Source organism: Drosophila montana, unplaced genomic scaffold (assembly GCF_035044405.1).
Source record: "Drosophila montana isolate Dmon_TW-CO22-7 unplaced genomic scaffold, ASM3504440v1 contig_3581_1, whole genome shotgun sequence".
Classification (NCBI taxonomy): Eukaryota; Metazoa; Arthropoda; class Insecta; order Diptera; family Drosophilidae; genus Drosophila; species Drosophila montana.
In genome coordinates, this window is record NW_026998465.1 from 115,602 (window position 1) to 180,474 (window position 64,873).

Below are 64,873 nucleotides of genomic sequence, written 5' to 3' on the forward strand. Positions count from 1 at the left end.
GAATCGCCTCAAACCAATATTTAACGGTTTTTTTGTTCAAATTAAGTGGATGGGTGTTTTACACTTTCCGCAAAATCCATTCCTCCTAGGTTGAGATGGAGGTAACAAATTTGATGGGCTATGTTTTGGATCCGTATTCATGTTAAAGGATCTTTGAGAAAATGCATTTGAGACGTGTTTCACATTTTCCACAGAATCCAAGCTTCCCTGGTGGAAAATCAAATCAAAGATTTTTTGGGAGAAATTTTAATTTTGTCCGATTGCTACTTTTGAAATTCCACCCGCAACTGTGAAAAGTTGGCGGGAAATTTTCAACTTTTTTGAAAACAATTGGATCGTTTTCAAAAATATTTTGTAATATTTTTGTGAAAATTCATCTGGTATGTGTTTCAGTTTTCGCAATATCTACCCCTCGTGGATAAAAATGCGGCTCAAATGTTTAATGAAGGAAAGTTTATTTCTTGGGGTTCAGGATTTTGATCACAAAACTAACATGGGCGGAAACCGTTGATTTTCACTTTTGGTTCTTTATTTTATATACTTTGAACTTACTATCTAATTCACATATATAACACTAAACGTGAAGATTTAAATTGTCTTGCCATGGTAAGGCTGGGTAATACTCGCTAGTATACAAATATATAAAAACTAAACTAAAATAAGCCCCTCAATTATCAAAGAAACCAAATTTAAGGTGTCGTTTTCTATCTGAACTATATGTGACTATATCCCGCCTACAGCTTAAATAGGTGTCTACAAAATGGACTCATTTGGCTAGTATCATAACGGAAAGATAACCGCCCGACAAACGGGCATAGCTACAAACTATATCGAGTGAGAATATAAGTTCATTATAGAGTCAGTATTGCTGGCATCTACCATAGTATAATAACCTTCGCAAGGGATACATGTCAAGTCCGGATGTATTTTTAACACATTTTCGAAATACTTAGGATATGCTAGGATCAAGTGAAATTATTTTGAAAACTTAAAATATTTGTATTAATCCTTAGTTATAATTTAAATAAATTGGTTCTTCGTTTGATGATTATACTATATTTTTTTTTCAGTGTGCAATGTCAGGGTTTTTTTTAATCACGCCATCATTCTTAACATCAAAAAATAGATCATCAAATCGGCACATGTAGAGAACATTTCCAGACAATGCATTAATTGCTATTTGAAATGGCCCAAGACAAATTAAATTCAGAGTTATCAGCTCCATATTACACACACACTTATAAACAAACAGGAAAACAATGTCATATTATTTGTACATATATACCATATAGCATATCGCCTTAGTAGAACACCCACAACTGAGGCTGATGACGACGGCGAGGTCGACGTTGACTTTGACTTCGGGTTCGACTGGAATCAAAAGATGCCGCAAGCATTTGGACTTTGGTTTTGGACGACATCGCAGCGAATGTAAGCTGGACACGATGACCAGTTGTCAATATTTTTACTGTGGTCGAATTCAGTTCGGGCCTTGAGGAACTAAGTATTTGCCTCGAATTTCGTGGTAATTGTGTGATATTTATTGTCGTACATTTTAATCTTATCAATTCATGTGCAGTTCGTTGTTTTAGTCGATATTGAAGCTTATCAAGAAACAGCTATGTAAATTTTTATTTATAGCATTTCATTTCTCGTATTGTGAAACAAATCGATTTCAACGCATTTAATTAACATATTGAATATCCAAAGTCAGGCCTCCTCCTCGTCCTCCTCCTCCTAAATACCCACGATCTAGAAACGGGTGCTCATTGCCCTGCTAATCAGCGCTCCAGACTCGCGGGAACCGGCGATCAACAGTCAGCTCTTAATGACAATTTAATTGTATTTTATTTATTTTCTTTATTCTATTACAAAACTAAAAAAAAAAAATGGGTTTCAATTAGATTTTGTTCAGCACGATTCACAGTAAAATTAAATACAGTCCAAAGTCTAACACACACATATATATATATATATGTATGTAACACAACAATTACGATAATAAATAAGTACACAACTATTATTCTTAAACAATCTAAGCAATGCTTAGCATTTGATATGAGTCACATTTGTTGAATTCTCAAGTATTGAGAGTATGTGGGATGTGGGAAATAGTGAAAGTACTTTGAGATACTATATTTCTACTTAAAGTAGGAAAAGTTCTTATTGAAAGGGAGAACAACTTTATAATATAATACTTAAGAATATTATTTGGGACCACAAGATATATAATATTATTCTATAGTATAAAATTCTTACGTAAAGACTGTTTTTTAAAAAATTCCATACATGTTGATTTTGAGCTTGGAAAACAACACTTTAGATTATAAGTTCAATATTGATAGGAAATTGTTACTCTTTAAGATCTATTTAGACTTTGGGCTGAAACGTTAAAAATATCATAACAAAATACCAGTTTGAAATATATGAGAGTGTAATACAGTCAAGCTTCCTGTAACACGTATATTAGCTTGAACTTTGTGTTTTTCAATTTGCAAGCATTTTTCTATCTGTAAAATATTCGAATCAATTTAAAAACTAGTAGATAGTATACTGATATGACAATTATTTCATAGCTTCCTGTTGACAGTTTCTGATAAGAATTTAACGTTATTTTTTTCTATTCCTAAACTGGTAGTATACATGCATTAAATATATAATTCGATTTAATCATACCATGGCTACATTGATAAGAAAAACACACAAGAAACATAGATTCCTAAGAAAGATTTCACAAATATTGTAAAGAGTTCTTTGGCAGATGCAATAAATATCCCAGAGGGATAACTTTTAAATAATAAAACAACTTTACCTAATACTTATTATAACTCCAGGAAGAAAGAGCTTCGCAATAATAAATATACCATTTCTTTTATACTAGAGTTAATAATGAAATCAACGTGATTCATGAAAGAGCAAAAAAAAACGTTAATACGCAGAGCGAAAGCCTTTGTGAGTGTATTGGAGCATTGTTAAACTGAACGATAATATTGTTCGCATAGAGCGCTCCGTTGTTTAAGTTTGGGCCAGCGAATAGCTAAATGAAGAATCTAGCAACAAAGGCAACAAAATTTTATTACGTAGTGTTACGTACGAGAACTGAAAGAAATAAATTCGATATGTGGACTTCTGACCCGAGAACGAGGCGTTGCCAAGCGATCGAGCGAACTACCAAAAAGTCAATCAGCTGCCTTGGCTGAGCTAAAGGTGTTCGTAGGTGTTTGTGTGAGCTGTTATCAATGAAGGAAAACTACAATATAACAGCCGTGGAACATTAATAGCCGATGTGAACAAAAAGTACGTTAATAAAAGCTAAAGAGCCGAACGGACTTCGTTTCAGCGTTGTGATAAAGCTTGCATTGCACACAGATACACACGCACGTGCACATAGATACACACTCACACACACACCCGCGCACAACAGCTGAGACGCTCGATCGTGTCTTTGTATGAGTCTCAGTCTCCGTCTTCGACTCGGTCTCGGTCTCGGTCTCTGTCTCGGTGTCGGTGTCGGCCTCGCCAACCGGCTGGGGCTGACTCTACTGGAATTGTGAGGGAATCGCCAGCGCTAGCTGGGATTATTATTTGTTTGCTGGCCGCCAGTCGCCGATGTCACATCGAAGACGCTGTTACGCGGTTTGCATAGAGCGCGAAAATATCAAATAAAATAAAGACTGTAAATATCATATAGCCAGCGACGTGCAAAATATCATTTATTAACTGCGATCGTTCAAACACGGGTAAGGCAAATGACGAAACTCTTGTATCTACAAATTAACGCACGACCAGGAACTCTAGTTCTACACTGTGTGAAAAAAGTAATTAAAGTGTAGCCTTACGGCAGAACAACGCCAAAAAAAGTAGTATCATGATGAAGAAACCCAAAAATAAAACAATTTAATTGTTTTGACGAGTATGTGGATCTAATTTTAATTAGGAATGAATAGTGAAACCGAAGTAGACTCGTTTGTGTTTTGGTGATCATTAAAAAGAATGCAAAAAATAAAATAAAATAACATACAATTATTATATAAAAAAAGCAAAAATAAAGTAAATTATAAAATTAAACAGCAAAACAAAGGAGATAAATTAATTAAAAATGAATAATTAACTATTATAAATAAAATTAAAAATTGAGACATTTATATTTTTATATGTAAACATATATACATATTTGCAGCTAGTAATCTTTATGCATGCTCCGCAAAAAAAAAGTGTAACTAGATGTCTAAAAAAGTGTCTTGTAAACAGTTTATAATTATTTCAAAAATGATCCCCGAAATCGAAAATAATAATATACAAAAAGTATTATATAAGTCCAACTATTTGTGAGGCACCTTCTGCATTTATTCTAGACATTGAGTCTTTCGTGTATATTTTTTTTATTTTCTGCAAATAATCTATCTCAAAGATCTTCCAGCTCGTTATAACAATCAATTCATTCTGTTTAATAAACTTAATAATTAGCTGTCAAATCGTAACACTAAGATTAGTTTTGATTACATATTGTTAAAGGTATATTAACCTTTCAGCAATTGCACGTTCAACAGATTTATATTTGAAGCAAATGATTCTTTGAAATATTTGCATTTTAAGAGCAGCTACCATTATTAAATTATCACATTATTAACGCGTATTTAAGAATGTAAAACAAATTAAGATTCAAGATTTGATCAATGCTTCGTGGTTTGCTCTGATTCCCAGCGGAAGCAGCTGTCGTTCTGCTCGTGATTCTGAGCTGCTCTCAAAATTGTGCTGAGGCTCGGGTTTGCCAGATGATGCTCCTGCTCTAGAGCTGCGTTGTGGACTCTCTGAACCGGTTTCCTTCCGAGCAAAGAATGCTAAACATTGTGGCTACGAACAATACATACAACATCATAATCAGATACATAGCACGTACATAGGGCACATGTGCAATGTGTGTATAACATTTCATAATAGTTGATGATATTTGCCGAAAGACACCAAAAAAAAAACTTTGCCTTAAGAAAGTAATCTACTTATTGATACTTTAGCATTAATAATTTACAAAGATTAAATCACGACATTTGCGAGGCTAATTGTGCCGATGTGCGTGACTCTTAGACAGGTTTCCCATTTATCTTCAACTCTCTGGATTACCGAACTATAGTTTTTCGGGTTTCGGAAATTTTTGCATGCAAATAATAAGAGACAACTGCAAACAGAAGACAACAAGTGTCAATCAATATTGAAATTTTGCTGATAAAGACTCAACGTGCACGTCACACACAAATGGCGTAGTTTTAGTCTAGCCCTTCAGTATACATATATATATATACCTAAATAATATATATATATATATATATATGGAAAGGGCATTGACACCGCCTGTGAAACTGTTTTCGTTGCAAGTAGTTCAAGTGCAATGCCCATTAGTGATAGGTAAATAGAAATGATAGATTGACAGATAGAGAGCTTTGGCTTTCTAGGCTCATGTGCTCATCCTTCCTGCGAGTTATCGATTATACACCTTCCATATGTTAGAGGACATTTACATGTAACGCATTCAGATGGAGAGACAGATGATGCGGAGATAAGGTGTCCGTCCGACTGCGGGTTAAAGATGACACATGGCAAATACTTCGTCACAAGGCGACGACGATTGCATCTCTTGTGTGTTTATTTAATACATATATTTACAAACCTACAATAAGCATTTATTAATGTGTGTGCATTGAAACAATGCTTTTGTTGTTTTGATTGATGCCGTTACATATTTAAATATATACTATATATATATATATATATGTATAAGCACAAAAAGATTTTTCTACAATTACAATTCTGCATACTTATTGCTTTGAATTGTGCTTTGCTTCTGCCAGCTGTACCTTGATCTTACGGAATATATTTTCTATTTAATTAATATGCATTTGAATGAAGCTGTTTGTTATTTAAAAAAAAAAAAAACAATTATATATTTTTATGTACTCATATATAAGTGCTGAAAAGTGGAGTAAAATGCGCGCTGCAATTACTTATATAAATATTAAATCTTTTATTGAGGTTGTTTCAGATAATTGCAATTTCTTATATACTCAAATCCGACGTGCATTTAAACAGTTAGCGCGGAATTATAGACTTGAAAATCAACCAGTTGCCAGTAAATCGGTCAGTTAGCTGTTGATATGAGATATGTTAATTAATCACGGCTCAAAACAATGACCCCAGGCTTGGGTTTGAACTTAGGGTCCACAAAGCTTGGTTTAATTCCTAACAGAATTATTAAATTTATCAATAAATTATATTTACGTATAATAACTTTTTGAAATTCAAATTTAATTATTTATATAATTGATTTAATTATTTATATAATACTATACTACCTTATTGGAATTGGAGAATGATCCAAATTTAATTATTTATATAAAGCAAGGATCAATAACCTCAGGCTTGGGTTTGAACTTTGGTTCCCCATAGTTTGGTTTAATTCCTAAAAGAACTATTAAGTTTATCAATAAATTATATTTACGTATACTACCTTATTGAAATTGGAGAATAATTCAAATTTAATTAATTATATAAAGCACAGCTCAAAACAATAACCTTGGGCTTGGGTTTGAACTTTAGTTCCGCAGAGTTTGGTTCAACGCCTAATAGAACTACTAAACTTATCAATAAAATAATATTTACGTATACTACCTTATTAAAATTGGAGAATAATTTAAATTTTATTAATTATATAGAGCACGACTAATTCCTAATTGAACTATTAGATTTGGGTCCGCAAAGTTTGAATTAATTCCCAATAGAGCTATTAAATTTATCAATATATTTTATTAATTTATACTTCCTTATTGAAATTGGAGAATAGTACAAGTTTAGAGAGCTAAAACTATTTTCAAATATGGTTCAGTTCAGACTTAGGCTTAGACTTAGGTTGTTCCCTATCTAACTTATCCAGTTTCAGGTTCGGTTGAAGATAAATAAAATATTTGAACGCCAGGCTAAAGAATAATTTAAAGTAAGGTGTGTAAAAATAGTTGTGGTAGGGCACATGAACACACCCTCTGGCAAATGTTTGTGTAATATCTAAACATAATACGTTAATTCAAATATAAATAATTTTCAACTTTAGTAATTCAATGTCTTGTGCACGTCGTGTTTGTACTTTGATTTGTTAGCTTGACAAACAAACAAAAAATAAATATTATGAATAATTTTGACGTCAACTGCAATCGGCATTTGCGTAATTAAGTGACAAAAACAAATACGCGACTAAATATTAAAATAGAAATATAAACATGCCCCTGCTGAGAAACCCCTTTCGCTGTGGCTTTTGCTCAAGCTCAAGCTCCGGGACACCTGCAGTGGGTGGCACGCGTCGCTTAATTGAAAATTAACAGGTGCAAAGGTAAGAGATTTACAGTAGTCATCCACAATGCTGGACACACATGTGTTGGACCCATGCTCATCGTCACAGCCCGATCAAAGTGCAAAATGGCACGCCGTCAAACCCGTTTGGCTAAGTTGGCAATTTCATTTGCAGCTGCTAGGCTTGCCCCAATAAAATGTGGCACAATTCCATGATGCATGACGCCCGTTGCATCATTTTAAAATCAATCGAGCGTTGGACGAACTAAACGCATCTAAGTGCGATAGTGCGATTCCGACTTTCATAATAATATAATATAGTACGTCCAAATAGCTTTAATGTTTAATCAAATCACAGCAATGTATTAAAATTACTTGTGGTAATGGAAGGTTAACATAATCCATTTCTTAAGGCAAAAAAGATTCAATACTCTGGCAGATACGCTAAAGAAATTTGAACTTATTCACAATTGATTATGCATCAATTTAATACTCATCTAATACTTCCTAAGACAGTTTAACTATTTGGAAAATTTATAATTTTATATTTTATATATTATATTTTATAATTTAGTTTATAATTTGGCCTAAATATATGAATTATTGCTTTATCTGCACAATGAACCGAACCTTAAATCAAATCAGTAGTCGAAAACCCCGACGAATAAAACCCCGAAACAAACCATAATTTCAAAATAAAAAACATATACCGCAAATCTAGGTCCAAGGTTCTAGGTCCACCATTTCATTTACCTAACCATATTTTTGGTTAATGCCAGTTTTGGGAAGAGTTCAAAGTGAGCCTGCATTTGGTATATTAAAATATCTCGAAATATTTTCTGGCAACTGTTAATTAAAAACAAAATACAAATTTTGACAGTTTATGACAGGGATGTAGAAAGTCAGCTTCAGCGAACAAGAATAACAGCAGGAAGCTGCCTTAGAGCCGTGAAAGCCTGGTATACGACTGCAAAATAAGCTTGAGAATAGTCAATATATTTACGGATTATTTAGTCGATAAAGAAGAATTACTTTCAGCTCACAACATGAATAATATAAGCTTATATTTAAAATTAAGAAAGACTGAAAAAAAAACTGAGCGCAACGCTTTCTTTTCACGTAATTGATCCGCAAAAATGTAATTCAATTTAATTAATTCAATTCAATTAATTCTTTATAGCTGATTGAAAATAATGCTATCGGCGCGGGAGCAGTTTTTCAACGATGGCGGCACCGCCGGCATCGGACTGGGCATTGAGATTGGTGAGAGCGGCACATCGAGAGCGGGACGCGGTGTCTATAATGCCACCACAGTGCCCATGACGAGCGCCAACAGCTGGCGGAACGGACAAACCAGCACGGCAACCAGCACCAGCACCACGCCCACTGCCGCCCCAGTTTTGGCCATAGCCAAGCAAGCGGCATTGGAGCCAGTGGCCGAGGGCGAGGAGGATGTACATTTCAATACGGACGCGTTGTCCAATTTGCCGGCACGCGAGCCCGTGGACATTGAGTTCAAGGAGCTGTCGCTGACCGTCAACTTGGGCTTCAATCGTGGTGAGTGTGACTTTTACGATCAGTTGCGATATATACTCGGCCATATAAGTTCAAACATGCCAAACCCCGATAAGATTGCCAAAATAAAAAGGCGTTAAGTTTTATGAATCTTATGGGGCAGCGGCTACTTTTTGATGAAGGAACAAGGCAGGAACAAGCAGACTTACCTAGGCACATGTGTCTTGAAGGCTTAATAAACATACGACTAACTACCAGTTAGCTGGTTTTTTAACAGCTCTTTGTTTCCCATTGATTAGATAAGGCGCCCTTGCCCCTGCCTTGGTATCAATTTGTCAAAAGTTGCAAAGAGAGCAGAGCATATCAGTTCTAGTAAAAATGTTACACGAGTAGTAGTAATAATAATAATTATAATATAATAATAATTTGATTGCTTGGATCTGTAAAGAGAGCTTTATATTGTCATTTTATAATTAGCTCCCCTTGCTGCCATTTACTTTCGCATTTAGAGGACATTTAGCATTCGTTTTAGTTAAGATATGATTACTTTTGCTAATGGTTTTTTTTGTCAATACGCTAGCGAAGCTATTTTAATATCAAAGTCCAAGAAAGTAAAAATTGTTAACTTTTATATCAAAGGTAATTTGTCCCTGGTAACCTGATTACAGTATGATTATGATACGTTCGCTCAGCGCCTCGTCACGTAATTGTTTCGGGTTTTTTTTTACAATACCAAAAACATATTGAAGTTTATGCTTGTGGTAGTAGAGGGGAAGATTATTTGGACCTTTTTTCAATAATAAGCATACAAAAATAAATAGTTGAATACAAAAAACAATTAAAACCTTTTTGAAATATGGATGGGTTTTGCAAAAGTATTTAATTTAGTTGTCATAAGTAACACTCTTGAAAACTAAAAATTGATTTAAATTCGCCAAATACCAAATTTGCTGCATTTTGTTGTCAATAAATATGTAACAGTCATTATATAACATCCATAAAGTACAAACATAGCTATACCTGTGTTTCCACCTATCTGTCTACTTGTTTCGATGCAGAGAGATGCAATTACGAAAATTTTAATTGTTTTATAAGTTGGGTCTAGTATATAAATTGGCCATTAAAATTGTCTAGTTGTCATCTTGGCTAAGCACCTACTAAGGTTCATTTAAGCAGACTATTTAAAGACAAGATTCTAATTACTTTAATCACCAACTAATTGTTTGTCAAACAAGTTTTTAGTGAGTAATTAGGCGTATTTAGCCTATATCAACATAAATTAAAAAAAAATATTTTTATTGGCTTTATGAATATACATTTTTGCATTCGGCTAAGACAATACAATATACCCATACACTTGCCTAAGATTCGAACCAGAACCCTCGTATTCAGTTGCCCCATTTCCTCCAAGGAGGTGGTGATTATCCGAAAAGTGTGAAACACCTCTCAAGTGAATTTGAACAGGGATCTTTGAAAATTTCGATGCCTATCGGATGGAATGCAAATAAGTTTTATACGATTCAAGGATCTTTGAATATTTCGATGCCTATCGGATGGAATGCAAATAAGTTTTATACGATTCTTTTCCGCGAGTTGTTCACATCCTTTCAAGTAAGGTAACTACGGTAAAATCAGTTTCCTATCAGCTTCCTAGATTTTACGGTTTGGACAGTTCGTTGACCAGGACACATTTAGATCTATAGCATAATATTAGTTACGAAATGATTCCAGAACAAAGTCGCATATTTATCGAAAATTGTTGTCAACAGGTGAAAAGGAGATCTTGCACAATGTGTGCGGCAAGTTTCCGGGAAGCCAACTGATTGCCATAATGGGACCATCTGGAGCTGGCAAATCCACTTTGCTCGACGCCTTATCCGGCTTCAAGACGACCGGCGTAGATGGCTCCATACGACTCAATGGACGACGACGTGATTTGCGTAAGTAGAAAATATTAAGCGCAAAGAATTTTCCCCAATTGAAAGCATTTCCATTGCAGCCGCATTTCGACGCATGTCCTGCTATATCACACAGGATGATCGCCTGCAGCCTTTGCTGACGGTTAGCGAGAACATGCACATCGCCGCCGACCTCAAGTTGGGTGAAAATGTCAGCTACGAAGAGAAGGAAAGCAGAGTGAGTTTACAGATATAGAATTTCCAAGTGGGTTACGCCTAAGATTGGCATGCTTCCTTTTAGATTGAAGATATTCTGTTGCTGCTCGGTCTTTATGATCACGACCAGACGCTGACCTTGCGCCTGTCCGGTGGTCAGAGGAAGAGGCTATCCATTGCAATGGAATTGATTAATAATCCCACTGTGATGTTTCTGGACGAGCCGACGACGTAAGTGTCTAAGCCTCTTGAAACTGTTGGGCCACTTTTAATCTCTTCTCTGTATCTACAGCGGCTTGGACAGCAGTTCCTGCACCAAAGTCTTGGAGTTGTTGAAGCGACTGACAACCCAGGGTCGCACTATCATTTGTACCATACATCAGCCCACTGCCAAGTTGTTCCAAATATTCGATCAGGTCTATGTGCTCTCCGCGGGCAATTGCGTCTACCAAGGCGGCACTCAGAAGCTAGTGCCATTCCTGCAATCGGTGGACCTGCCGTGCCCCATGTACCACAATCCAGCTGATTACAGTGAGTGCCGCATGAGACTAATTCTTATTGCAGGTAACAATTTACCTTCCCTACTTTCGACAGTTATTGAGTTGGCCTGTGGCGAGTACGGCTTCGACAAGATCGATACGCTCAAGAGTGCCACGGAGAATGGCAGCTGTCTGACCTGGTTCAACAATCCGGGCGCCGTGCTGCGCTCTGAGGCGCTCATGCACAAATACCCTATACCAAAGCGCTCCAAAAATGTTTCCCTGGAGAACACCAGCTTTACGAATCAGTGCTCTGTGCTGCTGCGACGCGGTTATATCAAATCACGTCGAGATACGACAATGACACATCTTCGCATAGGAGTCAACATCGCTGTGGCCGTACTCTACGGCGCCATGTACGATCGTGCCGGCAGAGAGGGCTCACGAGTTTTGGACAATTATAATCTACTGTTTGCCATATTGATGCATCATTCGATGACCACCATGATGTTGACGGTCCTAACATGTAAGTGTAATTTGACATCCTTTTCGTTATACGAGTCTCCAAGTCGGGTTGTTCGGAAGTCCTTAAAAATGATTCGTACTCAAGACAAGTTAGAGAGCTGGACTAAATATTAATCTGTAGCCAAGTCCGAATTGCTCACTCATATCCATAAAAAGACATGGGGTAGTCTTGTTAATAAGACAAAGAATTTCCTATTAAAATTCTATATATTTCACAATATCACATATGTATCGCTTTCCATTTCAGTCCCCATTGAGATGACGATTTTAATCAAGGAGCACTTTAATCGCTGGTACTCTCTCAAGGCGTACTACTTTGCCATGACGCTTATTGACCTGCCTATAACGGTAGGTTCCACACTTAATTTAAGCAAAAACTCCATTTAAGAAAAATTTCATTTGCCTCGCAGTTTGTGAGTACTTTCCTGTTTTCGGTCATTATTTATTTGTGGAGCTATCAGCCTTTGGAATGGGTACGCTTCTGGATGTTCTTTTCGATCAGTCTGTTAATTGTGTTTGTGGGCCAAAGCATTGGCCTTATGATTGGCGCTTGGTTCGATGTGGTCAATGGCACATTCCTGGCTCCAGTGCTGACAATACCCATGATGATGTTTGCCGGCTTTGGCGTCACACTGCGCGATCTGCCCAGCTACCTGAAGTGGGGCAGTCACATATCCCATTTGCGGTACGGCCTTGAGGGCTTCATAGCTGCCATCTATGGACTGGACCGCGGCGTTTTGGAGTGCAACGAGGCGCCCTACTGCCACTATAGGTAATCAGCTAAATTTATGAATCTCGAAACTGATTTATTAATGCTCTTTTGTGTTGCAGATATCCAAAGAAGTTTCTGGAGGAGATTACTATGTCTGGCGATAAGTTCTGGACAGATATAATAGCACTGTGCGCAATGATGTTTCTTTTCCGGCTGGGTGCCTATATTGTGCTTAAAGCAAAGATCAAGTCGATCAGATGAGCGTGGATTTTCCGAAGAATAAACTTGCCCCCTTGTATTATATATAAAATGTTGAACATTACGTTTAGTGTTATTTTTACTAAATTAATTACATTAAAAACTTGTTAATTAAAGCTAATCATGTAGACTCTATATCACACGTTTCAATTTCCCTGCACCGCCTGGTCAGCCTCCTTCTTGGCGACTGTCGTTTGCTCCAAAAGCTGATGCAGCGCCTGCGCATTGGACGCCATGTCACCAGAATGAAGCTGCAAAGTTCGGAATACGTCAGTTGGTATAAGAAGCTCTAGCTTTAAATGCAATACTCACCAATACAACGCGCTGGCCCAGCGATTCCAGGAGTCGTCTTTTTAACCTCAACAAAGAAGTCGCCGTTCGACTGAATCTCAGCGTCTGTTGCGGCGTCAGCAGCTCTATGTAATAAATACATGCCTGCTCGCCAAGTGTCTGGACGCGCAGGCTGGGCAAATTGATACCAGCAATGGGGCATACCAGGTCCACACCTTCCACGTCGGCATCAGCAGCCAGCTGCGTGGCATAAGCTGTCAAATCGTCGCGCTGCTTTAGCAAATAGCCAGGAGCACGCGCTAGCTCCTTAAAGACCTGCTCCCTTTTGACATCCGTCCAACTGGGCTGCTCGATGGACACAGCGGATCGCAGTACAGTCAACCGGCTGTCTACTTTGGGTTGTGCTCGCTGACGTTGGCGTTGTACGGCCTTTAGTTCTTCTGCCGCACTAAAGAGCACCTTTGATTGGTGGCCCATGATGCACAGGGAGAGGCAAGTGTCAACCAATTGGTCGGCAAAGTAATCATATTCGCCATGATCTAATTTGCGCAAGGCAATCATCTCCAGTTGCCTAAGCTGTGCGGTAGTTAACGGGCAATTAAGCTGTGCACAGCTCCACAGGAATGTGGCCAGGTCCTTGGGCCGAAGTTCACTGGGCTTAAAATGCAAGAAACGGTCTACAAGTGCATGCATGCATTCCGCTTGATCCCATTGCATCTCTCCAAAGTACGCAAATATATGGGCTAAGCCCCGTGGCTGCAGTTGCAATAGCTGCGCAGGCTCCAGACAGATGCCCTGCAGGTGCTGGCAGATGCGTTCATCCTGCACCCGCTGGATTCGCAAAGCCTTGATGTAGCAAATAAGCAGCGCATCATCTGCGGCGTTGTCCGGAGCAAACTGCAGATTTAAAATTGCTTGAACTAGGGCGGCTTCATAAGCCTCACGCACAGCGCCTGTCACTAAAGTAGACGTCTTGTAGGCAGCATTGCTAATCATGGCCAGATCCAGAGGGCTCAAGCTGGCCAAATGATTTCCAAGCTGTGTGGCGAGCAGCGTCTCCAAATCATTCTGCTGCTGCTGCTTCTGAAGGCCCAGGTAGAAACAGATTTGCATAAACCGCTGTTTGCTGCTAGGCACTTCCTCTACAAGACGTCGCATGGCCGCATGATAGAAATCCGTGCGCTTTAGCCAGTTTGGCATGAGGAACAAAAATGAGTATAGTGTCTCCAGCATAGTAGTTGTGTCCATCTGCTTCAGCATTGCTGCCGCATGCGCATCCAGCGTGTTTAATGCCATGGCATACATAGGCGGCGCTGCATTAGGTCGATAGCTGGAGGCGTGTATAATCAATGCTGGCAACTGCGAGGCAGGCGTCTTCTCTACAGACCGCCTAAAGTATCGTTCATCCGTTATAGGAAAATAGTCGGAGTAGCGTATCTCCGTAGTTGGCAGCACGTGCTCTTCACACTTGTAGCGCTCTATGGCTATGTGCTTGGCAAAACGGCTGAGCAGCGTACCGGCCTCATCCGACGTCTCGCGCAGCACATCCCTTGGCGTGAAGGAGGCATAACAGCGCACCAGAATTGGCTTGTTGCTGTTTGTGATGGATGCGCACGCGAAACGGCGCAGCAGTGCAAACATTTCTTTCACAATATTAATATTTTTATGTAACTAATTTAATAAAGGCAACGTGCGCAGCAAGTCCAGTGTAAAATAGTCAACAGTGTTGTTAAGCGTACAAATTAATTGGTTTAAATTCGTTTTTTGGTGCAGTTTATGCTATTTAGTCTGTTGGTCGGGGAATTGCCAGCACGGCTAAAAATTGCATTTAAAATTTAAAGCATTAATAATATTTGTTTTAGTTTAATAATTTGTATCATCTTAAAATCTGAAACATATTTATACCACTAACCATACTCGGCAGTCTTACTTTGTCTGGGCACACTAAAATGGTCGCGGACACCCATGGAGCTCAGTCGCTGACGATTTATTGGTATCCGATTATTCCGACGTTTGACAAGTCTATGCATTGTATGGTTAGTGTGTATAGCAAGATGGTAACTTCAGAGCGTTATATTTACTCGCTCTGCAACACTACTCAGTTATCAACTGGTTACGAAAAATATGGGCAAGAGAGCTGCTGGATTTGTCATTTTTCGGCGCTTATGTGGAGAAATTCAATATTTACTGTTAAGAGCTTCATATGGTGATTTTCACTGGAGCTCGCCAAAGGGACACGTGGATCCCGACGAGGATGACTTCACTACAGCCTTGCGGGAAACAAAGGAAGAAGCCGGGTAAGTGCGTAAGAGTACAAAAATTAGCACAATAATAACTAATTTTGTTATTAAGCTACGATGAAAAAGACTTGGTCATCTATTGTGATGTGCCTCTTACTCTAAATTATGAGGTCAAAGGTAAGCCCAAGGTTGTTATCTACTGGCTAGCAGAGCTTCGAAATCCAAACCAAGAGGCCGTTCTCTCCGAGGAGCACACCGAATTTAAATGGCTGCCCAAAGAAGAGGCTAAGGAATGTGTTGGCTTTAAGGACAACCAAGTGATGATAGATAAGTTCCATGAAATTATACTGAAGATGGATAAGAATCGTACCGGCTGCGGATGTCCATAAAAATACCAAAATTTTAGTGCTGCAAGCGGTGTCGATGAAGTACGGCATTTTAACGATGTGCAACACTATTTTTAAGGCATCTGTAGATTGATTTTGTTGTGAGAAACTGAGCAAAGCATTCAATAAATTGTGTAAAAAAGGGCTATTTTTTTGTTGATTTAATATATATATATATATATAGCATATAGTATATATATATATACAATAATGGGTTCACGTTCGCGCAGTCCCTCGGTGAAACGTCGTCATCACAAAAGCAAACACAAGAAACGCAGCAAAAGTAAGTCACACAACCGCGACAGGGATCGGGACCACGAGCGCAGCAGCTGTACACGCAGCAGTCGCACGGATAGAGACAAATCAACAGAGATTAACCAACACGGCCGGCGAGAGCGCGACAGACACCGCAGCGACAGGCACACGCACACGCACCTGCACTCACACACAGAGCGAGACTATCACCGGCACTCGCACTCAAAGTCCCGCAAACGCTCCACCTCATCAAGTAGTGATAGCCAACAGTACTCGGATCATGAGACGCAACGCAGCCGACACAAGCGCAGCCGCTTTAAGAAACTGGATGAAGTAAACTACTTGCTGATTAGCTTATTACTGGGATTGCGTACTAAACAAATTTACTTGCAGCAAAATTTACTACAGGTGGAACGACTGGCCGAAATGGAACGGCAGCGTCGGCAAAAAGAAGCCGAGCAGAAAACAATAGAAGAGCAAGCGGCCAAACGCATCGAAATGCTAGTTAAGAAGCGTGTCGAGGAGGAGCTTGAGAAGCGACGTGATGAAATCGAACAGGAGGTGAACCGACGAGTCGACACTGCCAAAGCGGAAATGGAACGTGATATGATGCTGGAACTGGAAAGGCGGCGCGAGCAGATACGCGAAGAAGAACGCCGTCGCGAGGTAGGTGCTCGTATTCAGATTTCGCTGGACGACTGCTGCTACCACAAATACCAAAACTACCACACGCACAATATACAGCCTCCGACAGCTACCGAAACACGCACACGTACAAAACAAACAGCAGTTGCAAACAGTCGTCTTGTAAACCCCAAAACGAAATTGTGTAGCGACGTTTCCAATTACCAACTGCTATTACCGGGTTCTGACGGATCAGTGTGCCTGGGTGTGTGTGTGTGTTTGTTTAACAGTTTTACTAATTTCAATTTAATAATCATTACAAAAAACACGGCCATGTTCTTGCTCCCAATTCCCAAATATTGAAATTACCTTATATAATGCTAAAGTAACTATAAAACTGAAGAAACTTGGGCAAACCTTAAGCTGAGTATGTTAACTAGTGAACAGACAAAAACTAGCGTCATCTTTAGCTTTTTGGAATATTTTATTTGAATCAAGAACATAGCCATTGCACTGATAACTACTAACCTTCTCTCATATCTGCTAACTGGTAACTTTTCGGTTCATAACCGCAACACACATCCATACACAAACACGCTGAGCCTCTGGCCACGTCGCTGCACAGTTCGCCTATATTTCCTCTTGCCAAATAATTTTTGTAATTATTATTTATTTTTTTCTACAAAAAAAAAAGAAATTTTTCCCTAAAGCCAAAAATGTGTCTTGCAGTTTTTGACGTCCCAAAAGTGCATAATTCTATTTTTGCATTACTTGCATTAGCTTCATCTATCAGTTTGATTTTAATTTGATTGGTTTCTGTAACTCGTTGTTGTTGTTGTTACATAATGCGCGATAATGCTTTTTTATCGAATGCGTGTGTGGGTGTGGGCGCGTGTGTTTATGTGTGTGGGTGTGTGTGTGACGCGTGTGCGAGGGAACCACAATCACAACAAACAAGCAGAACGTAATAAACATGTAAATTTGTACATATACCTAACTGTATATGTCGTCCTGCCCCACGCCCGAACCTAAGCCGGACCCAGCTTTGAAGAGAATTCGGCCACACGGATGAGAGCATCAGCTTTCTAGGAGACATTCAAGATGTACCACACACATACATACGTATCACGCACATATATATTATATATGTACGTAAAGTTGTCTAGTCGTAAAGTTAGTACAGTTAGCCAGTACATTTTGGCCAAGCTTTGGGGCGGGCTTAGCATAGCTTAGCTTAGCTTAGTTCCAACTGTACGCAGCATGCCAAAAGCCTCAAAAGATCCCGTAAGGGGGCCTATCCATACCAATAAACGGGTGAGTGAGTTCCTTAAGCATACGAAACGTGTGAAACAACAAAATGGATTAACGAACTGAAGTGTCTAAAGTGTGAACAATAATCGTTCAAATGCAACGAAAAACAATGCAAAAGCATAAACAATATCAAATAGACTCTAAGGACTCTAAGCTCTCCCTCTAGGAACATTCGTCATAGGAACACCAAAGCTGATCAGACTTAAGATTGTTATCGTAACTCATAAGCCGGATAAACCATTTGTCAATGGGTATGACTGTACTTGTTGTTGTTGTCGTGCCAAAATGTTAATTTTATGTATGTTTGTTCTTCAAACATTTATCGTTTATCGAAACGCTTTTTTATTTGTTTTCTAAACACAATATGTAATGTAATTCTGATTAAACAACTATGTAGCTGAATACCGTAAATCAAAATGCAAATTCGCAGCAAAGCCAAAAATTAACAAAATGATTTAGCCATTAAACTGGAAAAATGAACTATTTCAATAGTAAGTAGCAACAAAACAAAACAAAAACAAAATCAAAATAAAAAAAAAAGAAAGAGAAAATTAAAAAAATAAAAGAAAAACAAAAAAGAATATCATATTTAAAAAAAAAATCAAGTTAACGTACATTTGTTAATGTTGTGTGCTCTTATTGTTAAAAATTTAATTCGCAAAAATACCAACTCTTATTTAAACTTTTTTTTTTAGACACTACTAAATGTTTTTTACTTTCTACCAATATCTTCTATGTAACTTATTGTAAAACATTAAATTAGATCTTTAATACATATTTATGCAGCCCATCGAAAATTAAAAAAAAAAGCTGATAAAATTGCGTCCAAAGTCGCCGCAAAGTTTGCGTCACCGATGATAAAGAAACCGTTTCTTTATAAATATAACTAGACTTAAGCATTCCATGAAGCCATAAATCTGAATTATTAATACGCCATTTTATTTGGGTTTTATAGGAGGAGGAAAAGCAAAAACGCGAAGAGCTCGAAGAAATTTTGGCCGAAAATAATCGCAAAATCGAAGAGGCGCAAAGAAAATTGGTAATATAAAATAGTTTACTTTTAATCTTTCATTGTCCTTAATGAAATCTATATTCTATAAAATAGGCCGAAGAACGTTTAGCTATCATTGAGGAACAGCGTCTGATGGATGAGGAGCGTCAACGTATGCGCAAAGAGCAGGAGAAACGTGTCAAGGAAGAGCAAAAGGTCATATTGGGCAAAAATAATTCAAGACCAAAGCTATCGTTTTCCCTGAAGCCGGGCGCGTTATGAGGTGTCATACATCATACAGTGGGCGTTCCCTTTGTCTTTCTTGTTTTGCTTTTTATTTTTTTTTTAGACCACGATTTGTCGCTTTGCTTGCGCTTAAAACCAGTTGAACGGGTTTCATTGTTGTAATTATATTTTATTTGTTTTTGAAGTGCGTTTGATTGTTTTAGGTGCAAGCAAAGTGTTATTAGGTTGACCCATGTTTTTAACATACTATATACACATGCATACATCCAGACAGGCAAACATAAATATATAAACTAGTTTTGTTTATTGAACAAATGGCCAACTTCTTCGATTAAAATATTATATAGCTCTTTATATTACAATATGCTAGCAACTTACTTAAAATCTTTTATACATACGATACATATGTGAGACAAATGATTATGTGTAGTGCGTCATATTGTTGCAAAAGGCTAAAATATGCAAAACATCAACAAGATATCGCGAATAATGTACTCCCAAACCTTTGCTACAGAAAACATTAAACAAAATTGATAATAAAGCGTTTCGTATACAAAATTGTTTACTCTTTTGATATAAAGCTCATCGAATTTTGGGGCACTTTTCCATAGTCAATAACCAGATTTATGATATCTATTTTAGAAGCCATTTACTTGAGGATATGGCCGTCCAAAACCAGAAGGAAGTTGTTTCCAATTAATTTGATCAGCCTGCTGCTATTATCGGGACAGCTTCGAATACTTACAATATCCGGCGTGACTTCAATGTCAAACATTCTAACGAAGATATTGCAGTTCATTTTTAATATAAATAAGGGTAATATCGGGAAAAATAAATTAGTCGCCCACCCAAAGTAACAAAATCAATAATCTTTTTTTCATATTCTATTTTCGATTTTCTTTTAAAGATTTTTATTATAGCTTTGAAAAAGTTCATTTTATTATGCATACTCTTTGATATATGTTTTGCTGATAACATTTAATAAGATTTGATCGTTTATTATAATATATAATTTTCCAGCTTGTTTCTTTGGTTATGCTAGCACATGTGATATAAGTATATAGGCATACGTATGTATATACATAAATTACTTCATTTTTGTTTGTTTAATGCAATGTATGCAATATATATATGTTTATATATATGTTTATCGCGGTTGTTTTTTTAATTCATTATATTTTCCAATTGCTAGCATCAAGCTATGCGTGACAAATGAAATTTCCATTCAAAATAAACATCAGCCAACAGTTTTCAGTTTAAAGTCTTTCGATTTGTAGGGTTTTTTCTGTTTGCAGGTCAAACATTTTGCCAATCCCGAACATTCATTAGCAGCTGAAGAATGCAGAAAGTTTTACAGCTTATATAATTGCACTTGAGAGTTTTTATTTTTTTTTTCTTTTTATTATTTTTAATAAGGAAAATCAGAGAAGTAACACCAAGAAAATAAATACTTTTACGCACATTTGCGTGTGCTTTTGTTTTTTTTTATTTTTTAAATAATATATGCATAAAAAAGAACAAATTAAAAAATTAAATAATAATTAAAGTATATTTGAAATGATATGGAACTAAAAACAGTAAAATTGCAAACATTTCAAAAATGGCATAATTTTAGCTATGAAATTAAATATGTTTATAATTGTATGGAGAGAAAAAATTAAATGTTATAGTTATATGAATAATTTATAATTTATATATACAGCTTCATTCATCAACAATCTCAATCTCAATATTTCGCTTTTATGATTACGTTTACGTACTTTAAGTTGATTTTCAAAATTCTTTTTTGTTTCTCGCCCAAAACAAAGCGCGTAACTGGCGCTTAAAGTTAATTTTCTTTATAAAAGTTCTGTTTTTTTTTGTTTTTATATTCTTGCTGTTGTCGATTTGGGTCCCACACAATTTTGCTAATTATACAAATATACGTGTTCACAATTATTACAATTTTTTTTTTTTTAAGTATTATGTAATTGCCTTTTGATTAGTTTGCTGACTAAATTTAATTTCAATTGCAAATAGGATAAGGTTTTTCTTGGTTTTGTATTTTGCATTTGTCTAAAATTTGCTTCTCATATTATAGCCATAATTTAAATATATTTATATATATATATATATATGTGTGTGTGTGTGTGTATGAAATCGTGATGAGTAATTGTGTGTATGCATGGTTTAAATATTGATAAATGTGTTTTGTTTACATATATATATATATGTATGTATATGTAGAATAGTACTTTTACATTTAAATGTGTAGAAAAATTCGTTAAATTGATTTGCGTATAGTTTTTAGTTTAGTTTTTGTTTTTGTTTAACTATTTATGTTGATCTTTAATAGCCACAAATACAAACTATTGCGTTGGCTAGCAAATGGCTTGACAAATTTGGTTAATGCAATGGCTGCACAGCCATTTATTGTTTAAATATAAAAATTTCCTACGATTTGTGTATTGCAGTTCGGCGTTTTTAATTTAAATTTGTTTTCATTTTTAATTTGGCTGCAGTCTAGTGTTTAATTCGATTTTTGTTTATCATACATATGGATATACATATATAGTATTTTTAATATATATATATATTTTAGTATATATAAATATATATAAATCTGTTTAGTGCAAATGCTAAAAATTGTTAGCCTTCGCCCCACAAAAAAAACTCAACCACACAAAATTCACAAAACACAGCGTCCAACCGCACATCAAACTGCACGCTCAGTGGTCTTCAAACTGCAGAGACAGCGTGTTGGCGGCTTCAAATTCACCATAGTCGCGTAACAATGCCTCGCAAACTGCATGACGCTTAGCAGCATGCGACACAATGATTCCAAAACTTTGAAAGTTTTATTGCTTTGGTGCCGTCTGCTGTTGTCGTTTTGCTTCGATTCCGTGTGGTCTGGCGCATCCGGCGCTAGGTAACCATCTTGACAAATAGGAGTGCCAGCAGCATATTGACAATAAGCACGAGCAGCATCAGCTGTCGTCGCACCAGCCAATCCTGTCAAGAAATAAACGAAGAAGCATTTAGTGGCTAGACTAGGCTGAAGCCCACTCGAACACTCACCTTCACTTGCGGACTAACCAAATACAGCAAGGGATTCGCCCTGAGGCGTTCGTTGACTTCGATTTGACGACGCACAGCCTCGCGGCGGGCCGAGCCCAGGGCGGAGACTTCCTCGCGACTCATCGCCTCCGTGGCGCGCGGCAGCTCCTGGAAGTCTGGCATGGACTTCTTGCGCTGCAGCGACACATTGATGGGCACCGTCTGTGGGTAAAGGAGAGAGAATTGGAATTTTAGTTATGCAACAGTTTTGGATGCCCGACTGGTTGCATGCAACACCACCTCAACGGGCGGCTCGACTATCCAGCTCTCGCTGGCGCGACGCGCCAACAGCGCCGGCGAGAACATCAAGTCCTCCTCATCCTCCTCTGGATACCAGTCCATGTTGTTGCCTCCGATCTAGATTATTTACAGTCCGACAGCCACTGCTGCAGCAGCTTGCATAAGTCTTTTGAGTCCTATTGGCGCCACCTCCAACTTGTAAACGAGTTGTTCATTTTTACTAAACACTAATTATGCCGACACTCGGCGGTCGCCAAATGGTCAGACGTCGTTGTCAGTTGCCAGCAATGCGCCCAATGGCCAAAAATAGTCCAACACGCACGGCACTGAGCCAAAACAACAACAACGACAACAACAACAACAATAACCCCTCCGCTGCCTCAGCCTCTGCGGTTGCTGCTCTTCGAGAATATATATATATATATATTTATATTGTTTAACGAGACATATACACAAATGTATATATTTTTATGGCTGCCAAGTGGCAATCAACTTTAGCAGAAATCTTTCTCGGCCGCCGCCTCTGGCGGGATCAACGCGTCTTTTGCTACTACCAAAGCGCTTTCGGCAACTGTCGCCAGCCAGCGACAATTGAGCGACGCGACAGATCTTCCAATGGGCCACCACTTGTGAAGTGTTCATCGCATTCAGCGGAGACAACAACAGCGGCCCGCAGAGAATGCCCACTGCTCGGCGACACACATGCATTCCATTCTGGCCTGGCGTGCACTCAGTTCCGCCTATAAATAGCCGGAGAATGGGCACATGTTCCGTTCAGCTCTCTCTCTCTCTCTGTCGCTCTCGCTTTGCCTCTCTCTTGAAGATTTGGCTTATTGACAGCTATTCTCTTTTGGCCAGATATAAGGCATATATAATTCAAGTTAATTGCGCGGATTAACTGCGTTATGAAATATTTTGGTTTAGCTGCCCGGGAATCTGACAAACAGACGCGTGCAGATTTTATGAGCCGCATAAAAGTGCAAGAAACCTAAATGAGAATTTTGATTTTGATTTGCGTATCTACGAAACACACAAACCACTTAAGGATTTCCTAATACGCTCCATAATCAGAAATTTTTAAATTTGAATAGAGAATAGAATTAAAAAATAAATATTTACTATTTTTGGCACGTCGAAGATTAAATACCCTTCTAGAATGTAAGAAGCATGGTGAAGCTAATAAATGCCGAGTTTGGTTAAGATATCTGGATAGATAAACAAGTTTTTCATACAAAAACTTAAATTTCGACCGATAATTTATATGGCAGCTATATATGTATATTTTTTTTAACATAATTATTTTTTTTATGTAAAATCTTCCCGCTTTTTGGGCAATAATTAGATTTTTTCTGTGAACTTTGGCAGTAAAGTATCTTTGTATTATATTTGTGTATCTTTGTGTCTGTTTAGTGTAGGGGGAGCAGTGGAAGGTGTGGAGTTAGACATCTACTCTTTGATATAGTGGTCCGATATTGATAAGAATTTGCTAATATAAAGGATGATAATATGACTAATAATAGCCACAAGCTGTTCATCTCAGAACCTACCTATCAACCGATCATTCCCATTGCAGCTATATGATAAAGTGATCCGATCCCGACAAATATATTGTCTGCAACAGATAGACGGACTTCATGGCGATAGCTTTGAAACTAACTTACAAGTTAAGTTAATCAAGTTAATCAAGAATATATATGATTTATTGGGTCGGAGATGTTTCCCTTTTTGAGTTACACATTTCATGACAAAACTAAAATATCCTTTGAAGTTTATTAAATGATTGTAAGAATTCAACATATTATGAAAATTCTTCAAATATATATTTATATTATCAATTATAATAATTCGTTAAATTAATATTATTAAAAACAAATTTTGTTTGTTTGCATTCAGGGTTCTGACACACCTCCAGATGCTGTTTGACTGATCTATTATCGACTATCATTTTAAAACTTATCTTTTTCTTCTTTCCGTTTAACCTGTGTTGGTTCGCAATTCTGAAGAACTATTCGTTATAAATGCTCTAAGTACATATTTTAACTATTGTTTAAATGCGGAATGTGTACTGGAGTTAAGATCGGAACTAAACATTTTATCGTGATCCCGTCCCAAAGAAATAATTTGTAAGGTAAGCTTTAAGCTAAGATTATTCTTAATATTCCCAATAATATTTTCGCTTTATACGATTTCCTTATGAGTTTTAAATTTGCTAAAAATATTTTAAATAGCCGACAGCTTACCTTCATTTTCTTGCCACCACCGCCGCCGCCACCTTTGCCGCCCATGGCCACGCCCACCGGTGTCGCAGGCTTGGCAGGCAAATACAAGCTTTCCGTGCGTTTGGGTTGCAAGGGCGAGGGAATGATATCCTGACCGAGCGTACGTTGACGCAGCAGCACATCCTCGAAGGGCTGATTGGGCGACGAGAAGAGCGGCTCCGCCGCATTGCTTTGACTGGGCGCACGCCCACCGCCACTCCCCAAACTGGGCGTTCCAGCGCGCGATAAACGCCCACCAGCGCCAGAGGGCAGCGAGCCGTTGCCGGTCATGGGCGAGGTGGCTGTCGTGGCCGAAGCACCCGACACCGGCGTCGTGCCCCGAAATACTGAGCCAGCACGTGGACGTCCATCTGGAGTGCTGGTGCCGCCGCCGCCGCCGCCGGGGCCATTGGGCATCCCATCGGCAAGCCCGGAGCGATCCAGCGAGGTCTGACGGGAGCCGGCAAAAGCGCCGCTCATGCGGCTGGCCGCGCGCGCATATCTATCAATGGAGGAGTCCCGACTGGGCGGTCGCTTGTAGTGGTCAAAGTGATCAATGGACGACTGCTGGCCCGTCTGTCCCAGCATGGGCGGTCGCTGTCCACGCGGCTGCTGCTGCGCCGCAGCCATCGCAGCCGCATTGGCGCCGGCATCCGCCAACTGTTGCTGCTGCTGCTGGGACGCGCGACGCAACATGCTGGTGGTATTGTGACTGGGCGAGGAGTGCAGCGAGGATTGCTGCTGTAGCTGTTGCTGTTGCTGCTGCAGTTGTTGCTGCTGCTGCTGTAGCTGCTGCTGCTGTTGCAGTTGTTGTTGCTGCTGCATCTGTTGCTGGTAGAGTCTTTGTTGCTGTTGTTGCTGCTGTTGCTGCTGCTGCAGCTGCTGCTGCTGCTGCTGGTGTAGCAACTGCTGGTGCTGCTGTTGCGGCGAAATGTTGCTGATGTTGCTGGGCGGCAGGTTGGCGTTGCCCGCGCCAAACGGCGTCTGCTGCTGATTCAGTTTAACACCGCCGCCACCGCCGGGCGGCTGTTGCTGCTGGAACTGATATGCAGGATTCATTTGTGGATTGCTCTGTTGCTGCTGCTGCTGTTGCTGCTGTTGCTGTTGCTGCTGATGCTGCTGCTGGTGATACATTTGATTGATGGCGCTGACGACCTGCGCATGGCTCGGCTGCGCTTGGCTGACCAGCCCCGAGAGATCCGTCTGCGGCGAGACGGGAGGCTGCTGCGAATACATGGACGACGGCACGGGGCACTCGGACTCGTGCTGCTGCTGCGACATACGACGCTGCTGCTGCTGCATGTTCACGTATTGCTGCTGTCGCTGCGCCTGCGTGGCATATGCATCTGAGCCGGAGCCGGAGCCAGCGCCGCCGCTACTCGCCGGCGAGAATTGCTGCTGCATAGAGCCCGCTGTCTTGGCTCCGGCCATGCCCAGACCCAGATCCACATTTGTTGGGCCGGGGCCGCCTCGAAAACGTTCGCGCTCGCGATAGCGCAACTTCTCGAAACGCTCCAGCACCGAAGGCTTGAAGTCGGGCGCGAATTCGCGGGCCATGCGGACGGCATTCTCGCAATCGATGCGCGCCTGCTCGGCGGCAACGTCCGCATTCTGTGCCTTGGCTGCGGCTGTGGCCATGCGCGAGATGGCCATGTCCGAGCGCTGCATGGCCATCTTGAGAGCGCGCTGCGCGGAATTGACGGCGGCCGTGATGCGGTCACGGAATTTGCGCGAACGCGCCAGGAACAAATGCTTTTTCTTCTGGCTGGTGATTAATATGTTGTTCTTGTATTTTCCCTCCTCGACGTTGCCATCACGGAACGTGGTCACACCATAGCCGTGCTTACGATTGTTGTACCACTCGCCCTCATATCTGTGTACAAGATTCATGTATTAGTATTGGGATCTGGCAATCTTAATTGTCCACTTACTTGAGCCCATCGCTGCGCTCGGCGACACCGTGACCGCAGCGCTTGTCCTTCTTCCATTCGCCCATGTAGGTTTCCACCACCGTGGGATCCAGCTGTTCATCGTCCATGGTAAAACTGGCATTGGACTCTGTGTGCGCAGATCTGTAAGTATCATAGTTATATAAGCTCAAGAAGCATTTTTAAGATGGGAAAATATAGCGAAGATAAATCTGATAACATTCATAGCATTCCAAATATGTTTCCATAATTATCTAGAATGGGTTATTTCATATTGTTGAAAATAAAGCAAAAGTTTTAATTGAGGAATGTTAAAGACTAATTCGTAACGAATATTCCACAAGTCTCATTAATTAAGATTTGTTCCATTTCTAGCGATAAATGTGTGCACACTTACTTTGTTGTCAAATTTGACTGCTCAGAGCCGGTGCTAATCCATGAAGCCGATGACATTGTGGATCTTATGCTGCCCGAAGCAATGGTGCCACGTTTCTCCAGATCGCCAGTGCTGCGCTGTTTACGCATTTTCAGACCCTACGGGAAGGACAACATTATAAATGACTTGGAACGTGTTGTGGGCTCGGCTGCTTACCATTAAAAATCCCTTCTTCGTCTTTTCCGTGAGACTGTTGCGACGAACAGGAAGCTTATCCGACTTGGCGGTCAACACAAAGCCGCCACGTATCTCCTCCGTCTTCTCAACAGCCTTGGCGGCATTGCCGTTTTCAGCACTGCGCAGGGAACTCAACGAGGCGTGCAGATTCTTGCGACGATGATGAGAAGCGAGGCCGAAGGGTGCCGAGGTGCGTATGCCATAGCCGTGCCGCTTGCCCTCTTGCCACTGACCCTGGTACTTGCCTGTAACAAAAAAAAGAAGGTCTATTATATGAGTCTCGCTCGCTCCATCTCCCTCTCTCTGTCTCTGTCTCTGTTGCATTTGCTGGCCAATTAAAATGCAAATGATAAACTCAGCCGCATTGTGTGACCTCATTGGAATGCCTCAGGCTAGCGGAAGTCCTGCTCGACTGCATCTACTTAGCATGGAATACATTCATTAGCTGGGAGCTCATTCGTAGGCATTGCTGGAGGTAAATAGTATTCTATTAATGGGTCCACGTGTCTTGCGCCATTTAAGGACCCTACTTAAGAGGGTCGCCTGCTTTTATATTGTTGCTCTTCGGGCCGGAATGTCGAAAAAGGTTGGGTTATTTAATTAGTAAATGTTGCTAAGGCTTAGCAAATGACAATTTATAGTTTCAGCAAGACAAACAGAAGGCAGACATTTAGTATAGTTAACTCAACTGGATAAAAGGTTACTGCAGCTATTCGCAATTGAACTTATAAGAAAGGGGGGGGGGAACACCTGAAATAAAGGCTTTAATATATCGCACTTAGCCTGAGAGCACACACAATTGGAAAGCTAATCGCATGTAAAAATCCCATTTATATAGGGCCTTTGAAATGTATCCCTGTGTAAGTAAATGCCTTACAATTCGTTTATTAAACTATTCCTATAATTTTATTTTCAAATCTGATGGATTTTCTGAAATTTTATATTTTACCGTATTTAAATTAATATGCATATGTCAAGTCCCCTTTAAAGACTCTACGATCAACTCATATTATGCATTGACAAGCTGAATATGTTCGTCTTAAAAATCTTAAGCAAATACATATTATATATACTGCATTGCATTGCAAGCACATGAATCGATGAACCACACTTGTGAATAATAGCCTGAATACAATGAGTAGTGCATCGCATGCATTCACAATGACATTTTCGAAACAATGTAAATTGCAATTATATTTTAATATTTGCATATGTGTATTATTTAAGCACGTACATGCACACACACACACACACACACACACATACACACACCCACACCACACAAGGCAATGCATGATGATATAGAGCCATATGCTCTGGTACCGCTAGGCGAGCTAACCGAATTTCCCCAGAAAAAACCCACTCATGTTGCAAAAATGTTTCAAAAGAAAAACGTAAAAGACTAAGGAAAATATGACGTCAGGCTTTGGTCACTCTGTGCTCTGTGTGTGTGTGTGTGTGTGTGTGTGTGTGTGTATGTGCGCGCCTTTCTGTGCGAGAGATTTTGGCTTACCGGCAAGGCAAAAACAGAACATTGAAATGGCCTATATGAGTACACACACACACATGCACATGTGCCGAATTATTACAGAAACGTCAAAAAGTAAAATAGAACAACAACAAATTGATTTCAGCTGCTTCTGTTTTTGTTGTTGTTGGCTTTTGAAAATGGGCCAGGAAACGGACGGCAAATGATCTCATGCATAAAGCGCCGTTACGTATACGCAGTGTGAATTCGCTTACCGCCATCTGCATAGGTCTCGCAGCCGGAACCATCCTGGTAACCCTCGTTCCAGGTGCCCTCGTACTTGGCCGTCGACACGGTGCTCTCCCTGACACCATAGCGTCCTTTGTGTCCATCCTTGGACCACTCGCCGCGGTAGATCTGGCGACCAATCTGCTCCACGCCCAAACCATGTCGTCGTCCATTTTGCCATTGGCCCTCGTAGTGTGATCCGCTGCAAAGAGTTTGAAATCAGTGTGAGAATATGGATGAATCAGCAGCAAATGTCACTATACTCCTATTAACAATTTGCTTGGTTAAGCTTGGTTAAGTTTAAGCTTCCTAAATCAGGCAGAGGACTCACTCTGCCGGTGTATATGAATCCAATATTTTTATTTAAGTAGTTTTAGTTTGTTTTGTTGCCCGCATTTTGTTTTTTACACGTTCTGAACATTTTTTTAATTCCATGTGCTATCAACCCAGATCGCATATTGATATATACATATATATGTGTGTTTATATTGTCATTGCTCTTACGGTATGGGCTGTGCGTTGATCTCCAATCAGTTGGTCAGTCAAGTCAAATAGTTTTATATATAGAGATGATCGTCTCATGAAATACAGCTACAACTCGTGAACTTTGTTATTTTTTCTTATTCTATCAGCTGCTCAATGAAGCTCACTTAAAAGCTAATTTTTGGTGCCTTGGTTTATATACCCTTGCAGAGGGTTTTATAATTTTATCATAAAATGTGTAACAACAGACGAGTTGATGTCGGGCTGTTCGTCTGTCTGTTTCTATGCGTACTCCTTTCTCTGTTTTATAGCTTACGTCTTAAAACTTTGCTTAGGTCGGAACCGGCCGGATCGGATCACAATATCATATAGCTGCCATAAGAACGATCGGTCGAAAATTGGGTTCTGCTATGGAAAACTTATTGTTATTAAGATAATTTGAACAAACTCGAGTTTTGTTAGTTCCACTATGCTCCTCGTACATATGCAAAATCTTATCAACATCGGATAACTATGTCATGTAGCTGCCATAGGAACAATATACTGAACATGTATTTCTCGTATGAACAACTTATTTGCTTATCAAAATATCTTACCCAAACTTGGCATTTCTAAGTATTACTACGCAAAATTGTATCAACATCGGACCACAGGTATTATTTGCGAGCTTCCCTATTCTCAGATATCAGCAAAACCGTAGGGCAAATGCAAGGGTATTAAATCTTCGGCGCGCCGAAGGTATTCTTACTTTCGTTTTCTGCTTTGAGCTCTTGACCCACTGCTTATCGCTTATCAGTTACTTAGCTGTTCGAGAGCTATCGATTAATTCACACATTTCAGTCAATTATCGTGCTTGTTGATTGTCGGTTCCACATTCTCAGTTTAAACAAAATGAAATCTGTTTTGTTTCCATATTTGCTATACTTAAGCCTAATGCTCATCCTAGGTAAAACACAGGCTAACGAAAATGAGGTATAAACCATTTTGTTTAATTGAAGTTTGCGTGAGGTGCAGTAAATAATCGTACTTTTCTTAGTCTTGTAAGGCAACCAGAATAGCAGAAGAGCAGTGCGGAACGTACATCTATAGGGAGAGACCTTTGTTAAAGTATATACATCAGATGAAGGAAGAAATCGAAAACAATAACAATAAAATTGAAGGCAAAGACAGAGAAATCAAACAACTGCAGGAAAAGCTGAACCAACATAACGAATTGGTCATCGAGGAACTAAGAGCTCAGAATGAATTCTACAAACAGAGTATCAAAGAGCTAACGAACAACGTTTTATCAATAAAAGAGGAAATGAGTAAACCCAATTCCAATGCCTTGAAAATCCCGAACTATGAGGAGCAGCTGGAAAAACAGAAGAAGTCAATTGAACAACAGACCCAACAAATATCGAAACTCAAAAACGAAAACAACAATTGTGCCAAGAAACTAAAAAGTTGCGAAGAGAAGCCCGTTTACGGTGACTGCACCGACTTTGCTGATGCTCCCGGTATTCATAAGATTAACCCGGATCAAGAAGGTCCGTTTAATGTACTTTGTGATAGTGCGACAGCAGGTCCTGGGTGGACGGTTATCCAGCAGCAAATCAACGGTAAGGAGGATTTCTACAGGAATTGGGCCACATACCGTGAAGGCTTCGGTGCCTTTGGTGGTGATTTTTTTCTGGCTCTCCAAAAGATTCAACGATTGACGCGCGTTAAGCCTCATGAGCTCTACATACATATGGAAGGATTTGATGGTGACATCAAATACGTCAGATACGAACAATTTGCTATTTCTGGCGAGGAGAACCAATACACCTTGATCACCTTGGGTAAATTTGAAGGCAGTGCAACAAATGATTACTTGCTATACCACAAAGATCAGAAATTCAGCACATTCGATCGTGACAATGACAATTCTCATAATGCCAACTGCGCAAGCCGTACAATAGTTGTGCATACAGGTATTGATCGCTAAAGCTTTGTCAAAACAATTTAAATGCAATTATTTTTATATTATTTTCTTTGTTTTTTTTTATTTTTAGCAATTTAAATGGCAAATACTATGATAATAAGGTGAGCAGCGATGATGCCATATATTGGGATGGTTACGACTCCTTGAAGACAGTAAAAATGCTTATACGCCCCAAAAGCAATGGAAAGTAAAATGAAAAACAAATATGTTATGTATAGCATTTATTGTAAAAAAGATTTAATGGTTTTACAATGTATTTATTAATAAATGCAGATGCTGAACTCCCAACAAAAATCCAGAACAGACGGGGTACAAAAATATTAAAATCGACGCATATCAAACCAAAATTCAAATAAAATCGAATTCGATATTAAAACAAACTCCATTATCTCCATCTATATAAAGTTGGATACAAAAAGTCTAGGCTTCTGCCTAGAGAAACCATACTAAAGGTCTTTTCCAGGTTTTAGAGATTCAAGCTGTTCAGTTGGCCAGGTGGAAAAAAGGTAAGACAACAATTGTTAAAAGTTACATTAATAATTGGGTTCCATCTCCTAGCGACATTCTCCAAAGTATTTGAAAAAATACGTTTTCAAAATAATGTTACCTGCGCTGGACGATCTTGCCGTCATACGCAAACACCAATTTGGGTTCAGAAGAGGATACGAACACAACGGTTGAGCAGTGCCATCGAAGTGTTTATATTGTCTTTGCCTATACTTTATGCGATCTCAACAAACAGGTAAATTTCAAAATTATAGGCAAATAAAATAGAAAAAAAAGTACTTCCGTTCGAGTAACTTAAAAAAAAGCATGATTCTCCTCATCTTACGTTATCCTATGCCATTCATCCCAAAGGCACACAATAAGCGTTGCCACCTAATTGGAATTGTATGCGCTCGTGACGTCACAGCTCAAAATGCCCCAATCACTAGGTTTTTCTACTTACACTAGGTTATTCTACTATACACATTATGAACATTTAAGCTATCCCAATTTCGAACAGTAGAAAGTGCTTAAATTAATAAATTGAAGTAGATGAACTCACCTGGGCCAAATGTACGATCCGGATACCTCAAAGCCATAGTTCCAGGCACCTGCATAGGCGCCCTGGTGCTTGGGGCCGGTGCAAACGCCGTGCCCGTGGGCTTTGCCCTCATCCCAGCCGCCGCAATAGGTGCCGCCGTCCTCAAAGTCAAAGCGGCCACCGCTCATCGGGGCGCGCTTGATGCCGCCGCCGGAAGCGGCCTGGGCGGCGGCATAGGCGGCCATGTCGCCCCCATTTTGTTGGTGCTGTTGTTGTTGTTGTAGCTGTAGCTGTTGTTGCTGCTGTAGCTGTAGTTGTTGTTGCGTTAGTTGGTCAGCCTGTTGCATACTCAATGCTTGTTCTTTGGTATGGCTATCGTTTGCTTCTTCCTCTTTTTCGTCTTCTTCTTCCTAGGTTCTACTACTAAGTGTTACTGTTGTTGTTGTCGCTTTGAGCTTTTTATGCTTTCGTATGCTGCGCATTGATTTACTGCTCAATTGTTGCTGTTGCTGTTGTTGTTGCTCCTGCTTCATTTGCATTTGTTTGTTGTCTGTTTTAAATCTAACTTTTAGTTCGTTTCACTTAGTTTCGTTTTTTTTAGTTTGTTGTATTATGTACGTAATTAGTTGCTACGTTTGTTGTTCATTTGTTCCTTTGTTGACTTGTGCTTAGCCTAAAGTTAATTCTGCTTGGGTTAATTTGTTGATTTTTCACTGAAACGCGAAAGTTACAACTTGTTTTCTCTTTTGATTCTGTTTGCCTTCGACTTATCGACTTGTAGCTTTTAATTAACGATCAAGTTTCTATCGCTGGCATCTCAAAAATGGGGCTCTTTATGCTAATGTCGTGGGCCATCATTGGGAAAGGTGTAAAGCTGAAAATGAAATTAACCATAAGTTGAAATTGTTAACATTGCATTGAATTGTTATCACATAAGAGTGATAATCATTTCAATTTAATTTAACGTATTTAATTTAATTTATTATCATGCAATTCCTCAAACTCTATTACATAAACTTGCTTCTTTTCAATTATTTCAAAAGTAAAATCAATTCGAAAATATATTTGCCTATTATGCAATCAATTTTAACAAATGTACTTTTCTCGTATTAACATTTGAGAAAAGCTCAAAGTTGCAGGCCATTAAGTTTTTGCATTTTCCAAAATGATTTATAACGCTATTTAATTGATTTTTATCTGTCAGATTTTCTTTAGTTTTTTTGAGCACGCGCGCGGCAAAATGTTTATGATGTAAATAAAATCTATTGGAATGAGATGCTATAGAAAAATACCTCAAATGAAGTCGCCACGAATGAGCACAAATGAGAGCAATGATGACGATGATGATGATGATGTGTTGTTGCTTTTGTTGATGTAGATTCAATGTATTTGTGCAATCGCAAAACTACTCGCACATATCTGTATAATTGTATGAATGTATATATTTATATATTTCGATCTGTTGTTTGTTAATAACAAAAACGATTTTCAGTTAAGTTTTGGCTTGGCATCGGGGCTAACAAAATTTATAGGCGCAACACAGCATCATCTTGTATATAATACAATACAGGCTAGCTGTATCTATAGATACATATGTATGTATACTATGTAGCTATGTTTGTATCTGTCTATATGGACTCTCAAGTGAGCAGCGTCAAAGGCCAACAAAAAAGAAATTCTCAATGGCGCGCCGCTTAATGAGTGAATGAGTGGGAGGCGGCTGCAGGTTGCCACGCTCAGCTGTTGCCCGGTGGCAGCCGGGCAACACTCGCTGTGGCAGCCACTCGCTGTCGCAACTCGCTCTGGCTCTGTCTACTCGCTGCTACGATCAGCGATTCTGGGCACTCGGCTGTTTATTTGTTTGTACGTATCCACGATAGTAGTAATAAAATATTATGAAAATTGCATAGTAGCACACAAATGCCAGGCACAGCACTCGCAAAGTTTTCATTTTTAATTTTCTTGTATTGTTTTTATCTGAGAATTAGATCAAAGTTCTTGATATGTAGCTCCTATGTGTATTGTATTGTATTGGTTGTTGTTGTTGTTTTTTTTTTCGCTGCGGTTTTTTGTAGTTTTGCCAAGTAGTTTTTCTTTTTACTGCCTCGTAATTATTTATGTTGCTCGGCCATTGGGCTTTTGCTTTCTTTAAGAGCTGTGTAATTTGTGCGTCTGGGCCATGTGTTAAACATACATTTTTTTGCTTTAGGTTTTTAGTTTTTATTGTGGTAAACGAGTTGATATGAGAAATTAAAACTGTTTGTATGTGTATTTGTGATTCATTTCGAGTAACAGTCGAATAAACAATTGCTCTATATTCAATGTATTTAGGGTATAAATTACATACATTTTTCGATAAAAGCAGGAAGCAGTACATCATTAAAAAATAAGTACCCGTCTAGAGGATTTATTGATACATTTATGTATGTACCAATATACATATGAAGTTTCCAATAATATTATTTTACACCTATAGTACAGTTTTTAAGAATGATATCCAGGGGAAAAGAATTATCTAAACTAAATTTCATAAACATGGATTGTTCCTAAAGCACTTCCAAATGCTCGGAAAACCTAAAAACGCCAACTTACAACAATGGCAGCAACAATGTCTGGCAAAAAGATTAACAACAATAATACAAACGGGCAGGAAATGTGCGCTTAACGCGCGTTGTGTATACGCCATGTGGCTCAGTATTTAATGCTTTGGCATTGCGATAGCGGTGGTGCGGTTAAACCAGAGCTACAGCGGAAATTGTTTATTTGGAAATTCTTCACTCTGTTGCAAATGATATACACTGGATAGGGAGAGGGAGAGAGAGAGAGAGAGGGACGAAAGAGTAGAGTAACAAAAGCGACAGAGAGAAAGAGAAGACACAGAACGGATGCTTCGCCTCGGCAGGCTTATCACATGGTTGAAAGGAATTTGTGTGCTGGGAAAAAATTACACCTACTGATAGGAAAAACAATGAAATTGTTTTTTGAATTAATTTCAGTGAAGAAATCTGTTTTTGGTCTTAGAAGCAATTCAAGTGGCAATAAAAGCAAATTACGCATGGAATGTCCACTACAAAATAAATAAAAGTGAAATTAACTTTTTATTAGAATTGAAGTGCTGCTTAATAAATTTTGGCTATAGTCTAGCAGAAGGCATTTGTTGTATAGACAGAATAATTTATTTTAATACACGACTTACAAAAGGAATGTTCTAAAGATTCAAGACGAATTTGGGTACATGAGAAATTTATTCAGTTTTTCGATTAGCTTACATTAGAATTATCTCTTTATTGCAGCCCTCGACATTTTGAACAATAATTTTGCTGTTTACAAGAACATATTTATTATTTCGTTAGCGTTTTGTTTAGAATCGATCGATTGAATATCATGCTATACCAATTGCAGCACTATTTATTTCACATAGCATTCATAAAATGACCGCAAGCGTTTCGGGCACTTTTTCTTTTCATTTTTGGCATAGCTCTGTTTCTCGGTTTATTGTTCTCTTGCGGTTGCCGACCAAACGAAACGAAACAAAAAGAAATTCAAATTCAATTTTGAATTCTTCTAAAGCTTTTGTTATTAATAGCAAAATACACACACCGAGCAGAGGAGCTGCGCCGAGGGGCCAGCGGTCAGCGGAGGAGCAGGTTCCCAGTTGCCTGCGTTACGGCTGCTGTCTCTGGCTGCCAATGTTATTTTGTTTAAACATTAATGATGATGAAAACACACGCATCGTACAGTGCATGCGATTGTATTCGCACTCGCACTCGCACGATCCGAGCTCTCTGTTCTGTTCTATTCCCCAAAATTCAATTACTCTGTGTAAATGCTCGGGATTGCAGAGGCGAACGCGTAGCATAAACAGCAACAGGCAACACGCCAAATGCTGCAGGCAACATTTCGTTCTTTAGAATGGGAGTCATAAATTAGGGTAGGGCGCCGTACAACTTTTAAGCAAGAAACCATACCGAATACAAAACTAAACTTCTGCAACAGCTAAAATCGATATAGTTAGCTTATGCCACTATTGTTTATTTTGATTTGGACTTATAGGCTTACGATAATATTAGGTTCTGTTTTCAAAAACTAAAGAAAACTTAAATTTTCAGTAAAAATGTAGAAAATATAAATTTAAAAGTTTGTAGACAAGCTTGGGAGAGACTGTTTTAAAGAAAATCAATCTATGTTGGTTATATTTAAAGAATTGAATTGACTAAGTACTCTGAGCCAAGGAAAGTTTTCTTCCCATGATTCGAATCTTAAGTTTGCTACCCTTAGAAATTACCGTACCCCAATGAGTATTTATAAGTAATACTTTAAGGCATGGATTTACTGACTTCTGTTTGGGAAAAGTTCTTGAAAATGCTTCAAATTTATATATAGAAACCAGGACAACATATCTTAAGGCAAACCTGGCCAATTCGATATTTTCCCAGGAAAGTGTCCAACTTTATCAGAAATCTAGCTCGAGCTGAGCTGATAAAAGCATTTACGTATGCGCATTTATTTATAAACAAGCAGCAGCCGCATGTATCATTGTTATTTTAAAAATTGCTGGCTGCCAACGACCAAAGGAAAATAAATAAAATTCGCTTTGCGAAAAAAAAAAACAACAAAAATAAAATAAGAAATGTAGAAGACAAAAAATACTCGTAATATTGTTGAACTGTATTTTAGGTGCTTTGGCAAAGTCTATTAAATTTTTTGCAAGCAAAAAGTGTCCCTGGTTCTGGTTCTAGTCGTGGTTCTGTTTCTGTTGGCCAAAACGAAAATTAAATAATAGTCCACTGACTGACGTCGTTGTCGATGTGTATATGGTCGGGGATGGGGATGGTGGTGGGGATGTGGATGGGGCACGACTGACAGTCGTCAGTGTCGCCAGTTCTTGAGTGCGTTTTGCATTTTGTTTGTTTTGTGCGTTGTTTTTTGTTTTTTTTTTTGTTTTTTTTCAAATTTTTATTTTGGTTTTGGTTGAGTTGCATTTACTTTTTGTTTTAGTTGAGCAATGCGACTGCGTTTCAATCAATCTCCACTGCACTCTCGGACACGCACACTCACTAGCACACACTTATTCACACACACACATACGCACACACACAAACACACATGCATACTCACACAAAAACACATAGACAGCGACACGCAGCGTTCAGTTTTTGGTATTTTTAGCATATTTTTGTCGAACAACGCGCACTATTCGTATATTATATGTAGCAGAAGGCAGGCAACACATTCTCTAAATTGAAATTATTTATAGGTCCACCAAAATTAAGTATTAACAGCCAAACTAGCCTTCTAGCTACTGTAGTTATTGGTCTTATCTAGTTGATTCGAGTGGCTTGGTAAGTTTTATGGCTTGATTCGGAACATAACTTTGCAGACATATCTTGCGAGTGGCTTAAAGCTATATAGAAACATTTAAATTAAAAAATGAACCAACAGTTTTTTAATACTTAAAAAAACATTTCTTTAAGTATAAATAAATATTTTAATTGTGGTTTAAGAACTTTGTCGGACAGTAACTAAAAATACGACAGCTCATTTTATTTTAGTTTAATACTTTGCATATTATTACAAACTTTTCAATAATATTTTAATATATCAATTCATGAAATTTGTTATTTTCATTTATCAACCGCAACGGTCAAATTTTTTCATTTTGTTTGTTAACCAATTTTCATCTCATTTGCTAATGGTTAAAGCAATAAATTATATTCACTTTTTGATTCAAAACGAATTTTCACGACTTTATTTTGCATAAATGTTGCTCATTTGTACAAACTACTATGTGGCATTTTATCATAAATATTTATTTATAAACAAACAAATATATATAGATTTTATACTTGAATTGATTATTACCAGCCATTTAACTGATGGCGTTTGCTGCGAGGACTTTTCTTGTTTTATAACTTATTTAACGCAACAAAATTTTCCACACACACACACACACATGCAAATGCACTCACACACGCACACGCACACACACACACACACACACACAGCTGCGCATAGAACAACTCGGGCAAATTGTTGGTAAAAAATGTGAAAATTTTTGTGTTTGGCCGCACACACACGTTAAAAATAGCAAAAGGCAAAGGCGTTGAGAAAAAGTTGAGAAAATCCCGTCCCTTGAAACGTTTTTAGTTCCAAACGGCGCTGCGCAAAGTCGCTGACAGCTGGCAACGCGTACGCCAGCGAATGGAGATGACAACGGTAACGGTAACAACGACGACGACGACGACGACGACGGCGACGGTGCTGTCGAGATATGAGCGAGAACACCGAACGGAACGCACGAGCGGCGGCCAACGACTGGCGATCCGCTGGCAATGGAAACGGGAAAGGCGATCGCTGAACGCTTAACTCTGCACACTGAGCGCTGGTCGCTGATCGGTGAACGGTGAACGGTGATCGGTGATCGGTAAACGGTGACCGGCCACCACGCAGTAATGACAACCTACGCCTGTAGGAAGAACCTCTTGGGCTTGGCGTACAGGACGTATGTGTGATGGATGTCGCGTATTACGTATACGCCTAATGAAACCAACTTTGCTCAACGAACGGCAAGTCGACGCGACATTTAGCAATACGCGGACACGTCCAAACGCCAAACGTTCGCAAAGCGAAAAGAAAACCCCAAACAGCTCTCCCAACTGTGCGCGAGCATTTTTTCGGGGATCCGCTGAATTCATCTGTTTAGCTACAGCGCGACTGGAAAGCAACACGGCTACAAAGCAACAAAGAGAATATATATATACGGTATTTCAATTCGTTCGGGATGCATCGCAGCAGCATCTCTCTCGAACAGCTGTTGCCAATTGTTGGCTCCGTATTTATGTGCGATTTTTGGGCATCAATTCTCGAGTATAATATAGACATAAAAATATGAATGAACGGCCGGTGGCATTCACCGATCGCTGTCCATATAGCCTATATATGCATATACTCGCAAGTATACTGTACAGTGTGTACACCACTATGGTGCTTTGTTTGCCTTGCCAGGTAATTGGCTAAATGACAGGCAGGTAATGTGTGTGGGCTGACTCATTAAATGAAAAGGCTTTGGCCAATGATGGACATCGACATGGGGGCTGGGGTGCGGTTGACAGTTGACTATGAATGTTATGAGTGCGTGGATAAATTCAAAGCAATTTAAACTGAACCATCAGCTAACTAGCTGCAGCTACAGCTACTGTTCTTGCAGTTGAATGCTCCGAATTTATGCTTCTTCATAACCGAGCGCCACTTATCCTTGTGGCTGGCACCTAGTTAATGACACAGGCACCCGGCTCGCCACATGTGCCCCACTTTTTAGTGCGCAGCAAATGCAATTACCCCACATAAATGAACGTCTCAAAGCGTGCCATTAAATATGTAAGCCACAAATGCTGTTAATACTTTGCCATTGCCTTTTGCGTGGTAAACACTTGAAGCGGACAGCTCCTAAACGTAATTCCCTTGAGCTTTGGACACCAACCGCTGGAATACGGCACGCAATGGAGTGATCCGGCAGACGCAGACATTGTTCTTCTTCTTCTGCTTGATGGCTTGGTGCCCGTCAAAAGCCATTAACTGAAGTATATAGAAACATTGAATGGCACGCACACAGACAAACAAGCACACGGACCACAATGCTCCTGAGTAATCAGGTTATACAATTTCTAAATTAAAAAACAAATAAGTATATATACTATAATATTGCCAGTGCGCAGAGCCCATTTTTCTTGTTGCGCTCGCAGTGCCCAAAACTTATTTTGGGCTATGTTGACTTAGTTATGCGTCTTGTTCAATGTTCAAAAAACACAAAACGGATTTTACTCATTCAGCTTTTGAGTGATAGAATGCTAGTACGAGAAAATATAATTTGCTTGTTATTCTATTTATTATTATTGTTATTCGTGTTTAACTCTAGAAACATTTGCTGTACAAATTATTGTTAGCAATAAAAACAATAGAATGTAAATTGAGTAAATACATATATTAATTAATAATACAAATTCATGAACCTATACACAAAACGTTAACAAGAATAGAATATTCGGAGTACTAAGTATTGGGTGTAAAACAATGAAATTTTAATTAGAAAGACAAAAAAGAAGGTTTCAAATAATAAAATGGAAAATAATTTATAATTATTATTACTTTTTGGGGCACTCAACAAAATTTTTTTTCAACATAACTTTAATTTAATTTAAGACTTTATAAATAGCATTTTCTGTCCGTAGATCGGGAATAATTAGGTCGTCTATAATAACATTGCTACGTTTAAAATTGATTATTGATTAAACATTTTAATAACACACTAAAAACATATCTAAAATAATGTTTTTTTTTAAACCATCTAAATATTTCGTTGTTTTTCTTTGTTGATAAGTTGCGTTTTCAATTCCCATTACAGTCTGTATCAGCTTATGTTTATCGTTTGTTATAAAAGAAACATTTAAATTTGTTTAAGTATTTAGCATTAAATATTTAATATTAAGCTGCCAAATTTATTTGTATATAATAGTATGCATATGAATTGTCAACAAGTAAGAAATGTTGTCTTCGGGGTGCCAAGGCTGCAATACTTTTTTAAAAGCCTATCTATATGTTTTAATTTAAAACCAACTTTATACCAGTTCATTCATGATTCAAATTTTTTGACTTTGAAACTTTAATTTGCATTACTCAGGTTAGTTAAAGGGTGTTTTAAAATCACTCCAAAATACCTGGTGGCCAACAGCTGCCGCCTCGACATGCGTCATTAGATTCCTCTCTAGCCCTTTGAGTCGTGGTCTTTCTGCCCATTTTTCCCAGAACCCGTCAATGCAAGCTATCTATCATTACATATATATATACTAGTGGGTATACCCCGGCCTTGCCGTGGTATTTAATTAATTAAATAATAAAAAAAAATAATTAATTAATTAATTAAATTAACAATCGGGGTCGGCTCGAAAATCGAATCTTTGTTGATGATTTATTTGAATATCTCGGTCTGTCTTTCAAATCTTATACATTTTTGAATTCGTAGGGATCCCTACTATCAATCTGCATTAAAACATTTTACAAATCGATGGGTTAAAAAAGGTGGTTGACCAAAAACCGATTCGTTTGTAAAGTCAACCTTTTGTGATGATTTTTTGAAATTTCTCGGCCAAATAATGTCCGATTTGGGAATTTTATACCATTTTGGACTCGTAAGGATCAGTACTATCGATTGGCATCAAAAAGATAAAAATCTAATATTTGACCGAAATCATCAAAATGGCAAGAGGTTACATCACGTTTTTTCTCAAATTCGGGGTCAGTTCGAAAATCAAAACTTTTTTGATGATTTTTATTGAACATCTCGGGTAAATACTGTCAGATTTTGAAATGTTATACCTTTTTGAATTCGTAGGGATCCCTACTACAATCTGCATTCAAACATTTTACAAATCGATGGGTTTAAAAAAGGTGGTTGACCAAAAACCGATTCGTTTGTAAAGTCAACCTTTTGTGATGATTTTTTGGAATATCTCGGCCAAATAATGTCCGATTTGGGAATTTTATACCATTTTGGACTCGTAAGGATCAGTACTATCGATTGACATCAAAAAAATAAAAATCTAATTTTTGACCGAAATCATCAAAATGGCAAGGGGTTACATCACGTTTTTTCTCAAATTCGGGGTCGGTTCGAAAATCAAAACTTTTTTGATGATTTTTATTGAATATCTCGGGTAAATACTGTCAGATTTTGAAATGTTATACCTTTTTGAATTCGTAGGGATCCCTACTATCAATCTGCATTCAAACATTTTACAAATGGATGGGTTAAAAATGGTGGTTGACCAAAAACCGATTCGTTTGTAAAGTCAACCTTTTTTGATGATTTTTTGGGTATTTATACCATTTTGGACTCGTAAGGATCAGTACTATCGATTGACATTAAAAAGATAAAAATCTAATTTTTGACCGAAATCATCAAAATGGCAAGGGGTTACATCACGTTTTATCTCAAATTCGGGTTCGGTTCGAAAATCAAAACTTTTTTGATGATTTTTATTGAATATGTCGGGTAAATACTGTCAGATTTTGAAATGTTATACCTTTTTGAATTCGTAGGGATCCCTACTATCAATCTGCATTCAAACATTTTACAAATCGATGGGTTTAAAAAAGGTGGTTGACCAAAAACCGATTCGTTTGTAAAGTCAACCTTTTGTGATGATTTTTTGGAATATCTCGGCCAAAAAATGTCCGATTTGGGAATTTTATACCATTTTGGACTCGTAAGGATCAGTACTATCGATTGACATCAAAAAGATAAAAATCTAATATTTGACCGAAATCATCAAAATGGCAAGAGGTTACATCACGTTTTTTCTCAAATTCGGGGTCGGTTCGAAAATCAAAACTTTTTTGATGATTTTTATTGAACATCTCGGGTAAATACTGTCAGATTTTGAAATGTTATACCTTTTTGAATTCGTAGGGATCCCTACTATCAATCTGCATTCAAACATTTTACAAATCGATGGGTTTAAAAAAGGTGGTTGACCAAAAACCGATTCGTTTGTAAAGTCAACCTTTTGTGATGATTTTTTGGAATATCTCGGCCAAATAATGTCCGATTTGGGAATTTTATACCATTTTGGACTCGTAAGGATCAGTACTATCGATTGACATCAAAAAAATAAAAATCTAATTTTTGACCGAAATCATCAAAATGGCAAGGGGTTACATCACGTTTTTTCTCAAATTCGGGGTCGGTTCGAAAATCAAAACTTTTTTGATGATTTTTATTGAATATCTCGGGTAAATACTGTCAGATTTTGAAATGTTATACCTTTTTGAATTCGTAGGGATCCCTACTATCAATCTGCATTCAAACATTTTACAAATCGATGGGTTAAAAATGGTGGTTGACCAAAAACCGATTCGTTTGTAAAGTCAACCTTTTTTGATGATTTTTTGGAATATCTCGGCCAAATAATGTCCGATTTGGGAATTTTATACCATTTTGGACTCGTAAGGATCAGTACTATCGATTGACATCAAAAAAATAAAAATCTAATTTTTGACCGAAATCATCAAAATGGCAAGGGGTTACATCACGTTTTTTCTCAAATTCGGGGTCGGTTCGAAAATAAAAACTTTTTTGATGATTTTTATTGAATATCTCGGGTAAATACTGTCAGATTTTGAAATGTTATACCTTTTTGAATTCGTAGGGATCCCTTCTATCAATCTGCATTCAAACATTTTACAAATCGATGGGTTAAAAATGGTGGTTGACCAAAAACCGATTCGTTTGTAAAGTCAACCTTTTTTGATGATTTTTTGGAATATCTCGGCCAAATAATGTCCGATTTGGGAATTTTATACCATTTTGGACTCGTAAGGATCAGTACTATCGATTGGCATCAAAAAGATAAAAATCTAATTTTTGACCGAAATCATCAAAATGGCAAGGGGTTACATCACGTTTTATCTCAAATTCGGGTTCGGTTCGAAAATCAAAACTTTTTTGATGATTTTTATTGAATATGTCGGGTAAATACTGTCAGATTTTGAAATGTTATACCTTTTTGAATTCGTAGGGATCCCTACTATCAATCTGCATTCAAACATTTTACAAATCGATGGGTTTAAAAAAGGTGGTTGACCAAAAACCGATTCGTTTGTAAAGTCAACCTTTTGTGATGATTTTTTGGAATATCTCGGCCAAAAAATGTCCGATTTGGGAATTTTATACCATTTTGGACTCGTAAGGATCAGTACTATCGATTGACATCAAAAAAATAAAAATCTAATTTTTGACCGAAATCATCAAAATGGCAAATAATGTCCGATTTGGGAATTTTATACCATTTTGGACTCGTAAGGTTCTATCATTGGCATCAAAAAGACAACAATCTAATATTTGACCGAAATCATCAAAATGGCAAGGGGTTACATCACGTTTTTTCTCAAATTCGGGTCAGTTCAAAAATCTAAACTTTTTTGAGGATTTTTATTGAATATCTCGGGTAAATACTGTCAGATTTTGAATTCTTATACCTTTTTGAATTCGTAGGGATCCCTACTATCAATCTGCATTCAAACATTTTACAAAACGATGGGTTTAAGAAAGGTGGTTGACCAAAAACCGATTCGTTTGTAAAGTCAACCTTTTGTGATGATTTTTTGGAATATCTCGGCCAAAAAATGTCCGATTTGGGAATTTTATACCATTTTGGACTCGTAAGGATCAGTACTATCGATTGGCATCAAAAAGATAAAAAACTCAACTTTAGACCGAAATCATCAAAATGGCAAGGGGTTACATCACGTTTTTTCTCAAATTCGGGGTCAGTTCAAAAATCTAAACTTTTTTGATGATTTTTATTGAATATCTCGGGTAAATACTGTCAGATTTTGAATTCTTATACCGTTTTGAATTCGTAGGGATCCCTACTTTCAATCTGCATTCAAACATTTTACAAAACGATGGGTTAAAAAAGGTGGTTGACCAAAAACCGATTCGTTTGTAAAGTCAACCTTTTGTGATGATTTTTTGAAATATCTCGGCCAAATAATGTCCGATTTGGGAATTTTATACCATTTTGGACTCGTAAGGATCAGTACTATCGATTGGCATCAAAAAAATAAAAATCTAATTTTTGACCAAAATCATTAAAATGGCAAGGGGTTACATCACGTTTTTTCTCAAATTCGGGGTCGGTTCGAAAATTAAAGCTCTTTTGATGATTTTTATTAAATATCTCGGGTAAATACTGTCAGATTTTGAAATGTTATACCTTTTTGAATTCGTAGGGATCCATACTTTCAATCTGCATTCAAACATTTTACAAAACGATGGGTTAAAGAAGGTAGTTGACCAAAAACCGATTCGTTTGTAAAGTCAACCTTTTTTGATGATTTTTTGGAATATCTCGGCCAAATAATGTCCGATTTGGGAATTTTATACCATTTTGGACTCTTTAGGATCAGTACTATCGATTGGCATCAAAAAAATTAAAATCTTATTTTTGACCGAAATCATCAAAATGGCAAGGGGTTACATCACGTTTTTCTCAAATTCGGGGTCGGTTCGAAAATCAAAACTTTTTTGATGATTTTTATTGAATATGTCGGGTAAATACTGTCAGATTTTGAAATGTTATACCTTTTTGAATTCGTAGGGATCCCTTCTTTCAATCTGCATTCAAACATTTTACAAATCGATGGGTTAAAAAAGGTGGTTGACCAAAAACCGATTCGTTTGTACAGTCAACCTTTTTTGATGATTTTTTGGAATATCTCGGCCAAATAATATCCGATTTGGGAATTTTATACCATTTTGGATTCGTAAGGATCAGTACTATCGATTGGCATCACAAAGATAAAAATCTAATTTTTGACCAAAATCATTAAAATGGCAAGGGGTTACATCACGTTTTTTCTCAAATTCGGGGTCGGTTCGAAAATTAAAGCTCTTTTGATGATTTTTATTAAATATCTCGGGTAAATACTGTCAGATTTTGAAATGTTATACCTTTTTGAATTCGTAGGGATCCCTACTTTCAATCTGCATTCAAACATTTTACAAAACGATGGGTTAAGAAAGGTGGTTAACCAAAAACCGATTCGTTTGTAAAGTCAACCTTTTTTGATGATTTTTTTGGAATATCTCGGCCAAATAATGTCCGATTTGGGAATATTATACCATTTTGGATCAGTACTATCGATTGGCATCAAAAAGATAAAAATCTAATTTTTGACCAAAATCATCAAAATGGCAAGGGGTTACATCACGTTTTTTCTCAAATTCGTGGTCGGTTCGAAAATCTAAACTTTTTTGATGATTTTTATTGAATATTGAATATTTATTGGTAAATGCTGTCAGATTTTGAAATGTTATACCTTTTTGAATTCGTAGGGATCCCTACTTTCAATCTGCATTCAAACATTTTACAAAACGATGGGTTAAGAAAGGTGGTTTACCAAAAACCGATTCGTTTGTAAAGTCAACCTTTTTTGATGATTTTTTGGAATATCTCGGCCAAATAATGTCCGATTTGGGAATTTTATACCATTTTGGACTCGTAAGGATCAGTACTATCGATTGGCATCAAAAAGATAAAAATCTAATTTTTGACCAAAATCATCAAAATGGCAAGGGGTTACATCACGTTTTTCTCAAATTCGGGGTCGGTTCGAAAATCAAAACTTTTTTGATGATTTTTATTGAATATCACGGGTAAATGCTGTCAGATTTTGAAATGTTATACCGTTTTGAATTCGTAGGGATCCCTACTTTCAATCTGCATTCAAACATTTTACAAAACGATGGGTTAAAAAAGGTGGTTGACCAAAAACCGATTCGTTTGTAAAGTCAACCTTTTTGATGATTTTTTGGAATATCTCGGCCAAATAATGTCCGATTTGGGAATTTTATACCATTTTGGACTCGTAAGGATCAGTACTATCGATTGGCATCAAAAAGATAAAAATCTAATTTTTGACCAAAATCATCAAAATGGCAAGGGGTTACATCACGTTTTTTCTCAAATTCGGGTCGGTTCGAAAATCGAAACTTTTTTGATGATTTTTATTGAATATCTCGGGTAAATGCTGTCAGATTTTGAAATGTTATACCTTTTTGAATTCGTAGGGATCCCTACTATCAATCTGCATTCAAACATTTTACAAATCGATGGGTTAAAAAAGGTGGTTGACCAAAAACCGATTCGTTTGTAAAGTCAACCTTTTGTGATGATTTTTTGGAATATCTCGGCCAAATAATGTCCGATTTGGGAATTTTATACCATTTTGGACTCGTAAGGATCAGTACTATCGATTGGCATCAAAAAAATAAAAATCTAATTTTTGACCAAAATCATCAAAATGGCAAGGGGTTACATCACGTTTTTTCTCAAATTCGGGGTCGGTTCGAAAATCAAAACTTTTTTGATGATTTTTATTGAATATCTCGGGTAAATACTGTCAGATTTTGAAATGTTATACCTTTTTGAATTCGTAGGGATCCCTACTATCAATCTGCATTCAAACATTTTACAAATCGATGGGTTAAAAATGGTGGTTGACCAAAAACCGATTCGTTTGTAAAGTCAACCTTTTTTGATGATTTTTTGGAATATCTCGGCCAAATAATGTCCGATTTGGGAATTTTATACCATTTTGGACTCGTAAGGATCAGTACTATCGATTGGCATCAAAAAGATAAAAATCTAATTTTTGACCAAAATCATCAAAATGGCAAGGGGTTACATCACGTTTTTTCTCAAATTCGGGGTCGGTTCGAAAATCAAAGCTCTTTTGATGATTTTTATTGAATATCTCGGGTAAATACTGTCAGATTTTGAAATGTTATACCTTCTTGAATTCGTAGGGATCCCTACTATCAATCTGCATTCAAACAATTTACAAAACGATGGGTTAAAAAAGGTGGTTGACCAAAAACCGATTCGTTTGTAAAGTCAACCTTTTTTGATGATTTTTTGGAATATCTCGGCCAAATAATGTCCGATTTGGGAATTTTATACCATTTTGGACTCGTAAGGATCAGTACTATCGATTGGCATCAAAAAGATAAAAATCTAATTTTTGACCGAAATCATCAAAATGGCAAGGGGTTACATCACGTTTTGTCTCAAATTCGGGGTCGGTTCGAAAATCAAAACTTTTTTGATGATTTTTATTGAATATGTCGGGTAAATACTGTCAGATTTTGAAATGTTATACCTTTTTGAATTCGTAGGGATCCCTACTATCAATCTGCATTCAAACATTTTACAAATCGATGGGTTAAAAAAGGTGGTTGACCAAAAACCGATTCGTTTGTAAAGTCAACCTTTTTTGATGATTTTTTGGAATATCTCGGCCAAATAATGTCCGATTTGGGAATTTTATACCATTTTGGACTCGTAAGGATCAGTACTATCGATTGGCATCAAAAAGATAAAAATCTAATTTTTGACCGAAATCATCAAAATGGCAAGGGGTTACATCACGTTTTTTCTCAAATTCGGGGTCGGTTCGAAAATCAAAACTTTTTTGATGATTTTTATTGAATATCTCGGGTAAATACTGTCAGATTTTGAAATGTTATACCTTTTTGAATTCGTAGGGATCCCTACTTTCAATCTGCATTCAAACATTTTACAAATCGATGGGTTAAAAAAGGTGGTTGACCAAAAACCGATTCGTTTGTAAAGTCAACCTTTTTTGATGATTTTTTGGAATATCTCGGCCAAATAATGTCCGATTTGGGAATTTTATACCATTTTGGACTCGTAAGGATCAGTACTATCGATTGGCATCAAAAAGATAAAAATCTAATTTTTGACCGAAATCATCAAAATGGCAAGGGGTTACATCACGTTTTTTCTCAAATTCGGGGTCGGTTCGAAAATCAAAACTTTTTTGATGATTTTTATTGAATATCTCGGGTAAATACTGTCAGATTTTGAAATGTTATACCTTTTTGAATTCGTAGGGATCCCTACTATCAATCTGCATTCAAACATTTTACAAATCGATGGGTTAAAAAAGGTGGTTGACCAAAAACCGATTCGTTTGTAAAGTCAACCTTTTTTGATGATTTTTTGGAATATCTCGGCCAAATAATGTCCGATTTGGGAATTTTATACCATTTTGGACTCGTAAGGATCAGTACTATCGATTGGCATCAAAAAAATAAAAATCTAATTTTTGACCGAAATCATCAAAATGGCAAGGGGTTACATCACGTTTTTTCTCAAATTCGGGGTCGGTTCGAAAATCAAAACTTTTTTGATGATTTTTATTGAATATCTCGGGTAAATACTGTCAGATTTTGAAATGTTATACCTTTTTGAATTCGTAGGGATCCCTACTATCAATCTGCATTCAAACATTTTACAAATCGATGGGTTAAAAAGGTGGTTGACCAAAAACCGATTCGTTTGTAAAGTCAACCTTTTTTGATGATTTTTTGGAATATCTCGGCCAAATAATGTCCGATTTGGGTATTTTATACCATTTTGAATTCGTAAGGATCAGTACTATCGATTGGCTTCAAAAAGATAAAAATCTAATTTTTGACCGAAATCATCAAAATGGCAAGGGGTTACATCACGTTTTTTCTCAAATTCGGGGTCGGTTCGAAAATCAAAACTTTTTTGATGATTTTTATTGAATATCTCGGGTAAATACTGTCAGATTTTGAAATGTTATACCTTTTTGAATTCGTAGGGATCCCTACTATCAATCTGCATTCAAACATTTTACAAATCGATGGGTTAAAAAAGGTGGTTGACCAAAAACCGATTCGTTTGTAAAGTCAACCTTTTTTGATGATTTTTTGGAATATCTCGGCCAAATAATGTCCGATTTGGGAATTTTATACCATTTTGGACTCGTAAGGATCAGTACTATCGATTGGCATCAAAAAGATAAAAATCTAATTTTTGACCGAAATCATCAAAATGGCAAGGGGTTACATCACGTTTTATCTCAAATTCGGGTTCGGTTCGAAAATCAAAACTTTTTTGATGATTTTTATTGAATATCTCGGGTAAATACTGTCAGATTTTGAAATGTTATACCTTTTTGAATTCGTAGGGATCCCTACTTCAATCTGCATTCAAACATTTTACAAATCGATGGGTTAAAAATGGTGGTTGACCAAAAACCGATTCGTTTGTAAAGTCAACCTTTTTTGATGATTTTTTGGAATATCTCGGCCAAATAATGTCCGATTTGGGAATTTTATACCATTTTGGACTCGTAAGGATCAGTACTATCGATTGGCATCAAAAAGATAAAAATCTAATTTTTGACCGAAATCATCAAAATGGCAAGGGGTTACATCACGTTTTTTCTCAAATTCGGGTTCGGTTCGAAAATCAAAACTTTTTTGATGATTTTTATTGAATATCTCGGGTAAATACTGTCAGATTTTGAAATGTTATACCTTTTTGAATTCGTAGGGATCCCTACTATCAATCTGCATTCAAACATTTTACAAATCGATGGGTTAAAAAGGTGGTTGACCAAAAACCGATTCGTTTGTAAAGTCAACCTTTTTTGATGATTTTTTGGAATATCTCGGCCAAATAATGTCCGATTTGGGAATTTTATATCATTTTGGACTCGTAAGGATCAGTACTATCGATTGGCATCAAAAAAATAAAAATCTAATTTTTGACCGAAATCATCAAAATGGCAAGGGGTTACATCACGTTTTTTCTCAAATTCGGGTTCGGTTCGAAAATCAAAACATTTTTGATGATTTTTATTGAATATCTCGGGTAAATACTGTCAGATTTTGAAATGTTATACCTTTTTGAATTCGTAGGGATCCCTACTTTCAGTCTGCATTCAAACATTTTACAAATCGATCGGTTAAAAAAGGTGGTTGACCAAAAACCGATTCGTTTGTAAAGTCAACCTTTTTGATGATTTTTTGGAATATCTCGGCCAAATAATATCCGATTTCGGTATTTTATACCATTTTGAATTCGTAAGGATCAGTACTATCGATTGGCTTCAAAAAGATAAAAATCTAATTTTTGACCGAAATCATCAAAATGGCAAGGGGTTACATCACGTTTTTCTCAAATTCGGGGTCGGTTCGAAAATGAAAACTTGTTTGATGATTTTTATTGAATATCTCGGGTAAATACTGTCAGATTATGAAATGTTATACCTTTTTGAATTCGTAGGGATCCCTACTTTCAATCTGCATTCAAACATTTTACAAAACGATGGGTTAAAGAAGGTGGTTGACCAAAAACCGATTCGTTTGTAAAGTCAACCTTTTTTGATGATTTTTTGGAATATCTCGGCCAAATAATGTCCGATTTGGGAATTTTATATCATTTTGGACTCGTAAGGATCAGTACTATCGATTGGCATCAAAAAGATAAAAATCTAATTTTTGACCGAAATCATCAAAATGGCAAGGGGTTACATCACGTTTTTTCTCAAATTCGGGGTCGGTTCGAAAATCAAAACTTTTTTGATGATTTTTATTGAATATCTCGGGTAAATACTGTCAGATTTTGAAATGTTATACCTTTTTGAATTCGTAGGGATCCCTACTATCAATCTGCATTCAAACATTTTACAAATCGATGGGTTAAAAAGGTGGTTGACCAAAAACCGATTCGTTTGTAAAGTCAACCTTTTTTGATGATTTTTTGGAATATCTCGGCCAAATAATGTCCGATTTGGGAATTTTATACCATTTTGGACTCGTAAGGATCAGTACTATCGATTGGCATCAAAAAGATAAATATCTCGGGTAAATACTGTCAGATTTTGAAATGTTATACCTTTTTGAATTCGTAGGGATCCCTACTTTCAATCTGCATTCAAACATTTTACAAATCGATGGGTTAAAAAAGGTGGTTGACCAAAAACCGATTCGTTTGTAAAGTCAACCTTTTTTGATGATTTTTTGGAATATCTCGGCCAAATAATGTCCGATTTGGGAATTTTATACCATTTTGGACTCGTAAGGATCAGTACTATCGATTGGCATCAAAAAGATAAAAATCTAATTTTTGACCGAAATCATCAAAATGGCAAGGGGTTACATCACGTTTTTTCTCAAATTCGGGGTCGGTTCGAAAATCAAAACTTTTTTGATGATTTTTATTGAATATCTCGGGTAAATACTGTCAGATTTTGAAATGTTATACCTTTTTGAATTCGTAGGGATCCCTACTTTCAATCTGCATTCAAACATTTTACAAATCGATGGGTTAAAAAAGGTGGTTGACCAAAAACCGATTCGTTTGTAAAGTCAACCTTTTTTGATGATTTTTTGGAATATCTCGGCCAAATAATGTCCGATTTGGGAATTTTATACCATTTTGGACTCGTAAGGATCAGTACTATCGATTGGCATCAAAAAGATAAAAATCTAATTTTTGACCGAAATCATCAAAATGGCAAGGGGTTACATCACGTTTTTTCTCAAATTCGGGGTCGGTTCGAAAATCAAAACTTTTTTGATGATTTTTATTGAATATCTCGGGTAAATACTGTCAGATTTTGAAATGTTATACCTTTTTGAATTCGTAGGGATCCCTACTATCAATCTGCATTCAAACATTTTACAAATCGATGGGTTAAAAAAGGTGGTTGACCAAAAACCGATTCGTTTGTAAAGTCAACCTTTTTTGATGATTTTTTGGAATATCTCGGCCAAATAATGTCCGATTTGGGAATTTTATACCATTTTGGACTCGTAAGGATCAGTACTATCGATTGGCTTCAAAAAGATAAAAATCTAATTTTTGACCGAAATCATCAAAATGGCAAGGGGTTACATCACGTTTTTCTCAAATTCGGGTTCGGTTCGAAAATCAAAACTTTTTTGATGATTTTTATTGAATATCTCGGGTAAATACTGTCAGATTTTGAAATGTTATACCTTTTTGAATTCGTAGGGATCCCTACTATCAATCTGCATTCAAACATTTTACAAATCGATGGGTTAAAAAAGGTGGTTGACCAAAAACCGATTCGTTTGTAAAGTCAACCTTTTTTGATGATTTTTTGGAATATCTCGGCCAAATAATGTCCGATTTGGGAATTTTATACCATTTTGGACTCGTAAGGATCAGTACTATCGATTGGCATCAAAAAGATAAAAATCTAATTTTTGACCGAAATCATCAAAATGGCAAGGGGTTACATCACGTTTTTTCTCAAATTCGGGTTCGGTTCGAAAATCAAAACTTTTTTGATGATTTTTATTGAATATCTCGGGTAAATACTGTCAGATTTTGAAATGTTATACCTTTTTGAATTCGTAGGGATCCCTACTATCAATCTGCATTCAAACATTTTACAAATCGATGGGTTAAAAATGGTGGTTGACCAAAAACCGATTCGTTTGTAAAGTCAACCTTTTTTGATGATTTTTTGGAATATCTCGGCCAAATAATGTCCGATTTGGGAATTTTATACCATTTTGGACTCGTAAGGATCAGTACTATCGATTGGCATCAAAAAGATAAAAATCTAATTTTTGACCGAAATCATCAAAATGGCAAGGGGTTACATCACGTTTTTTCTCAAATTCGGGTTCGGTTCGAAAATCAAAACTTTTTTGATGATTTTTATTGAATATCTCGGGTAAATACTGTCAGATTTTGAAATGTTATACCTTTTTGAATTCGTAGGGATCCCTACTATCAATCTGCATTCAAACATTTTACAAATCGATGGGTTAAAAAAGGTGGTTGACCAAAAACCGATTCGTTTGTAAAGTCAACCTTTTTTGATGATTTTTTGGAATATCTCGGCCAAATAATGTCCGATTTGGGAATTTTATACCATTTTGGACTCGTAAGGATCAGTACTATCGATTGGCATCAAAAAGATAAAAATCTAATTTTTGACCGAAATCATCAAAATGGCAAGGGGTTACATCACGTTTTTTCTCAAATTCGGGTTCGGTTCGAAAATCAAAACTTTTTTGATGATTTTTATTGAATATCTCGGGTAAATACTGTCAGATTTTGAAATGTTATACCTTTTTGAATTCGTAGGGATCCCTACTATCAATCTGCATTCAAACATTTTACAAATCGATGGGTTAAAAAAGGTGGTTGACCAAAAACCGATTCGTTTGTAAAGTCAACCTTTTTTGATGATTTTTTGGAATATCTCGGCCAAATAATGTCCGATTTGGGAATTTTATACCATTTTGGACTCGTAAGGATCAGTACTATCGATTGGCATCAAAAAGATAAAAATCTAATTTTTGACCGAAATCATCAAAATGGCAAGGGGTTACATCACGTTTTTTCTCAAATTCGGGTTCGGTTCGAAAATCAAAACTTTTTTGATGATTTTTATTGAATATCTCGGGTAAATACTGTCAGATTTTGAAATGTTATACCTTTTTGAATTCGTAGGGATCCCTACTATCAATCTGCATTCAAACATTTTACAAATCGATGGGTTAAAAAAGGTGGTTGACCAAAAACCGATTCGTTTGTAAAGTCAACCTTTTTTGATGATTTTTTGGAATATCTCGGCCAAATAATGTCCGATTTGGGAATTTTATACCATTTTGGACTCGTAAGGATCAGTACTATCGATTGGCATCAAAAAGATAAAAATCTAATTTTTGACCGAAATCATCAAAATGGCAAGGGGTTACATCACGTTTTTCTCAAATTCGGGGTCGGTTCGAAAATCAAAACTTTTTTGATGATTTTTATTGAATATCTCGGGTAAATACTGTCAGATTTTGAAATGTTATACCTTTTTGAATTCGTAGGGATCCCTACTTTCAATCTGCATTCAAACATTTTACAAATCGATGGGTTAAAAAGGTGGTTGACCAAAAACCGATTCGTTTGTAAAGTCAACCTTTTTTGATGATTTTTTGGAATATCTCGGCCAAATAATGTCCGATTTGGGAATTTTATATACCATTTTGGACTCGTAAGGATCAGTACTATCGATTGGCATCAAAAAAATAAAAATCTAATTTTTGACCGAAATCATCAAAATGGCAAGGGGTTACATCACGTTTTTTCTCAAATTCGGGGTCGGTTCGAAAATCAAAACTTTTTTGATGATTTTTATTGAATATCTCGGGTAAATACTGTCAGATTTTGAAATGTTATACCTTTTTGAATTCGTAGGGATCCCTACTATCAATCTGCATTCAAACATTTTACAAATCGATGGGTTAAAAAGGTGGTTGACCAAAAACCGATTCGTTTGTAAAGTCAACCTTTTTTGATGATTTTTTGGAATATCTCGGCCAAATAATGTCCGATTTGGGAATTTTATACCATTTTGGACTCGTAAGGATCAGTACTATCGATTGGCATCAAAAAGATAAAAATCTAATTTTTGACCGAAATCATCAAAATGGCAAGGGGTTACATCACGTTTTTTCTCAAATTCGGGTCGGTTCGAAAATCAAAACTTTTTTGATGATTTTTATTGAATATCTCGGGTAAATACTGTCAGATTTTGAAATGTTATACCTTTTTGAATTCGTAGGGATCCCTACTATCAATCTGCATTCAAACATTTTACAAATCGATGGGTTAAAAAGGTGGTTGACCAAAAACCGATTCGTTGAAAGTCAACCTTTTTTGATGATTTTTTGGAATATCTCGGCCAAATAATGTCCGATTTGGGAATTTTATACCATTTTGGACTCGTAAGGATCAGTACTATCGATTGGCATCAAAAAGATAAAAATCTAATTTTTGACCGAAATCATCAAAATGGCAAGGGGTTACATCACGTTTTATCTCAAATTCGGGTTCGGTTCGAAAATCAAAACTTTTTTGATGATTTTTATTGAATATCTCGGGTAAATACTGTCAGATTTTGAAATGTTATACCTTTTTGAATTCGTAGGGATCCCTACTATCAATCTGCATTCAAACATTTTACAAATCGATGGGTTAAAAAGGTGGTTGACCAAAAACCGATTCGTTTGTAAAGTCAACCTTTTTTGATGATTTTTTGGAATATCTCGGCCAAATAATGTCCGATTTGGGAATTTTATACCATTTTGGACTCGTAAGGATCAGTACTATCGATTGGCATCAAAAAGATAAAAATCTAATTTTTGACCGAAATCATCAAAATGGCAAGGGGTTACATCACGTTTTTTCTCAAATTCGGGTTCGGTTCGAAAATCAAAACTTTTTTGATGATTTTTATTGAATATCTCGGGTAAATACTGTCAGATTTTGAAATGTTATACCTTTTTGAATTCGTAGGGATCCCTACTATCAATCTGCATTCAAACATTTTACAAATCGATGGGTTAAAAAGGTGGTTGACCAAAAACCGATTCGTTTGTAAAGTCAACCTTTTTTGATGATTTTTTGGAATATCTCGGCCAAATAATGTCCGATTTGGGAATTTTATACCATTTTGGACTCGTAAGGATCAGTACTATCGATTGGCATCAAAAAAATAAAAATCTAATTTTTGACCGAAATCATCAAAATGGCAAGGGGTTACATCACGTTTTTTCTCAAATTCGGGTTCGGTTCGAAAATCAAAACTTTTTTGATGATTTTTATTGAATATCTCGGGTAAATACTGTCAGATTTTGAAATGTTATACCTTTTTGAATTCGTAGGGATCCCTACTTTCAATCTGCATTCAAACATTTTACAAATCGATGGGTTAAAAAAGGTGGTTGACCAAAAACCGATTCGTTTGTAAAGTCAACCTTTTTGATGATTTTTTGGAATATCTCGGCCAAATAATGTCCGATTTGGGAATTTTATACCATTTTGGACTCGTAAGGATCAGTACTATCGATTGGCATCAAAAAGATAAAAATCTAATTTTTGACCGAAATCATCAAAATGGCAAGGGGTTACATCACGTTTTTCTCAAATTCGGGTCGGTTCGAAAATCAAAACTTTTTTGATGATTTTTATTGAATATCTCGGGTAAATACTGTCAGATTTTGAAATGTTATACCTTTTTGAATTCGTAGGGATCCCTACTATCAATCTGCATTCAAACATTTTACAAATCGATGGGTTAAAAAGGTGGTTGACCAAAAACCGATTCGTTTGTAAAGTCAACCTTTTTTGATGATTTTTTGGAATATCTCGGCCAAATAATGTCCGATTTGGGAATTTTATATCATTTTGGACTCGTAAGGATCAGTACTATCGATTGGCATCAAAAAAATAAAAATCTAATTTTTGACCGAAATCATCAAAATGGCAAGGGGTTACATCACGTTTTTTCTCAAATTCGGGGTCGGTTCGAAAATCAAAACTTTTTTGATGATTTTTATTGAATATCTCGGGTAAATACTGTCAGATTTTGAAATGTTATACCTTTTTGAATTCGTAGGGATCCCTACTATCAATCTGCATTCAAACATTTTACAAATCGATGGGTTAAAAAAGGTGGTTGACCAAAAACCGATTCGTTTGTAAAGTCAACCTTTTTTGATGATTTTTTGGAATATCTCGGCCAAATAATGTCCGATTTGGGTATTTTATACCATTTTGAATTCGTAAGGATCAGTACTATCGATTGGCATCAAAAAGATAAAAATCTAATTTTTGACCGAAATCACAAAATGGCAAGGGGTTACATCACGTTTTTCTCAAATTCGGGTTCGGTTCGAAAATCAAAACTTTTTTGATGATTTTTATTGAATATCTCGGGTAAATACTGTCAGATTTTGAAATGTTATACCTTTTTGAATTCGTAGGGATCCCTACTATCAATCTGCATTCAAACATTTTACAAATCGATGGGTTAAAAAGGTGGTTGACCAAAAACCGATTCGTTTGTAAAGTCAACCTTTTTTGATGATTTTTTGGAATATCTCGGCCAAATAATGTCCGATTTGGGAATTTTATACCATTTTGGACTCGTAAGGATCAGTACTATCGATTGGCATCAAAAAGATAAAAATCTAATTTTTGACCGAAATCATCAAAATGGCAAGGGGTTACATCACGTTTTATCTCAAATTCGGGTTCGGTTCGAAAATCAAAACTTTTTTGATGATTTTTATTGAATATCTCGGGTAAATACTGTCAGATTTTGAAATGTTATACCTTTTTGAATTCGTAGGGATCCCTACTTCAATCTGCATTCAAACATTTTACAAATCGATGGGTTAAAAATGGTGGTTGACCAAAAACCGATTCGTTTGTAAAGTCAACCTTTTTTGATGATTTTTTGGAATATCTCGGCCAAATAATGTCCGATTTGGGAATTTTATACCATTTTGGACTCGTAAGGATCAGTACTATCGATTGGCATCAAAAAGATAAAAATCTAATTTTTGACCGAAATCATCAAAATGGCAAGGGGTTACATCACGTTTTTTCTCAAATTCGGGTTCGGTTCGAAAATCAAAACTTTTTTGATGATTTTTATTGAATATCTCGGGTAAATACTGTCAGATTTTGAAATGTTATACCTTTTTGAATTCGTAGGGATCCCTACTATCAATCTGCATTCAAACATTTTACAAATCGATGGGTTAAAAAGGTGGTTGACCAAAAACCGATTCGTTTGTAAAGTCAACCTTTTTTGATGATTTTTTGGAATATCTCGGCCAAATAATGTCCGATTTGGGAATTTTATACCATTTTGGACTCGTAAGGATCAGTACTATCGATTGGCATCAAAAAGATAAAAATCTAATTTTTGACCGAAATCATCAAAATGGCAAGGGGTTACATCACGTTTTTTCTCAAATTCGGGGTCGGTTCGAAAATCAAAACTTTTTTGATGATTTTTATTGAATATCTCGGGTAAATACTGTCAGATTTTGAAATGTTATACCTTTTTGAATTCGTAGGGATCCCTACTATCAATCTGCATTCAAACATTTTACAAATCGATGGGTTAAAAAAGGTGGTTGACCAAAAACCGATTCGTTTGTAAAGTCAACCTTTTTTGATGATTTTTTGGAATATCTCGGCCAAATAATGTCCGATTTGGGAATTTTATACCATTTTGGACTCGTAAGGATCAGTACTATCGATTGGCATCAAAAAGATAAAAATCTAATTTTTGACCGAAATCATCAAAATGGCAAGGGGTTACATCACGTTTTTTCTCAAATTCGGGTTCGGTTCGAAAATCAAAACTTTTTTGATGATTTTTATTGAATATCTCGGGTAAATACTGTCAGATTTTGAAATGTTATACCTTTTTGAATTCGTAGGGATCCCTACTATCAATCTGCATTCAAACATTTTACAAATCGATGGGTTAAAAAAGGTGGTTGACCAAAAACCGATTCGTTTGTAAAGTCAACCTTTTTTGATGATTTTTTGGAATATCTCGGCCAAATAATGTCCGATTTGGGAATTTTATACCATTTTGGACTCGTAAGGATCAGTACTATCGATTGGCATCAAAAAGATAAAAATCTAATTTTTGACCGAAATCATCAAAATGGCAAGGGGTTACATCACGTTTTATCTCAAATTCGGGTTCGGTTCGAAAATCAAAACTTTTTTGATGATTTTTATTGAATATCTCGGGTAAATACTGTCAGATTTTGAAATGTTATACCTTTTTGAATTCGTAGGGATCCCTACTTCAATCTGCATTCAAACATTTTACAAATCGATGGGTTAAAAAAGGTGGTTGACCAAAAACCGATTCGTTTGTAAAGTCAACCTTTTTTGATGATTTTTTGGAATATCTCGGCCAAATAATGTCCGATTTGGGAATTTTATACCATTTTGGACTCGTAAGGATCAGTACTATCGATTGGCATCAAAAAGATAAAAATCTAATTTTTGACCGAAATCATCAAAATGGCAAGGGGTTACATCACGTTTTTCTCAAATTCGGGGTCGGTTCGAAAATCAAAACTTTTTTGATGATTTTTATTGAATATTTCGGGTAAATACTGTCAGATTTTGAAATGTTATACCTTTTTGAATTCGTAGGGATCCCTACTATCAATCTGCATTCAAACATTTTACAAATCGATGGGTTAAAAATGGTGGTTGACCAAAAACCGATTCGTTTGTAAAGTCAACCTTTTTTGATGATTTTTTGGAATATCTCGGCCAAATAATGTCCGATTTGGGAATTTTATACCATTTTGGACTCGTAAGGATCAGTACTATCGATTGGCATCAAAAAGATAAAAATCTAATTTTTGACCGAAATCATCAAAATGGCAAGGGGTTACATCACGTTTTTTCTCAAATTCGGGTTCGGTTCGAAAATCAAAACTTTTTTGATGATTTTTATTGAATATCTCGGGTAAATACTGTCAGATTTTGAAATGTTATACCTTTTTGAATTCGTAGGGATCCCTACTATCAATCTGCATTCAAACATTTTACAAATCGATGTGTTAAAAAAGGTGGTTGACCAAAAACCGATTCGTTTGTAAAGTCAACCTTTTTTGATGATTTTTTGGAATATCTCGGCCAAATAATATCCGATTTGGGAATTTTATACCATTTTGGACTCGTAAGGATCAGTACTATCGATTGGCATCAAAAAGATAAAAATCTAATTTTTGACCGAAATCATCAAAATGGCAAGGGGTTACATCACGTTTTTCTCAAATTCGGGGTCGGTTCGAAAATCAAAACTTTTTTGATGATTTTTATTGAATATCTCGGGTAAATACTGTCAGATTTTGAAATGTTATACCTTTTTGAATTCGTAGGGATCCCTACTTTCAATCTGCATTCAAACATTTTACAAATCGATGGGTTAAAAAAGGTGGTTGACCAAAAACCGATTCGTTTGTAAAGTCAACCTTTTTTGATGATTTTTTGGAATATCTCGGCCAAATAATGTCCGATTTGGGAATTTTATACCATTTTGGACTCGTAAGGATCAGTACTATCGATTGGCATCAAAAGGATAAAAATCTAATTTTTGACCGAAATCATCAAAATGCCATCATCAATGGCATCACGTTATTTCTCAAATTCGGGGTCGGTTCGAAAATCAAAACTTTTTTGATGATTTTTATTGAATATTTCGGGTAAATACTGTCAGATTTTGAAATGTTATACCTTTTTGAATTTGTAGGTATCCCTACTATCAATCTGCATTCAAACATTTTACAAATCGATGGGTTAAAAAAGGTGGTTGACCAAAAACCGATTCGTTTGTAAAGTCAACCATATTTGATGATTTTTTGAAATATCTCGTCCAAATAATATCCGATTTGGGAATGTTATACCATTTTTGACTCGTAAGGATCAGTACTATCGATTGGCATCAAAAAGCTAAAAATCTAATTTTTGACCTAAATCATCAAAATGGCATCATCAATGGCATCACGTTTTTACTCAAATTCGGGATCGGTTCGAAAATCAAAACTTTTTTGATGATTTTTATTGAATATCTCGGGTAAATACTGTCAGATTTTGAAATGTTATACCTTTTTGAATCCGTAGGGATCCCTACTATCAATCTGCATTCAAACATTTTACAAATCGAGGGGATCAAAATGGTGGTTGACCAAAAACCAATTCGTTTGTAAAGTCAACCTTTTTTGATTATTTTTTGGAATATCTCGATTTGGGAATTTTATACCATTTTGCACTCGTAAGGATCAGTACTATCGATTGGCATCAAAAAGATTAAAATCAAATTTTTGACCGAAATCATCAAAATGGCAAGGGGTTACATCACGTTTTTTCTCAAATTCGGGGTCGGTTCGAAAATCAAAACTTTTTTGATGATTTTTATTGAATATCTCGGGTAAATACTGTCAGATTTTGAAATGTTATACCTTTTTAAATTCTTAGGGATCCCTACTATCAATCTGCATTCAAACATTTTACAAATCGATGTGTTGAAAAAGGCGGTTGACCAAAAACCGATTCGTTTGTAAAGTCAACCTTTTTTGATGATTTTTTGGAATATCTCGGCCAAATACTGTCCGATTTGGGAATTTTATACCATTTTGGACTCGTAAGGATCAGTACTATCGATTGGCATCAAAAGGATAAAAATCTAATTTTTGACCTAAATCATCAAAATGGCATCATCAATGGCATCACGTTATTTCTCAAATTCGGGGTCGGTTCGAAAATCAAAACTTTTTTGATGATTTTTATTGAATATTTCGGGTAAATACTGTCAGATTTTGAAATGTTATACCTTTTTGAATTTGTAGGTATCCCTACTATCAATCTGCATTCAAACATTTTACAAATCGATGGGTTAAAAAAGGTGGTTGACCAAAAACCGATTCGTTTGTAAAGTCAACCATATTTGATGATTTTTTGAAATATCTCGTCCAAATAATATCCGATTTGGGAATTTTATACCATTTTGGACTCGTAAGGATCAGTACTATCGATTGGCATCAAACGGATAATAATCTAATTTTTGACCGAAATCATCAAAATGCCATCATCAATGGCATCACGTTATTTCTCAAATTCGGGGTCGGTTCGAAAATCAAAACTTTTTTGATGATTTTTATTGAATATTTCGGGTAAATACTGTCAGATTTTGAAATGTTATACCTTTTTGAATTCTGTAGGGATCCCTACTATCAATCTGCATTCAAACATTTTACAAATCGATGGGTTAAAAAAGGTGGTTGACCAAAAACCGATTCTTTTGTAAACTCAACCTTTTTTGATGATTTTTTGGAATATCTCGGCCAAATAATGTCCGATTTGGAAATTTTATACCATTTTGGACTGGTAAGGATCAGTACTATCGATTGGCATCAAAAGGATAATAATCTAATTTTTGACCGAAATCATCAAAATGCCATCATCAATGGCATCACGTTATTTCTCAAATTCGGGGTCGGTTCGAAAATCAAAACTTTTTTGATGATTTTTATTGAATATTTCGGGTAAATACTGTCAGATTTTGAAATGTTATACCTTTTTGAATTTGTAGGGATCCCTACTATCAATCTGCATTCAAACATTTTACAAATCGAGGGGATAAAAATGGTGGTTGACCAAAAACCGATTCTTTTGTAAACTCAACCTTTTTTGATGATTTTTTGGAATATCTTGGCCAAATAATGTCCGATTTGGGAATTTTATACCATTTTGCACTCGTAAGGATCAGTACTATCGATTGGCATCAAAAAGATTAAAATCTAATTTTTGACCGAAATCATCAAAATGGCAAGGGGTTACATCACGTTTTTTCTCAAATTCGGGGTCGGTTCGAAAATCAAAACTTTTTTGATGATTTTTATTGAATATTTCGGGTAAATACTGTCAGATTTTGAAATGTTATACCTTTTTAAATTCTTAGGGATCCCTACTATCAATCTGCATTCAAACATTTTACAAATCGATGTGTTAAAAAAGGCGGTTGACCAAAAACCGATTCGTTTGTACAGTCAACCTTTTTTGATGATTTTTTGAAATATCTCGTCCAAATAATATCCGATTTGGGAATTTTATACCATTTTTGACTCGTAAGGATCAGTACTATCGATTGGCATCAAAAAGCTAAAAATCTAATTTTTGACCTAAATCATCAAAATGGCATCATCAATGGCATCACGTTTTTACTCAAATTCGGGATCGGTTCGAAAATCAAAACTTTTTTGATGATTTTTATTGAATATCTCGGGTAAATACTGTCAGATTTTGAAATGTTATACCTTTTTGAATCCGTAGGGATCCCTACTTTCAATCCGCTTTCAAACATTTTACAAATCGATGGGTTAAAAAAGGTGGTTGACCAAAAACCGATTCTTTTGTAAACTCAACCTTTTTTGATGATTTTTTGGAATATCTCGGCCAAATAATGTCCGATTTGGAAATTTTATACCATTTTGGACTGGTAAGGATCAGTACTATCGATTGGCATCAAAAGGATAATAATCTAATTTTTGACCGAAATCATCAAAATGCCATCATCAATGGCATCACGTTATTTCTCAAATTCGGGGTCGGTTCGAAAATCAAAACTTTTTTGATGATTTTTATTGAATATTTCGGGTAAATACTGTCAGATTTTGAAATGTTATACCTTTTTGAATTTGTAGGGATCCCTACTATCAATCTGCATTCAAACATTTTACAAATCGAGGGGATAAAAATGGTGATTGACCAAAAACCAATTCGTTTGTAAAGTCAACCTTTTTTGATGATTTTTTGGAATATCTCGATTTGGGAATTTTATACCATTTTGCACTCGTAAGGATCAGTACTATCGATTGGCATCAAAAAGATTAAAATCAAATTTTTGACCGAAATCATCAAAATGGCAAGGGGTTACATCACGTTTTTTCTCAAATTCGGGGTCGGTTCGAAAATCAAAACTTTTTTGATGCTTTTTATTGAATATCTCGGGTAAATACTGTCAGATTTTGAAATGATATACCTTTTTGAATTCGTAGGGATCCCTACTATCAATCTGCATTTAAACATTTTACAAATCGATGGGTTTAAAAAAAGTGGTTGACCAAAAACCGGTTTGTTTGTAATGTCAACATTTTTTGATGATTTTTTGGAATATCTATGCCAAATAATGTCCGATTTGGGAATTTTATACCATTTTGCACTCGTAAGGATCAGTACTATCGATTGGCATTAAAAAGATAAAAATCTAATTTTTGACCGAAATCATCAAAATGTCACGTTTTTTCTCAAATTCGGGGTCGGTTCGAAAATCAAAACTTGTTTGATGATTTTTATTGAATATCTCGGGTAAATGCTGTCAGATTTTGAAATGTTATACCGTTTTTAATTTCGTAGGGATCCCTACTTTCAATCTGCATTCAAACATTTTACAAATCGAT

General features: G+C 36.7%; 5 protein-coding genes and 1 long non-coding RNA gene across 9 annotated transcripts; 3 read left to right on the forward strand and 3 right to left on the reverse strand.

The window, feature by feature from the left end:
- Nucleotides 1-1,238: 1,238 nt before the first annotated feature.
- Nucleotides 1,239-2,615, reverse strand: LOC135435380 (uncharacterized). Its single transcript, XR_010437367.1, has 2 exons — nucleotides 2,414-2,615; nucleotides 1,239-1,876 (listed from the first exon to the last, which is right to left on the reverse strand). It is a non-coding gene; the product is annotated as an uncharacterized LOC135435380 (long non-coding RNA).
- Nucleotides 2,616-3,564: 949 nt separating this feature from the next.
- On the forward strand, nucleotides 3,565-13,073 carry LOC135435376 (ATP-binding cassette subfamily G member 4). 2 transcript variants are annotated; one of them, XM_064692394.1, is made up of 11 exons: nucleotides 3,565-3,740; nucleotides 8,516-8,892; nucleotides 10,620-10,790; nucleotides 10,850-10,986; nucleotides 11,050-11,195; nucleotides 11,257-11,495; nucleotides 11,559-11,603; nucleotides 11,679-11,969; nucleotides 12,216-12,316; nucleotides 12,379-12,740; nucleotides 12,800-13,073. In XM_064692394.1, the coding sequence occupies exons 2-11, from the start codon at nucleotides 8,529-8,531 to the stop codon at nucleotides 12,939-12,941; spliced, it is 1,998 nt and encodes a 665-aa protein (XP_064548464.1). In that variant the 5' UTR covers nucleotides 3,565-3,740; nucleotides 8,516-8,528; the 3' UTR covers nucleotides 12,942-13,073. The 2 variants fall into 2 exon arrangements, with proteins under 2 accessions (XP_064548464.1, XP_064548463.1); XM_064692393.1 differs by having other exon boundaries at nucleotides 3,571-3,740; nucleotides 11,559-11,969.
- LOC135435377 (uncharacterized) lies at nucleotides 13,000-15,090 on the reverse strand. The gene is made up of 2 exons (XM_064692395.1): nucleotides 13,251-15,090; nucleotides 13,000-13,189 (listed from the first exon to the last, which is right to left on the reverse strand). Exons 1-2 carry the CDS (start codon nucleotides 14,868-14,870, stop codon nucleotides 13,085-13,087), a joined length of 1,725 nt encoding a protein of 574 aa, XP_064548465.1. The 5' UTR covers nucleotides 14,871-15,090; the 3' UTR covers nucleotides 13,000-13,084.
- Nucleotides 15,091-15,288: 198 nt separating this feature from the next.
- Nucleotides 15,289-15,860, forward strand: Apf (purine phosphoribosyltransferase family protein Apf). The gene is made up of 2 exons (XM_064692399.1): nucleotides 15,289-15,526; nucleotides 15,582-15,860. The coding sequence occupies exons 1-2, from the start codon at nucleotides 15,354-15,356 to the stop codon at nucleotides 15,856-15,858; spliced, it is 450 nt and encodes a 149-aa protein (XP_064548469.1). The 5' UTR covers nucleotides 15,289-15,353; the 3' UTR covers nucleotides 15,859-15,860.
- A 64-nt stretch (nucleotides 15,861-15,924) lies between these two features.
- Nucleotides 15,925-19,593, forward strand: Arglu1 (Arginine and glutamate rich 1). 2 transcript variants are annotated; one of them, XM_064692398.1, is made up of 4 exons: nucleotides 15,925-16,443; nucleotides 16,504-16,776; nucleotides 19,001-19,084; nucleotides 19,151-19,593. In XM_064692398.1, exons 1-4 carry the CDS (start codon nucleotides 16,066-16,068, stop codon nucleotides 19,316-19,318), a joined length of 903 nt encoding a protein of 300 aa, XP_064548468.1. In that variant the 5' UTR covers nucleotides 15,925-16,065; the 3' UTR covers nucleotides 19,319-19,593. The 2 variants fall into 2 exon arrangements, with proteins under 2 accessions (XP_064548468.1, XP_064548467.1); XM_064692397.1 differs by lacking the exons at nucleotides 19,001-19,084; nucleotides 19,151-19,593 and having other exon boundaries at nucleotides 16,504-18,912.
- Nucleotides 19,594-21,167: 1,574 nt separating this feature from the next.
- Nucleotides 21,168-33,523, reverse strand: jp (junctophilin). 2 transcript variants are annotated; one of them, XM_064692379.1, is made up of 8 exons: nucleotides 32,671-33,523; nucleotides 29,161-29,375; nucleotides 27,397-27,662; nucleotides 27,202-27,338; nucleotides 26,808-26,948; nucleotides 24,859-26,749; nucleotides 22,340-22,540; nucleotides 21,168-22,273 (listed from the first exon to the last, which is right to left on the reverse strand). In XM_064692379.1, the coding sequence occupies exons 1-8, from the start codon at nucleotides 32,994-32,996 to the stop codon at nucleotides 22,187-22,189; spliced, it is 3,264 nt and encodes a 1,087-aa protein (XP_064548449.1). In that variant the 5' UTR covers nucleotides 32,997-33,523; the 3' UTR covers nucleotides 21,168-22,186. The 2 variants fall into 2 exon arrangements, with proteins under 2 accessions (XP_064548449.1, XP_064548450.1); XM_064692380.1 differs by lacking the exons at nucleotides 24,859-26,749; nucleotides 26,808-26,948; nucleotides 27,202-27,338; ... (1 more) ...; nucleotides 29,161-29,375; nucleotides 32,671-33,523 and adding an exon at nucleotides 22,619-23,152.
- Between the last annotated feature and the right edge of the window lie 31,350 nt (nucleotides 33,524-64,873).

What these genes read in the sequence shown, in the direction of transcription:
- Arglu1 (XM_064692397.1), top strand. Translation starts at nt 16,066, where the DNA reads ATGGGTTCACGTTCGCGCAGTCCCTCGGTGAAACGTCGTCATCACAAA. An exon ending in GCTTTAAGAAACTGGATGAA is followed by an intron (nt 16,444 to 16,503) that starts GTAAACTACTTG and finishes ATTTACTTGCAG; the next exon opens with CAAAATTTACTACAGGTGGA.
- Apf (XM_064692399.1), top strand. Translation starts at nt 15,354, where the DNA reads ATGGGCAAGAGAGCTGCTGGATTTGTCATTTTTCGGCGCTTATGTGGA. An exon ending in GAAACAAAGGAAGAAGCCGG is followed by an intron (nt 15,527 to 15,581) that starts GTAAGTGCGTAA and finishes TTTGTTATTAAG; the next exon opens with CTACGATGAAAAAGACTTGG.
- jp (XM_064692379.1), bottom strand. Translation starts at nt 32,996, where the DNA reads ATGCAACAGGCTGACCAACTAACGCAACAACAACTACAGCTACAGCAG. An exon ending in CAGTCAAATTTGACAACAAA is followed by an intron (nt 26,949 to 27,201) that starts GTAAGTGTGCAC and finishes TGATACTTACAG; the next exon opens with ATCTGCGCACACAGAGTCCA. An exon ending in GAGCGCAGCGATGGGCTCAA is followed by an intron (nt 26,750 to 26,807) that starts GTAAGTGGACAA and finishes TCTTGTACACAG; the next exon opens with ATATGAGGGCGAGTGGTACA.
- LOC135435377 (XM_064692395.1), bottom strand. Translation starts at nt 14,870, where the DNA reads ATGTTTGCACTGCTGCGCCGTTTCGCGTGCGCATCCATCACAAACAGC. An exon ending in TGGGCCAGCGCGTTGTATTG is followed by an intron (nt 13,190 to 13,250) that starts GTGAGTATTGCA and finishes CGAACTTTGCAG; the next exon opens with CTTCATTCTGGTGACATGGC.
- LOC135435376 (XM_064692393.1), top strand. Translation starts at nt 8,529, where the DNA reads ATGCTATCGGCGCGGGAGCAGTTTTTCAACGATGGCGGCACCGCCGGC. An exon ending in ACGAAGAGAAGGAAAGCAGA is followed by an intron (nt 10,987 to 11,049) that starts GTGAGTTTACAG and finishes GCTTCCTTTTAG; the next exon opens with ATTGAAGATATTCTGTTGCT. An exon ending in TTTCTGGACGAGCCGACGAC is followed by an intron (nt 11,196 to 11,256) that starts GTAAGTGTCTAA and finishes CTGTATCTACAG; the next exon opens with CGGCTTGGACAGCAGTTCCT.